The sequence below is a fragment of the Canis lupus genome, chromosome 20 (genome assembly GCF_003254725.2).
Source record: "Canis lupus dingo isolate Sandy chromosome 20, ASM325472v2, whole genome shotgun sequence".
Lineage (NCBI taxonomy): Eukaryota > Metazoa > Chordata > Mammalia > Carnivora > Canidae > Canis > Canis lupus.
The window spans coordinates 58,356,039-58,414,979 of NC_064262.1; the positions used below are offsets into that span (position 1 = coordinate 58,356,039).

Genomic DNA, 58,941 nt, shown 5'->3' on the forward strand with positions numbered 1-58,941 from the left:
GGCCCTTGCCGAGGCCGCCGAGGCCGCTGCTGATCACCTCCGCCCCACACCTGGCGCTGGGACGGCAGGCGGGTCCCCGGCCCTCCCAGACACCCCAGGTACATCCACGCACCTGTGTGCCCACCTGGCGGGCCCCGGCCCCTCGCCTGCCCGCCGTCCGCACGTCTGCCGCCCCGTCCCACGTCCACCCGCGCCCACCCGGCCGGGCCGCCGCCCCAACCGAGCGGCCTCCCTCCGTGGCGCCCCGCGGTGTCTGGGCAGGCGGCCGCCGCCCCGCCTCCGCCAACACAGGCCGGTGCTGACGAATCTCTGGGTTTTCCGGCTTTTCCGATGCACACGTGCGGTGATAAATTCAGCGGGATTTGCCCGTGGGTCACCGGCTCCAGGGCTCAGCCCTTCAGGCGGTTTCCCAGCACACGTCACCCTAACCCAGGAGAGCGGGCTGGAGGCGGGGCGACCCTGGGTCACCCGCAAACCGTGGCCCTGGGCAGGGCCACCAGCCACTTGTGCCCCTGAGCGCCTGAAACGTAATTTTTAACTGAAACTTCAACTTAAAAGCAGACACCTGACTCATTTGCTGGGAAACTGTCAAGCATGTCTGGGACAATTCAGGTTGGTGAATCTGCTTTTAAGATTTTTATTTATTTTCAACGATTTTATTTATTTACTTAGAGGTCGAGAGAGCACAGCCGGAGAGGGAGAAACAGGCTCCCCGCTGAGCAGTAGCCCGACGTGGGGCTCATCCTGGGACCCCGGGGTCATGCCCTGAGCCGAAGGCAGATGCCCAACCACTGAGCCACCCAGGCGTCCCTGCTGTTTTATTAAATCTTAAATACAGATGAGATATTCCCAGTGGAAATTAAGTGCAAAATACATGTATGTGTAAAATACAAACTAGATTTTGAGGATTTAGTATGAAGAATGTCACACATCCCAATATTTATTGAATATTGATCACATATCTAAACAGCTGTATTTTGGATACACTGTATCTCAAACATGTTTTAGTCTACATTTTTCAAAACTCATTTTATTTATGCCACTTTTTAAAGATTCTTTTTAAATTTTTTTTTCTTTTAAAAATTTTAAGTAATCTCTCCACCCAGCGTGGGGCTGGAACTCACAAACCCCGAGATCAAGAGTCCCAGGCTCCACCACTGACCCAGCCAGGGGTCCCCTATTTCTGCCACTTTTTCTCGACCTGGTTGCTGGAGAACGTAAGCGACCCGTGTGCCCTGTGAGCAGGGGCTGTGGCCTGTCCTGAGCACAGGACGGGAATGTCCTTTGGGAGGGGGAGCACCTCCTTCTCCACCCAACCCCAGTCCAAGCCATGGGAAGTGGGAACCTCTGGCTTCCAGATGCTTAGGACTGTGGTTTTCACCCCGGGGATCCTGCCCTTAGGGGACATGTGTGGCCGTGAGAGCTGGGGTACTCCTGGCATGGAGTGGGGAGGCCCCCCCACGGCCCAGGGGGCAGTGGAGCCCCAAGGCCAGCGGAGGCCAGCGGCTGGGCTGCGGGTCCGGGAGGCCGGGCTGCGGAGCGGGGAGCGGGGCTTGGGGCCCATCAGCGCGCAGGCCAGAGCCTGGGGGGAAGCTCTGGCCCAGGAGCTCCCTTCCGCACCTGCCGTCGGAGAGCGGTCACCGGCCCGGGCAGGACAGTCTAGTACCGGGTCGGCGCGTTGCCGGGAGCCCCAGGCCAGAGCGGTTATGGGGAGCTGGGGGTGGGGGCTGCAGGGGTTGCAGGGCGGTGCCTGTGTGTCTGCGATTGGTCTGGGTGGGCCAAGCTGGGCTGCGGGTCCCAGGGAGGGGCTGGTGGTCGAGTTGAGCGCCCACGGCTGAGGCTGGGAGTCCCAGGGGGGCTGCGGGTGCTGTGTACAGTTAGGGTCAGGGTCGGGGGCAGGGTCAGGGTTAGGGTTAGGGTCAGGGTTAGCATCATGGTTAGGGTTGGGGTTAGGGTCACGATTAGGATTGGGGTCAGGGTCAGGGCCAGGGTTAGGGTCAGGGTCGGGGTCAGGGTCACGGTTAGGGTCAGGGTCGGGTTCAGGGTTAGGGTCAGGGTCGGGGTCAGGGTTAGGATTAGGGTTGGGGTTAGCGTCATGGTTAGGGTCGGGGTCAGGGTCAGGGTCGGGGTTAGGGTTAGGGTTGGGGTTAGGGTCACGATTAGGATGGGGTCGGGGTCAGAGTCAAGGTTAGGGTCAGGGTCGGGGTCAGGGTTAGGGTTGGGGTTAGGGTCACGATTAGGATCGGGGTCGGGGTCAGGGTCACGGTTAGGGTCGGGGTCAGGGTGGGGGGCCGCGCTCGGGCAGGTGCCAGGGCCAGGGGCGGGCGTGGTGACCGAGCTCCCCGCCCCGCAGCGCGCTCCCACCCGCCCCCCGCCCCGCAGCGCGCTCCCACCCGCCCCCCGCCCGGGCCGCCCACGAGTCCCTGCGGTCCCCGCGCTCGCCCCGCGCCGCCGCACTACAACTCCCGGCATGCCGCGGGCCCGGGTGTTTCCCACAAGGCCGCGCGCTGCCCGGGGTCGGGGTGACCGCGGGGCGCAAGGTGGGCAGGCCCCGCCCCAGGGCGCGCAGACCCCGAGGCCGGCGGGTGACAAACGCTGCGGGAAGGTGGAGGAGGGACGGGAGCGCCGAGAGGTCGGTGAGGCGCGGGGAGGTGTGCGCAGGCGCGCAAGCAGGCGGGCGGGGCAGGGAGTGCAAAGGCCCTGTGGCCGCAGCTGCCCGGAGTGTTCTAGAAAGCCGAGGCCAGAGGGGCTGCCCGAGGGGTGGGTGAGCCAGAGCGGAGAGGAGGGGCCCGACTGGGCGGGAATTCGTGGGCCCCAGGGAAGCCAGTCCAGAGCCCTGTGCAGCCCTCGGCGGGGCCTCGGCGTTTGCATCTGCAAAATGGACTCGAGGGCTTGCGGCCGGTGCCCAGCAGAGCTGCCACTGCCCCGGGGGAGGCAGGAGGGGGCCTGGCGGGTGCACTGCGTCCCCGTCTGTGGGAGGACACGTCGTCTTTGTGAGAGTCTCTTGGGAACAAAGCAGCCACCGAGGCGCGTGCGTGGGCGGGAGGGGTGGCCGCAGGGGCGTGGGGGGCGACAGGTGTGGCAGATGGGAGGTCAGAGCGGCCGCTGAGGCTGGGGGGGCGCCCTGGACACCTGGCCTGCCCCCCGAGGCCAGGTCACTCCTGGACCTGGCCTTCAGGGGCGCCTGGGGGGCTCGGTCGGTGACAGCCCGGCTCCAGGCAGGTGGTGACGGGGGGGTCGAGCCCCACACGGGCCCCTGCTCCTCCCTCTGCTCCCTGTCCCCCCATGCCCTCTCTCTGTTATAAATAAAATCTGACACACACACTCCCCCCAGCCTTCTGGGGGCGCATCCTCATGCTTGGCCCCAGGTGGTTGAGGAAGCAGCCGCGGGACGGGGACGTGCAGCCGCAGCGGCCTTTGTGTCCCCGCGTCCGTCCCCTCGACCCACACGCCAGCCGGGTTTGTCGTGCACTTGCCCTGCGTGTGCTGCCAGGAACGGCGAGGGGTGCGGGGCAGGCGGACAGTGGCCAGCGGCCGCTCCTCCGGGTTAGGCCCCAGATCTGCTCTGCGGGGGACTCCCGTCGGGCCTGGTGGGCGTTCTTGACTCCTTTTCTTAGAAGTGGCCTCAGCCCTCCTCTGCGCAGAGCCTCAGGGCGTGCACCCCCTCAGGGTAAAAGGCCAAGCCCGGGCCCTGCCCTCATCCGCCCTCCTCCTCTAGGGCTTCCTTTTTGTTCAGTACTAGGCCCAGGGCCTCCCCAGGACATTTGCACAGGCTGTGCCTGCTGCCTGGAAGGTTGGGAACAGCATTGTTTGCAGCAGCCTCGAGCACAGCCCTGCTTTTGAGGTCAGGATGGTGGTCCCGGGGTAGAGGGCACGAGATGGGCCAGAAGCATCCTCTCCTGGACCTCAGTGCCCGGCGCGCTGGTCGCAGCCCTCGGCATCCCTGGCCTCACGCGGTGTCGGCAGCTCCCTTCCCACCCAGACACAGCCACCGAAAATGCCCACCGCTATTGCCCAGTGTCCCCGGGGGGCCAGGTTGTCCCAGGCTGGGGACCACAGGACCGCGGGGTTGGCTCTACGGCTCCACAAGTCTGTGCTGCTCCAGAGCCGGGCATGCAGCGAGCGCAGCCTTAGCACGGGGGGAAGGAACGCGGACTGTCCACCGCAGGCTAGGTACTGATGGCGCTGTTTCTGTGCTCAAATGATCATGTTTTGGTTTTGTTGCGTTAAATAAAATGTATTAAAATGGATTTATCTTGTTTCTGTTTTTTTTTTTTTTAAAGATTTTATTTATTTATTCAGAGACACAGGCAGAGGGAGAAGCAGGCTCCACAGAGGGAGCCTGACGCAGGATTCGATCCCGGGTCTCCAGCATCACGCCCTGGGCTGAAGGCGGCGCTAAACCGCTGAGCCACCGGGGCTGCCCTCATTTCTGGGTTTTTCGGACAAGGCTGCTAGAAAACTCAAAACTGCACGTGTGGTTTGCTTTGTGCTCGTCACGGGCTCTTGGTCACCCCTGCGCAGAGGCTGGTACGCAGGAGGTGCCCAGCAAGTGCACCCGCCCTCCTGGCCGGTGGCAGGCAGGTGGGAGGTTTGGACGTGTTCGCACGTGGCACAGAGGGAGCCGGGGGAAGTTTTGTCAGCAGGACGTGGCCGTGGGGTGACTTCTGATTTCACAAGGTCATTTGGTTTCTGGGCAGAAAGTGGGTTTCAGAGGAAGAGGGGAGATGAGTGAATTCGGGGGGGGTGATTAGGGAGTAAGAGCGGGGTCCTTGGGGGGGACGCTGCCTGCTGCTGCTGCCAGAGCTAGCGCCCACTCCGACCTGCAGGCCGCTGAGACCTTCTCTGTTGCTGCCTTTGCAAACCTGAGCCGCCAGAGGAGGGGGCCACGTGGCCCGGGTCCTACACCCACAGGGAGGGAGGCCCTGCGACAACCCCGGGGCCTCGGGACAGCCCTCAGCCCGAGCCCAGGACGCGGCCCCTGTGTGAGGTTTTAAAGCCACTGAGTCGGGGGATTTGTTAGGAGGCCTGAGGCCTGGCACCCCGGACCTGGCGGCCAGCTGCCCACCGGAGGGTCCGCCTGCCACAGGGCCCAGCACCCACCTCTCCCCGCCCGGGCCACCCCTCCTGCCGCATCCTCAGGCCCAGACGGAGGCTCCGTGTCAGATGCGCCCCAAACCCTGTTGGTTTTAGCTTTATTTTTTAAAATAAATATTTTATTTATTCGAGAGAAAGAGGCAGAGACCCAGGCAGAGGGAGAAGCAGGCTCCCTGCAGGGAGCCCGACGTGGGACTGGATCCCAGGACCCCGGGGTCATGCCCTGGGCTACATGCAGGCGCCAAACCACTGAGCCCCCAGGGATCCCTGGTTTTAGCTTTAAAATAGGTCTAGGGCCCACCTGCTTGTTCCCTCCTCTACCACCACCACCGGGTGGAGCCCACGGATCTCCCGCCCGGCTCGCCTTATCTCCCCCCATGCCCGCCCCCAGGCCCACCTCAGTCCCCCCACTGGGCTCTCGGCACTCCCCCCGCCCTGTTCTTCCCGCGGCCGCCAGAGGGCGCCGGCGAGCACCGAGTCGGGCCGTCCCGCGCCGCCCTCCGCCCTGCGGGGCTCCCCGCCTCCCCCCCGTCACCGCCCCAGCCCCCCCCTCCCCTCTCTTCTCCTCCCCCTCACTCATTCCTCTCCAGCCCACGGGGGCGTCCTCGTTGCCCCTCGGAGGATGCTGGGTACACTTGAGGCTCAGGACCTTTGCACATGCTGTGCCTTCTCCCCCGACCTCCCCCCCCACCTCCTCCAGGTCTCCGCCTCCACGCCACCTTCTCGGTGCCCTCTCTGCCCTCTACTTTTCTCCACGGGGCTCCTTGGCCTTCTAAGGTGACGTAAAAGGTGCTAAGGTGCTTGCCTCTCTCAGGAGCCTCGAGCGCCATCCCAGGCCAGGCTGCGTGTCCGGTTCACTGATCTCAGGTCAGATCGGATTAAGCGCGAGGCTCATCTCCGTGGACTGAGAATCACCTTTTCTCTTTTTTAAGATTTTATTTATTTATTCCTGAGAGACAGAGAGAGAGGCAGAGACCCAGGCAGAGGGAGAAGCAGGCTCCCTGCGGGGAGCCCGACGCGGGACTCGATCCCAGCACCCTGGGGTCATGACCTGAGCCCAAGACAGATGCTCAACCACCAAGCCCCCCAGGCGGCCCGGAATTAGCTTCTCATTTATGGGCCATTACTTGGCAGTGAGGAGCTCCAGCAGAGAGGAGCAGGTGTGATCAGGTGGACCGGCGGGTGCAGGGTCTGTGGCTCGGTTCCATCTGGTGATATTGCTGGACCTTAAGTTCCCCCAAAACCTCCCTTTCAGGCCCAGCCAGTCGTTGCAGTCTGTTCCCCACCCCGCATTAGCTCTTGGCACCTTCTGGTGTCACAGTGGGGAAACTGAGGCAGCCAGGGCAGAGTCCCAGCCGGGACCTTGGTCCTTTCTGTGCCTGGTCCTGGGTCCTTGACGTTGGTCTCCATGGTGGTGACCCTGGGTTCCCACACTTCTGGCCAGTTTCGGTCGAGGGGACATACTGACTGGCCAGGGCAGAAGGGGGTTGGGGTATGTGTCTCTCACCTCCATCGTCAATGCCCAGCCTGTCCTCAGTGCTGGGGTTTGTGCTGCTTCCAGAAAGAAGCAAATGGCTTGTCCAATCTGGGGGGCCCACGGGTGACTGAGAACGGAGCTGGTGGCGGGCTGACTTGTTGGCCAGGGCGCTGTAGGCGGAGGGGGCTCGGATTAGCTCAGGTGGGAACCGGCCTGAGTGGCTTCAAGGGTTAGGGGTGCTGGTGTGGCCAGAGTACAGGGAGCAAGGACTGAGGGATGGAAGGTGAGGGCAGGGGGTGGAGGGGACAGGACTGGGCCTTGTGTGCCCCTGAGGGCTCGGGCTGGACCCTTAGGGCCACAGGCGTCCACCCTGGCTCTCAGCACTCCCAGAAAGCTGAGCTCGGGTGAGAATCGGGGACAAGCCCTTGACCCTCAGATCTGAACAAAAGTCTGAGTCAGAACGTCCTGGATTCAACTCCTGGCTCTGCTGATAAACTACTCAGGGACCTGCACGTGTTACCTCCCCTCTCTGCACTCAGTTTCCCCACCTGTGACCGCAGATGAGGTTTAGCAACAGCATTGACCTCAATGGGATGCTGAGATGATTAACCAGCGCGATGCGCACGACGTGCCTGGGCCTGGGGGGTTCCCTGTCGGCAGCCTCACGTCGCCCATATTATCCCTCTAATGTGCGTGGGTCTGTAGTGATGCCTCCTTCCCATTCTTGACATTGGTCATTTATGTGCTTTCTCATTGTTTTCTGATCATTCCAGCTTGAGCTTTATCAAATTTGTTGATCTTTTTAAAGTACCAGCTTTGGGGGGGGAGGGGCTTTGTTGATTCTACGGTTTCCTCCCTCATGCATTTCTTCTTCTTCTTTTTTTTTTTTTTTAAGATTTTATTTATTTATTCATGAGAGACAGAGAGAGAGGCAGAGACACAGGCAGAGGGAGAAGCAGGCTCCATGCCGGGACCCCGACGTGGGACTCGATCCTGGGATCAGGATCATGCTCTGAGCCGAAGGCAGACGCTCAACCCCTGAGCCACCCAGGTGCCCCTTTTTCTAGCTTCTTAAGGTGGAACCTGAGGTCACTGACTTTAGGATCTTTTTTTCTTCTTTTCTAATATAAACATTTCAGAGTCCTGTTATAACCTTATAACATTTTGTTTAAAAAGTCAAAACATTATACATTGTATTAAGATTACATTGAGGAGCTAAGTGCAGGGCGTGCAAATTTTAACTCAATAAAGTTGTTAAAAAACTCCAGTAAAAGTGGCCTGCCGACACAGCCACACACATGAAGGGAGAAGAATTTGCTTTCTGCCCTGCCAAGTGTCCCTGAGCCCCTTCCTAGAGCCTGGCACGGCGGTTGCCTTTAGTGCCCGCAGGGAAATAAACTCTACTTTGGGAGGAAATCTCTGTTGGCTTCTGGGAGGCGGTGGGTTGTCCCGGAGGACTGCCATCTTCGCTTGTGCCCAGGGCCTTTGCACAGCTGTTGCCTGTTCACCAAGTGCTCTTCCTTCACCTTCTCAATCCTGTGACCTGTCCTCCTGCCCCGCACTGCCGTCACGGGCTCCCAGCCGGGCTCTGTGTTTCTAGCACGTTTAACACCTTCTCATATAGTCTGTGCGCATCGGTTAATTCATTGTTTATTTCCTTTGTCCCCTCCTGAAAATGTCCCCCTGTCTGTGTATTCCTGTTGTGTGTCTCTGCCAACCCGCACAGAACCTCGTACACAGTAGGTGCTCAATCAGTGCCTATTGGATGAAGGAGGGAGGCCGGAAGCAAAGAAAGCGGGCAGGTGGGCACGCTCACCGAGCGGCCTTGCACTGCAGCTCAGTTTTCCCGGCTGTAGAAATGGGCCACGCTGCCCGTGACCTCAGCCGTCCCTCCTGCCACAGGGCTGCAGGTGTCATGTTGTGACTTCAGCTCCCTGGAGCCTCCTGCGGCCCCGGCTGCCCAGGTTGGCAGCTCCCAGGGGACCCGCTCTGCTGACACCGGATTCTTTCCTGGGCCGACACTTGATCCTGGCCCCGCTTCCAGGCCGGCGGCCGCCGACCAGCCCGCGAGGGCCAGGGCCCCAAGGCTCGGTGCCGAGGGACAAGGGACGGTCTGTGTGTCCCCGGGGGGCGTGGGGAGGCCAAGCCTCTGCCAACAGCAGCACCGGCTGCGAGGACCCGCGGCCAGAGCCGCTGCCGCCGCCCGCCAGAGACAGCAGCAGGCCCGGTGCCCCTGGCCCCGCTCCTCACCATGGGGACCCTGGGCACCAACCCGGCCCCACGGCTGAGCGCGGCCCCCCAGAGTCCGGAGACCGGCCCGAGGCAGCCCTGCGGGGCGGCCCCCTTGGAGAGCGGTAGGCACCAGCGGGGAGCCGAGGGGCTGCGCGGTGGGCTCTGGTCCCGTCCCCCCCCAGGGCCCCTGCAATGTTCTGGGAGCCCCGTGGGGGGGGGGGCGGCTCTGGCAATCCCTGCCTGCCCCAGGCCTCACTTTTCCTCCCGGAAATGATGCCGCATTTCGGGGGGCTCCTGTGTGTGGCTGCAGCCAACCCAGAGCAAGCCCTTTGGGGCCCCTCGCGCTGCAGGGGGTACGGCCCCGGGAGAGAGGTGGGCAGAGCGGGGCCAGCGGGGCCTGGGCGCTCTGGATGTTCCAGGCTGGGAGTCCTCCGTGGGCCTGGCCCGGCCACCCTGTGTGTGCGGCAGGACGTGGACCCCACCGCCTGATGCTTCTGCCGGGGCCACCCGACACTGCAGCTGTGTCCGCGCATCCCTGTCTGCACCTCGGTTCCCCCCTGTGTCTGTGCCTTGGTTTCCCCCTGTGTCTGGGCCTTGGTACCCCTCCCCCCATGTCTGGGCCTCAGTTCCCCCCTGTGTCTGGGCCTCAGTTCCCCCCCTGTGTTTGAGCCTCGGTTCCCCCCGTGTCTGGGCCTCAGTTTCCCCACCTGTGTCTGGGCCTCGGTTTCTCCACCTGTATCTGGGCTTCAGTTTCTGCACCTGTGTCTGTGCCTCAGTTTCCCCAATGTGCCCCAACGCAGGAGGAGCCTGTTGGCCCAGCAGCCCCTCCTACCTTTGACTCAGGTGTGACTCACAATGCCCTTCCCTCCCTCTCCTACCCCACCCCTGCCCTGGAGGGTGGTAGGTGGCCCAGACTGGGGCTCAGGGGCTGGACCCCAGGGTCCCTCGAGGCGTCAGAGTGAAGGGCCCCAGGCCGTGACCTGAGGGCTTTGGTCACAGGCTCTGGGCCCGGCTTGTACGTCCTGCCATCCACCGTGGGCTTCCTCAACCATGACTGCACCAGGGCGGTCAGCCCGGCCTATTCCCTCTTCTGGAGGCCTGGCCCTGGTAAGGCTGCCATGGGTGGGGGTGGGGGCCTGGGGAGTGAGGGTGGGGGCCTGGGGGTGGGGGCATGGGGGGTGAGGGGGGCCTGGGAAGTGGGAGTGGGGGCCTGGGGGTGAGGGTGTGTCCTGGGAGGAGGGTAGGGGCCTGGGGGGTGAGGGTGGGGGCCTGGGGGATGGGGGTGGGGGGTGGGGGCCTGGAGGGGGTGGGAGTGGGGGCTTGAGGGGTGAGGATGAGGGCTTGGGGGGTGGGAGTGGGGGCCTGGAGGGGGTCGGGGGGGCCTGGAGGGAGTGGGGGGTAGGAGTGGGGGCCTGGGGGTGAGGATGGGGGCCTGGAGGGTGAGGATGGGGGCCTGGGAGTCTGGAGGGGTGGGATGGGGGCCTGGAGGTGGGGGCGCCCCCTGAGGCCCCTGGGCCCCCCCGGCCTGCACAGTGACCCCAGGGGCCACTGTCCTCTGTGTCCTGGGAACACAGATGCTCAGGGCCCGAGCTGTGCTCTGGGCCTGGCAGCTTCTGCTGCTTTACTCCACACGGGCTGCTCAGCTGCCCTGTGCCTCAGTTTCCCCCTCTGCAAACACTGACAGTTTACTCCTTCCCGAGCTGTCAGACGGGTGCCTGGTGACTTCAGGGAGCGGGGTGAGCACCTTCCAAGGGCTACCGCCTCCGTAGTGCGGGGTCTGTGCCCAGTGAAAGGGGATCCTCGGGGGTCCCGCCTCAATTTCTCTGTCCGCAAGATGGGGCCCCTCACAGACAGTCGTGGAGGGGTGGGGTGACCGTTTCTGCGGCGTGGCCAGGCAGCGGCAGCGGCCTCGCTTCGGTGTTGCCCAGCTTCCTCCTGGCGGCAGGGCAGCAGCGGGCTGTGAGCGACTGGGGGTGCCGCCCTGCAGGCCACCCAGGCCCCCCCCAGCGCTGTTGCTGTCGTGCTCCGGCAGTGCCGGACCCTTCACGTCAGTGCCCACACGGTCCGTCTCCCTGTTTTCTGGAGCTGCTCTGACGCCCCCCGCGGGCCCAGGTCGGGAGGGTCCCGCACGGAGGCTCTGATGCACGGGACGGGGGTCGGGACGGTGGGGGGCGGCCCAGGGAAGACTTCCTGGAGGTGGGGCATGCAGTCTGGGCTTCGTGGGATGAGACGGGGTTCAGCCGAGCCCCCGGGAGACACAGGACTCGGGGGGAGCGGGCAGCCGGGGCACGGGCCTTGCGGTGGGAGGCGTGAGCTGGGACGTGTCTCACAGCAACGCGCACGGCTAGTACGTGTCCCACGTGTGCACACAGAGGTTCACGCGTGTTTGTGGCCCACGCGTCACCCGGGCCCCCGGAGGCGTGCCCCCCTCGAGTCTTGCCAGCCGTGCGATTCTCACCAGCAGTGCGCCGGCTCGCGAGTCCGTGGCAGAAGAGAGGTGGAGCAGGGAGCAGCCGGAGGTCCTGCCCTCCAGGGTGGGGCTGGGGCTGTCTGGAGGGCGGGAGAGCCTTGGGGTTGACCTGGACACTGAGTGGGGTCAACGGGGCCATGGGAGGTGCCCTCAGGACCCGGGGCTCCTCCCGCCAGCCTCCCCACAGGACGCCAGCCCTGGGCCCATCTACTTCCTGGACCCAAAAGTCACCCGGTTTGGCCGAAGCTGCACCCCTGCCTACTCCATGCAGGGCCGGGGCAAGTCTCGGGGTGAGTATGTGACCAGCGCTGCCCCACAAGGACCCAGACCCTTTCACCTGCCTCTGTCCTCTCCGTCCCCTCCTACCACCCGGTTCTTGGAAGGTCAGTGTCTTTGGAATGACAAAATCCGAGGGCTCCGAGGAGGGGCTGGTGGCCCGAGGGAGCCTGAGTGTGCGCAGTGGGCCAGGGTGACGGTGACCTGTGCACATGTGGTGCCGTGAGGGCAGCTGGGGCTCATCTTGGCATCAGGGGATGACAGGGCAGAGTGGGGACTGTGGTGAACACGACAATCCCCTTCACAGGCTCCAAACAACTCATTTCCACCCGATGTGCCTGATTGAACGACCGGATTACGTCTCCCATCCATCCACCCTTCCGTATTTTGACCTATCACACATTTGCTCGTCCACTCAGTGATCCGCCCATCCGTCCATCCGTCCATCCATCCACCCATCCATCTACTCACCAACCTACCCAACCATCCACCTGTTCATCATCCACTCCACCTATCGATCCACTAATTCATCCATCAATCTATATCATCCATGCATCCACCCACCCAGTCATCCATCCATCATCCGTCCATTCTTCCATGATCCATCCATTCACCCACCTAGTCATCCATCCGTCCTTCCATCCAGCCACCCACCCCATCATCCATCCATCCATCCATCCATTCTTCCACAACTCACCTACTGACCCATCTATCTACATATCCATGGATCCATTTGTCTACTCACTCACTTCTTACCCAACTACTCACGACCCATCCTTCTACTCACGCATCCTTTCAAACACGCATTACACTGAGGAGATGAAGTAGATTTGACACACCCTTGCTTTTTGTAAGACCCCAGTCTGGTGGTGGGGTTAGGTCCAGGTGGAGACCTCACTGTGCCCATGTCTAGAGGAGAAGACCCAAGCCTGGGGGTCCTTGGAAGGGCCGTGAGAGCTCTGCCTAGGAGGAAGGGGTGGGAAAGGCATCAAGCCCACGTCAGGCTCACACACTGGGTGTGGAGACTGCTTAAGATTCTCTCTCTCCCTCTCCCCCACCCCCTCTGAGAGAGAGAGGGAGAGCGAACACAGACTACTGTGCAGGGAGGTCTGGGAGCAGGGGAGATACCTCAGGGCTGCGTGAGGCGTGGGGTGAGCTCCAGGATGCAGGAGGGCAGCGGGAGGCCACGCAAGGTCTTCTAGCCGGTGAGGACCCTGCCGACCCTCGCGTCCCACTCTCACAGGTCTGGAGGTGACACCAGGCCCTGGGGCCTACAGCCCAGAGAAGGTGGCCCCTGTGCGCCAGCGGACGCCCCCGGCCTTCACTCTGGGATCCCGCCTGCGCCCGCAGCTCCAGGACACCTCCGCGCCGGCCCCCAACACCTACACGCTGCCCTCCCTCTGGGGCTCCCAGATACTCACCAAGCCCAGCAGCCCCAGCTACACGGCGGCCGGCCGCACGCCCCCCGCCCGCCCCCCTCAGGACCCTGCTGAGATACCAGGCCCGGGCCAGTACGAAAGCCCAGACCCCAACACCTACCGTCAGCGGCGGCCCGCCTTCACCATACTGGGCCGGCCCCGTGCCCCCCGCCCCCCAGAGGAGACTCCTGGACCGGGCAGCCACAGACCTGAGCAGGTCACCGTGACCAAAGCCAGGGCCCCGGCCTTCACCATGGGCATCCGCCACTCCACACGGGCTGCCACCATGCCTGTGGACACCGCACCCTAACACCTTTGGGTCCCAGCTGCCCCTGGACCAAGCCTCAGTTTACCTATGTTGCCAAGTGGGGTGCGGGCAGGCCCCTCCGGGGCCTGGTTTTGGCCGGTGGGGGGCTTGGAGAAGTGGGGGACAGGCGTCTCTTTCCTTCCTTTTTTCTGAACTCTGAGGTCCTTCTAGGCCACCTGCTTCCTTTGGTCCCTGGAGGATGTGACCCCACGGCCCCGTGCAGGGTGCCCTGCCTTCCAGCGCCCCAGTTTCTTCCTCCTGGTCACACCAGGCCAAGTCGGGCCAGGCAGAGAAAGGGACAACTCCGGCCCTCCCAGTGGCTGGCCCGAGATGCGCTTCCTGTGTCCTAGAACTCGGGGTCCGCCCTGCTAGGGCCTGGGTCCCCAGCACGACTCGGATTTCTGCTCAACTTGGGCTCTTCCCTGCATCTCACGGGAGCACAGCTGCCTGCCTGGTCCCGGCCCCAAATCCCCAAATTGGGCTGGAAGCAGCCTCTTTCCCTCGCACTAGCTGCTTGCCGATGAATAAACCTCCTCTGTGGCGCAAGAGCCATCGGCGTCGCGCACGTGAGCTCATTTAACCCCGAGTCCACGGCAAAGGAAGGAGGCTCAACGCTGCTCTTGAGAGCCAGACCCCCCCGGTTCTGCAGCCGCTGGGGGGCCGCATGGGACCAGAGGAGGGATCCAGGCTTTGAAGCGGGGAAGCCTGGGAGGCTTCTTGGAAGCGGGACCTTGAAGCTGGGTATTGAGGGGTGGGTAAGAGCCTAGTGCGTTCTAACCCCCTTCAGTGGGCGCCCCCGCGCTTCAGCCGCCGAGAAGGATCATCTAAGCTTCACAGCAGCGCAGGACACTGTGGATGTTTACCGAGAGAAAATGGGGCTTTGAAGAGATTGGACGTTTGCCCGAGGGCGCACTGTGAGCCCTTGTGTCCCTCTGATGCCAGGATTTGAATCTTGGCCATTGGGCTCCGTTCCCGCCATTCTTTCCTGGGGACAGGAAGGAAACACACGGATGGTGTCATGTGACCGAGCCTCCTGTGTGATAAGCGCAGGCCTTCTAAACCCCTGACCCAGAAAGACCCTGACCCAGGAGCTTGGGAGGGACAGCCTGTGGCCACCAAGAGGTGACCCAAGGGGTGGCAGCTCAGGCACGACCCTGAGGGGTCCTGAGACGCGTGACCCTTGCTTTGTCTCTCTCCCCCAGCCTGGAAATGCCCAACTGGAGCATGCAGCCCTTTACCCAACTGGGTGGACACCCCGGGGACCCCTACACACACCCGCACCCCTCAGGAGAGCCCCACGCCCTCCCTACCTGCCCACATGTGTTCAGACCTGCCCAGATACACAGACAAGCTGACTCTCATAGGGTCCACGGGGACATGGGGACACGACACACAAATCCACAGGGGGCTGCAGCCCCCACACCACCCCGCCCCCTGCAGCCTCCAAGGACACGCCCGCCCCTGTATGCCAGCTCCTCCCGACCCTGCAGATGCTCCAGAGCCCCCCGCACCCCGCCCCGACTCGGGCAGGCTTGGGGCTGCATCACCGACCCCAGCCCCACCCCGGCGCCGGCCAATCCGCCGCCAGGCCCTCCCCCGCTCCGCCGCGACCGCCAGGCCGTGATCTCATTCTCTGATTTATCGATCCGGCTCCAGGCAGCCTCGCGCCTCCCTCCCCACCTGCCCGCGCCCGGCCCCCTCCCTTTGTTTCCCGGCAGTCGGCCGCACCCCAGGCGGGGAAGGGAGGGGGGACCTGTCGGGCCCAGCCCGGGGGGTGCTGGGCCCTTCATCCCGGGCATCAGGAATGCACCTGCGAGGTGTGGGTGTGGGTCGCAGCGGGAGGGCGAGGCCCGAGAGCTCCCCAGAGCTGGCGGGGGCGCCCCGGCCCTCCTGCAGCCCGGGATCCGAAGCCCCGGGAAGAGCAGCAGCAGCAGGGGAGGGGGGCGCGGCTGCAGCTTCGCCCCGAGTCCCAGCCAGCCCGCCCCCGCTGCTGGGTACCAGCCTCCCTCGCGCCGCCCCCCCCCCGGCCTCAGTTTCCCCATCCGCAACGGGCAGGGCGCAGTCCTCCCCTGGGGCACGCTGCGGAGGGAGGGGCCTGCTGCCCTCCTCAGCACCCCCTTTCCAGGCCTCGCTTTTCGGCTCAGTCGAAAACGGGCGAAGGCAGGTGATGTCTCCCCCCCATCCCCCATCCCCCCCCCGTCCTTCCAGGAATTCGGGCGACGCGCGGGGCTCGGGCTGCAACCTCGCTGCGCCCCGGGCGCGCCTCAGTTTCCCCAGCCGCCCCGGGGCCCGGGTCCCAGGGGCGCAGCCCCCCGCGGCTGCGCGCTGGGCCGGGCGGATGACATCACCGGGCCGGGGGCGGGGAGGGAGCGGGAGGGAGCGGGCCGGGGAGGGCCGCGGAGGGCCGGGGAGGGCCGCCTCCGCGCCAGGCGCAGCGCCCGGGCGGGCTGGGTCGGCGGCCGCGGCCATGACGCAGGGTCCGGGCGGGCGCACGCCCCCCGCGCCCCCCGCGCCCCCGGAGCCCGAGGCGCCCACCACCTTCTGCGCGCTGCTGCCGCGCATGCCGCAGTGGAAGTTCGCCGCCCCCGCGGGCTTCCTGGGCCGGGGCCCGGCGGCGGCGCGCACGGCCGGGGGCGCGGGGGGCGCGGGGGGCGCGGGGGGCGCCGACCCGCAGCCGGAGGAGGCCGCGCCCGGGGGCGTCCCCGCGCTGGCAGCCGCGGTCCTGGGCGCCTGCGAGCCCCGCTGCGCCGCGCCGTGTCCGCTGCCCGCGCTCAGCCGCTGCCGGGCCGCAGGGGCGCGGGGGCCGCGGGGCGCGCGGGGGGGCGCGGGGCCCCCGGACGCCGCCGCCGCCGCCGAGTGGATCCGCAAGGGCAGCTTCATCCACAAGCCGGCGCACGGCTGGCTGCACCCCGACGCCAGGGTCCTGGGGCCCGGGGTCTCCTACATCGTGCGGGTGAGTGCGGCGGCGGGCATCCCCGGGCTCCCTCCCGCACTCCCGGCCCGGGCGCCCCTCCCCATCCTCGCTGCTTCCCCGCCCCCCCCGGGATGCCCGGACCCCCACCTCCAGCCTGCGCAGCGCTGGCCGCCCCCAGCCCCGAGGCGCGGGGGTCACGGTTCCCACGGCGTCACGTGGGGAGGGCGGGGAGAGGCGGCAGGTGGATGGGGGGCGCGCATGCGCAGCGCGGACCCGCGGCTCGGCCTGGGCGCGCGGGGGGGGGGGGGGGGGGAGGGCGCATCCCGACGCCCGGACGGGGGGCCTCGGCCCAGGTGGGGCGCACAGGCCCGGGCTGCCCTGGAGAGGCCGGGGCGCGGAGGGGGGGCGAGGGGCCTGCCGTGCGCTTCCTCGGGAGCAGTCGGACCAATAGAACAGGTGTCACCTGTACGGGCGACTCTAAACCCTCTAAACCGTTACCTTCTCCACTCGAACACCCCCCCCTCCCGTGTGCGTGGGTTCAGGTGCCGGTGCGCGTCCCAGGGCGCCTGTCCTCCCGCACCTGCAGCTCACTGCTCCGTCGGAGGACCCGCCCGCGACACCTGTCATCCAGCCTCTGGACGCATGCACACCCCCTCGGGGGCCTCTGGGGCCAGGACCTTGGAAGTTACCATGTTTGCATTTGGTTATGTGTATGTTCCCTGCACTAGTGTCCCAGCCACGTCGTGTCCTTCCTCCCCCAGAGCTGGGTTCTGTGCTTTTCCCGCTGGATTCACGTCCAGGGGGGCCTGAGGATGGAGTCTTAGTTAGAAATAGGGTCTTGGGGGATCCCTGGATGGCTCAGCGGTTTAGCGCCTGCCTTTGGCCCAGAGCATGATCCTGGAGTCCCGGGATCAAGTCCCATGTCGGGCTCCCTGTGTCTCTGCCCCTCTCTCTCTCTCTCTGTATCTATCATAAGCAAATAAATAAATATTTAAAAAAAGAGAAAGAAATAGGATCTTGGAGAAGTAATCAAGTTAAAGTGAGGTCATCCTGGAGTCCGGTGGCCCTAATGCAATGGCTGCTGTCTTTTCTGTTTTGGTTTTTTGAAAAAAGTATTTTATTTATTTATAAAGGTTTTATTTATTTATTCATGTGAGTACACACATAGCGAGAGAGACACGGGCAGAGAGACAAGCAGGCTTCATGCAGGGAGCCCAAGGTGGGACTCAATCCCAGGTCTCCAGGGTCACGGCCTGGGCTGAAGGCGGCGCTAAACCGCTGAGCCCCCCGGGGCTGCCCAGAGTGGGGTCTTTTAAACTCTGGCTGGGTTCAGGATGGGCTTTGTAGCAAGAGAGTGTCATGGATGCTGCTGTGAACCTTGCAGGGCGAGCCCTAGCTGCCCGTTGGCCTGGGTGCAGGTGCGTTAGAATTGTCCAGAATTGAGATGCTTAGGTTGTGGGGTGCAGGCTGTTGGGTTATTCCAGTGATCGTGATGTTTTTTGGTCAATGCAGCCAATATCTAGTGCATGCCCACCCTGCCAGGCGCTGACAACCGGGTAGGAAATGAGAAGGTCTGGTCCCTGCTTTTATAGGGCTTAGATTCCGGAGGGAAGCATCAACGGTAAATAAATAAGAGAACAAATAAATGGTGGATATTGGCAGGCGCTAAATTAAAATGCAGAAATTAAAGTGATGGGTTGAGCGCTGGGTGTTATTCTATATGTTGGCAAATTGAACATCAATAAAAAATAAATTAAAAAAAAAGAAATTAAAGTGATGCCAGAGTCAGAGACTGGGGGGTTACTTCAGCCGGGGAAGTCGGGGAAGGCATCCTTCAGGAGATGACATTTAAGCTGAGAGCTGAAGCCATGAGGCCCCAGACATGAGACAACTGGGGAAAGAGAGGTCCAGGTGAGGGCATAGCATGTGCAAAGGCCCAGTGGCAGGGGATGAGCTTGGCATGTTACGGGACCCGTGTGTCTGGAACTTATGACCAGTCCTGCCCACACCTGGGTTTAGCCCCGGAAGGCCCATGGGGGGCTCCTGACCCCAGAACTAAGGGGGTACATCAGTGTCACACGTGGGTGATTTGTGGAAGTGGCGAGGGGAAGCTGGCACCGGCGGGCGCGCCCACGGAGTTCACAGCATCACAGTAGGTCAGCGTGGACGGTCCCCACGGCCCGGGGCCCACCCATCTCCCAGGATCCCTCCCCCACTCAGACTCGCAGCCTCCAGGTGAAGGGAGGCCATTGTCTCCCGTGAGAAGAGACCCCGGGGGCAGCCGTGTGGCCGCGTAACCCAGCAACCCGATGACCTCGGCGTGGATCCGGGCTCTCCCCATCCGCATTGGGGTGGAGAGCGTCCCCCCCAAATCCGCGTCCACTTGGAACCTCAGAACGTGATGTGTCCGGAAATGGGGTCTTTGCAGATGTAATGAATTAAGGGGAGACGAGGTCAGGCTGGAGGACAAGGCCCGAATCCAGTGTGTCCTTCGAAGCTGCGTGAGGACACGGAGCGGAGGGCGGGAGGACAGAGCGAGCTGGCTGCATGTGGGGGGCCGCGGGGACCTCCCCGGAGCCTCGGGGGGAGCCCGCCTGCACCGACACCCGCCCCTCAGACCCCGTCCCCGGCCGCGACAGCGTGCTTCGGTGGCTCTCGGCTGCCCTGTTGGGGCTGTTCCTGCCGCCCCAGGCCACCAGCACCCCAGCGCCCCCGCCCTGCAGGAAAGAGCCCTCCTCCGGGGGCCTCGCATGACTACGGGAACCCTTCCATGGCCGCCCAGCAGCCTCGCCCCACGTCTCGCTGGCCGGGCGCGTGTCCCGTGACTTTGCCGAAGCCGTGTGATGAACCCGCATGGTCCCTGCCCAGAGGACTTCCTGAGGCTGTGGAACTTTCTAGATCCCCGCCGTCCTGTGTGGTCGGCACGTGCGGCCACGGGGCCCTTGAAGTGTGGCCAGTGTGGCCAGTGAGCCAAACCGTGATCTTACTTGATTTTAAATCCAATCCCAGCGGTCGTGTGCGGCCCTGCCTGCCCGCGGGGACGGGACGGCTCCGCCGCTCCCTGGCCTCGGCCTTCAGTGGAGGGGAGGGCACGAACGGAGGGAACCCACATGTGGTCTCTGGGTGGGGGTGGGGGGCTGAGACCTGGTGAGGGGGTCGTCGGCTCCCCTTACCACTAGTTAGGGATCTGCGGGGTGTCCCTGTTAAGTCTCGGCCAGACCTTGAGGGATAAGGAACATCTAAGGTGTCGGGGGTCTCCGGTGCCGGCAGGGTGCGCTCGGCACCTGTTGCCCCGCGGCCCACCTGCCCCCCGCGTGGGGGTTAGTCTGTCCTGGAGCTTCTCTGGGGGGGAAGACATGGGGGCTGTGCCCCCGTCCCGGTGCCCAAAAGACGCCCAGTGACTGGTCGCACGGATGGATGCTTCCCGGACGACGGGCTGTGTACTCGGGTCACGCGGAGGACTCTGTTAGGCCTCAAACCACAGACAGATGGTAGTGACAGGATAGAAGTCGATACCATTACATTTGCCCATTTGAATTGTGCGATTCAAAGGTTTTTAGTACATTTGCAGGGTTATGAAAACCCTCGCCATGATCTAATCCCAAATGTTCCATCTCCCCCAAAAGGAAACCCCGGCCCCATCACCCCCATTCCCCCCTGGCCCCCAGCCCCCTCTCTGTGCGTGGATGAGCCCGTCCTGCACATGTCACATGCATGGACTCACACCCCTTGGGGCCTCCTGTGTCTGGTCCCCTCCCTGAGCATCGTGTCTGTCCCTGGGGCAGCGTGGGGGACACTTGTAAATCGGCTCCTCTTTTGGGTGGGCTCGGGTTGCCTCAGGGACTGCGTGTGCAAAGGGGAGGATGGGACACAGCATTTGGGGACCCCTCCCCTGACCTATGCCAGTGTCCTGGGGCGGCCGTAGCACGCTGGGCCCTGCGCGGCGAGTGTTCTTCGGGCTCGGGCTCTGGAGGCCGCGGGGCTGAGGCTGAGGGGCTGCAGGCCGGCTCCAGGGGCTCCCGGGAGGGTGGGGTGCAGGCTCTCGGCCCAGCAGGTGCGGGCAGCCTCGCCTTGCGGATCCATCGGCGCATCTTACTGGGACGCCCGTGCTGGATCCAGGCCCGTCCGCCGGCTCCGGGGGTGCGCGGGGGCAAAGCCGGGGGGCGGGGGCTCACCCACCACAGCTGTGCGCCCGAGGTCCCGCTCACTGGCAGACCCAAGGCTGAAGTGGGCCTCTGAGCACCGCCCCTGCCTTCTATTTCAACATAAAATTCCAATTTCTTGTCCACATTTACAAATTAGAAGGTGTCACACAAAAGCCTTGGATGTCTGGCCTCTTTCGTAAAAGTCAGGTGTCCAGCAGCCCTGGGCCCTCTGGCCGTGGAACGAGCAGCTTGCACCGTCCACGCTAGCTCGGGTGGTGCGGTGGTGAGGCTCTGGCCCCGGAGGGCCCAGTGCGAATCCCGTCGGTGGCCTCCGCGCCCTGACTCTCATCGAGCCTCCTTGGGCCTGCGTTTCCTACGAGGTGATGCCTGTCACTCGAGCGTGGGGACGTGGGTGCAGCGCAGGGAGAGAGGTGACGGATGCAGCACGCTGCGGGACACGTGGGTGTGGATCAGCCATGTGTGTGGGAGCCTCCGGCCGTCTGCTTGCCTCCCGTGCTGCAAGGCATCTGGGTTTGCAGTCCCTGTTCCCAGCCTTTGGGGCGTCCTGGTGTGGCCCCTCCTGCGCCCACTCCCATCTCTCCAGGGCGGTCACGGTGTGCACCCCACCCTCCACCCAGGCAGGGCGGGGGGCACCCTGGAGGACGTCAGCCTCGCAGTTAGCGACACTGCATGTTAGTGAGCCTGGGGGTGGTGTGGGAATCAGAAGCCCTCACCCTGGGCCTAGAACGCCGGCCCGCACCCCACACACGCTTGCTCTGCTGGAGGCAGGATACCTGTTGGGCAGCCGGCACCCCACCAAAGCTGTCCTCTCAGTGAGAAAATCCACTCCTGGAGCAAGGACCATCCATGTCTACACATGCCTGGCATAGAGGCCATTCCTGTCCATCCGTCCATCCATGTACCTGCTCACCTATCCACCTGTCCACCCATCCATCCATCATCCATTTGGCCACCCATCCGTCCATCCATCACCTGTCCATCCGTCCATCCATCGTCCATCCATCCATGGTCCATCCATCTGCCTGTCTCTCATCCATTCATCATTCATCCGCCCATCCTTCATCCATCCATCCATCCATCCATCCATCCACCCATCAATGGTCTATCCTGCTCTCCATCTGTCCATCTCTCTTATCTATCCATCAATCATCTATGCATCCACCATCCATCCATCCATGGTCCATCCATCTGTCCATTTCTCCATCCATCATATACCTACCCATTCTTCATCCATCCATCACCCATCCATCCAACCACCCATCCATCTATTGTCTATACATCCATCTACCCATCCATTATCCATCCATTACCCATCCATCCATCCATCCATCCATCCAACCACCCATCCATCACCCATCTACCCACACATCCATCATCCATCCATCTAACCATCCATCCATCCATCCATCCATCCATCCATCCATCCATCCATCCGTCTAACCATCTGTCCAAGGGAAGGCAAGACAGATCTGTTCAGTCCCCTACTTAAAAGTCTCCCATGGCTCCCCAGCTTACCCAGCATACCCAGCCCTAGGGCCCTATAGCCTCCTTGGTCCCACCTTGTTATCTTTCTTTGCTCCTTGATTCTCTGCTCTAGCTCTACGGGAGCGAGTCTGTGACGTCTCCATGTTTGTTCTTACTTCTAGGCCTTGTGCCAGCCATTCCCTTGGCCTGGGTCTTTCCTTGGCTTGGAGGAGTCGTACTCCTCCTTTGGTCACTATCTCAGTTAGCAGTCACCATGTAACAAGTCATCCTGCAAGCTAGCACAGGACAATAGCACTTATTATTTCTTGTGGTTCTCTGGGTCAGCGGGGGCTGAACGGGCTCTTCATTCACACGGCATTTGGCCTGTGTCACCTGGGATGACGGGGATGGGCCACGTGTCTGAGACCAGTGAGGGGACGAGCTCCAGGGCACAAGCGCCTTGTATATATATATATTTTTTAATTTTTATTTATTTATGATAGTCACAGAGAGAGAGAGAGAGGCTGAGACATAGGCAGAGGGAGAAGCAGGCTCCATGCACCGTGAGCCCGATGTGGGATTCGATCCCGGGTCTCCAGGATTGCGCCCTGGGCCAAAGGCAGGCGCCAAACCACTGTGCCACCCAGGGATCCCGAGCGCCTTGTAGACCCCGTCTGTGGCAACTCTGCTGACAACCCATTGGCCCAGACAAGTCCTGTGGCCAACCCAACGGCTCGGAAGGGGGGAGGAATGACTTGCGACCATGTTTACAGTCTGTCAATGACATACGGTTTCTCTCCCGGAAGCAGCCACTGTACTCATGCAAACACACACACGCTGCGTATACATGCGCATGTGCACAAGCTCCTCCTTGTGTCTGCACGAATGGTGACTCACCATGACCTCTACCCTATACCTTGTTCTTGCTACTTAATGACATACCTTGGAGACAATTTCGTATAAACGCATAAAAAAATTCTGGTCTTTTTTACAAATGCATACTCTTCCATTCCAAGAACTGTGATTTGCTTATATTTAGCAAGAATACAGGGCACCCCGTTAAATTAAAAGTTCCAATAAACTCCAGTGATTTTTGGTGTAAGTGTGTCACATGCACTACTTGGGACATACTTATACTAAGGAAACAGTCATTGTTTAGCGGCAATTCCGATTGAACTGCAGTCACCTGTGGAGTCTCACAATCCTGGATGTGTTGAGTTTTAGGGTGTCCCTAATTTCTTGCTGATTTGTTCAGTGCTGCAGGCCCCAGCGGGAAGGGAGGGTTGTGTGTGAAAGGGCGTACCTGAGGGGGACAGAGGGATGTGGGACTCCCAGAGCAGGGCCAGCTGGAGGAGTGGGCGGGCGCTGATCCCCTGGGGCAGCAAACACCTGCCCACGTGTCCCCGTCCAGTCCTGCAGGCTCCGAGCCCTGTGGAGAGGGTGAGACACGGTGGCTTTGCACACACGGGCAGCCCCTGGGCTGGTGTATCTGTGGCAAAAAGTCCTACAAATGGAGTTTCAAGGTCAAAGTGTGTGTGCATTTGTGATTTTTCAAACATTGAGGTGACATTTACAACCAAGTTAACCATGAACCACTTTATTTCATTTCATTGTAAGTAAAGTCGGGGCCCAACATGGGGCTTGAGCTCAGGACCCCAAGACCAAGAGTGGCATGCTCCACTGGCTAAGCCAGTCGGGTGCCCCAACCATCAACCACTTTAAAGTGTACATATGACTTAATGGTATTTACTACCTTCACAAAGTTGTGCAGCCATCGCCACTGTCTAGTTCCAGAACATTCCGTCACCCCAGAAGAAACCTGTCCCCATTAGCCATCATCCCGCGTGTTCCCGCAGCACATAGATGCCAGCTGGAAGGAGGCCGTGGGCCTAGCCTGGTCCCTGCCCTCCCCTCGCAGTGGTTGAGGGTCCACCGTCCCCCAGTGTCCTCTCGGAGGCCCCGATGTCCCTTTCTGTGGGGATGGTGGCCTTGGCAGTGGTTGACCCGCTTTGCCTGGAAGGGGTCAGGTAGTCGATATACAGGGCCTCTTGGACCAGGCGCTGTCCTCCCTGCCCCTGCAGGCCCCGTGCTGGGCCTTGGGGCTGCGGTGGTGAGCAGGAGCGTTGCTACCCGGGTGGAACAGAAAGGGAGAACAAACAGCAGATGAAACCAATAGCGCCCTGGGCCTGGAGGGGTCCCCCAGTCCCATGCGGCAGCCTGTGTAGCGCCGGGGGTGGGGGCAGCTCAGAGGAGGCGACGCTGAGCCTCGAGATGGGGAAGGAATCGGTCCATGAGCGGGTGGGGAAAGGGAGCAGCAGGAAGACAGCAGGTGCAAAGGCTCTGAGGCAGCAGGGCCGGCCATTGCCGGGGGGCAGGCAGGAGAAGAGAGTGAAGCGGGCAGTGGAGGAAGGCCTGGGCTCGCCTGCCGCCTGGCGCGGGCTCTCCCGGCGGGTGCTCGGGGCCTGCCTGCTAACCGCCGTTCTCTCCTCCCGCAGTACATGGGCTGCATCGAAGTCCTCCGCTCCATGCGCTCTCTGGATTTTAACACTCGCACCCAGGTGACCAGGTGAGCCTTTGACGCCGGCTGCTGTGGGGCCAGGGGCTTGGGGCAGCTGGGGGAGGGCCGATATGACGCTCTGGAGGGGCGGAGGCCCCAGGCTCAGACAGCTTGTGAGGGGACCCCGGGGTGGCGGGCGCCGTGACAGTCCCTCCTGCCTCACAGCCTGGGGGACGGTGCTCCCTGGGGAGGACGTGGTGCCCGAGCCTGTGTCCTGCTCTCCGGGAGCTCCTGCTCCCCAGACCCGGGACTGTGTACCTGGTCCTCGCCGTGTGTGGGTCCGCGGGGACGGCTCAGCAGGTCGTGGGACCCCCTGTGTGGGCTGCCCCCCAGGGGGGCCCAGGTCAGGGCGGGACGGCAGGTCTGTGGATGTGCTGATGCTCTGAGCTGCTGCGATCGAGGCGTGAAGAGTCGTGGGTACGACCAGGGCAGGGGGGTCGTCCGTCGGTTTGCTGTAGACGTGAAGACACCCTTTGACACGAGCACAGCATTCACCCGCTCACGATGCACGATTCTGGGTGTTTTGGTTTCATCGCAGAATTGTGCAGCCGCTCCCTCCCTGATTCCAGAACATTCCATCTCCCCAAAAGGCAACCCTGTCCCCCCCAATCCCCTTCCCAGCCCCCTCCCCGTGCATGGATGAGCCCATCCTGCACATGTCATAAGCGTGGACTCCCACCCCGTGGGGCCTCCTGTGTCTGGTCCCCTCCCTGAGCGTCGGGGGGCTCGGTGTGTCCCTGGGGCGTGTGGGGGCCTCGCTCCTGCTCAAGGCAAGGGACGTGCCCGTGGGGGGGGACGCGCTGTGTCTGTTCACCGGTCGACGGACACTTGAGTGGCTTCTGCCCTTGGGTGATCCCGTGACCTGTGTCGCTGTGAACAGGCCTGTGCAGGCTTCGTGCACGTGCGTTGTCGCGGGCGCGCACGTGGGTGCAGGTGTGTGCGACTCCGTCTTGCCGCCCGAGGGGCCCCGGGACCCCGTGCACAGGGCCGCCTGCCTGGGTGAGGCTCCTGCTGCTGCTTCCAGCGGTTTCGAGGGGCCGGGCGGGCTCAGCCTCAGGGCCCGGAGGTGTCGCACCCTCGGGTACCAGCAGTTCCACGGTCTCGTCCTGTGGTCTGGGGGTCACCGGCTCGAGCCTCGGATGGGGCTCTCTGGACTGTGGCCGCGAGCAGCGTGGGGTGCAGGCTCCAGGGCTGGGCGGGTCTCCCCGAATCTGGCCCCTGAAGCTCCAAGTTGGGCTGTGGCCCTGGAGGCGCTGGTCCCTGCAGGGGCGGGGGCGGGGGCGGGGGCAGGTGCCGCCAGGGGCCGTGGGTGGGGGGGCTCCGTCCCTCCCTCTTCTCTCTCCAGGACCCTCCTTCCCTCGTCTGTGGCTTCTGACCCCCACACCCTCTGAGCGCCTGCCTGCTCCCCGCCACCCAGTTCACTAAAGCCCCCTCCTCGCTCCCCCTCACAGGGAAGCCATCAACCGGCTCCACGAGGCGGTGCCTGGCGTCCGGGGCTCCTGGAAGAAGAAGGTGGGTGAGGGGCTCGCAGGCCTTGAGGGGCGCTGGTGGGCGTGGCTGGGGCGTGGGGTGGCTTGGGGGGAGGGGCACCCCGGACCCCCCCAGCCAGCCCCCTGCAGCCGCCCTTCCCCAGGCCCAGCACTGCCCTCCCCCGTCCCCAGGCCCCCAACAAAGCGCTGGCCTCCATCCTGGGCAAGAGCAACCTGCGCTTCGCCGGCATGAGCATCGCCGTGAGCATCTCCACAGACGGCCTCAACCTCTCCGTGCCCGCCACGCGCCAGGTAGGTGCCGCGGGGGTCGTCAGCCCCATGTGGGCGGGGCCGGGGTCGGTGGGCGCAGCGCTGGGCGTGGTGTCACGTGCTCACCTGGACACCTGCCGAGACCCACCCTGAGCCGGAGCCGGGCCGCCTCATGATGCCCAGAGTTGGGTGAATGGGTGGGGGTGCGGCTGGACCCCACAGTGCCCAGGACGCCCCTGTAGAGAGCGGCCCGCACCAGGGTCGCCGTGCCCGGGATGAGAGCCCTGCCCTGGAATCTCCTGGTGGACAAACCAGCAAAATATCATTGCACAAAGAAGGGATAATTATAAATTCCAAAAAGCCCCGAGAGGCCAGGCGAGGGTTGTTATAGGTGTGCAGTTGTTATAGGTGTGCACAGGGCACTGTGGCCGAGCAGGGGTGGGGTGGAGGGCTTCCTGGAGGCGGTGGGGCTACCTCTGAGGGAGGAGGTGAGCAGAGGACATTCTAGGCAGAGGTCACCCTGTCGGGAGACAGAGCTGGAGGGGTCAGGGAGGCTCATGGGGAAAAGCTGGGATGTGTCCAGACAGCGCCGTGACCCTGGGAAGTGCTGTGACATGTGGCTGTGAGGGTGCAAAGGAGGGAGCCCGTGCGGGGGCCTCAGCTGCTGTGTGGTTCGTGCAGCAACGGGTCCACTCAGGGGCTGGCGAATGGTGCAGGCACACAAATGACCTTGGAAACGAGTGTGCAAATGTGCACACCAAGCAAGCCTGCAATGAGTGAATATGTGTGTGAGCGCACAAATGCAAATGAGCAAGTGAATAAATGAGCATGCAAATGAGCAAGTGAATAAATGAGCATGCAAGTGAGCAAATGAATATAAATGAGCATGCAAACGAGCACACGGGGCGGTGTGCAGACTGGGGCCTCTGGCAGGTCTCACCCCTGCATGGCTGCACTGGGTGTGCCAGGTGAGTGTGCCACACCTCAGTGTCCGTGTGAGTGGACATGAGGGCCGAAGCGTGATGTGCCAGGGTGTGAAGACGGGCTCGAGTGTCTGAGGGTCGGTGGGACTGATTGTGTCTCTGGGCATTCAATGTGGGAGGCCCTGTGTGTGGGAGGGTGAGTCTGAGTGTGAGACCCTGTGCGTGTGTGTCCGGGCCTTGGGAGTGTGCATGTGTGAGTCTGGCTGCTGCCTCCGCACTCGGCCCGGGAGGGGGCTCCCCACCCCGGCGCCCTCCTGGTCCCCGGTGCCCACTGCCCACCCCGTCCTCCCTGGGCCCTCCCTGCGGCCCCGGCCTAGTGAACAGTCGAGCCCGGCCCCGTGACTGCGCGTGTCTCTCTCTGGCCAGATCATTGCCAACCACCACATGCAGTCCATCTCCTTCGCGTCAGGCGGCGACACGGTAAGGCTGGGGCCGGGGGGGTGGACTTCTGGTTCCCTGTGTCCCCTGCAGCCTTGAGACCCTCTGCTCCCGCGGAGCTAGGCGAGGAGGCCCGCAGCCCGGGCAGGCTGGCGGAGGGGGTCTGACTGACCCCTGTCACCCGTCCTCTCTCCCCAGGACATGACGGACTATGTGGCCTACGTAGCCAAGGATCCCATCAACCAGAGAGGTGAGGGTGGGCGGGGCGGGCCGGGCAGGGTGTGCCAGCCGGCACGGCCACACCAATGCCGCGTGACCGCCGTCCGCAGCCTGCCACATCCTGGAGTGCTGCGAGGGCCTCGCCCAGAGCATCATCAGCACCGTGGGCCAGGCCTTCGAGCTGCGCTTCAAGCAGTACCTGCACAGCCCGCCCAGGGTGGCGGTGCCCCCGGAGAGGTACCAGCCCCCCCGCCCCCCGCTCCCCGCGCTCACCTCCGCCCTGGCTCTCAGCCACCGTCCTGTTCCCACACCTGTTAACCCAGATGAAAACCCGAACCCTAACCCCCCCCCGCCCTCCCCCCGCCCGGCTGAGGCGAGGATCCAGGGCCCGTCGCGGCGGCTGTCATCTCCAGTCTGCACGGGGGTGGCCAGCGTGTCTGTGAAGGGCCCACAGTCAATGTTTTCGGCGTCGTGGGCCAGACCACCTGTCTCGGCCGCGTGGCAAGAGCAGCCGTGGGGGCTGCTAGCGCTCGGTGGGCCCCAGGCCAGCCAGCCTTTATTTATAGACGCTAAATCTCAAATTTCATGTCACTTTTCCGCGTCACCAGACATCGTTCTCTGGACGTTCTCTGAATCGTTTCAAAGTTCTGTGGCTGAAAAGCGTAGAAAGCACCTGCAGCTGCAGGGCGGGGGCCGGGTCGTACCTCAGCGGGCAGAAGGAGACCCCGTATGGAGTGTTAGGAATTCACACGTGCGTGACAAGGCACAGGAAGGGTTTGCAGAGAGAGCCGGGGCCCCGAGTCCCCTCCGCTCTGCCCGGCAGCCGCCTGCCCGTCCCGTGCCACCTGCACACCCGCCTCCTGGCCGGGGCCCCCAGCCCGGCTCGTCCCGCTCCCCTGTGCAAGGCTCAGGCCACAGGCCCTTGGCCCCCCCAACCCTCCCTCCCGGCCCTGAGCGCGGAGCCTCCTGTGCTTGTGTGTGTGTGCAGGCTCACCAGGCCCGAGGAGTCGGCCTGGGGCGACGAGGACGAAGCGGACCACAATTACTACAACAGCATCCCGGGGAAGGAGCCACCCCCGGGCGGGCTGGTGGACTCCAGGCTCGCCCTGGCTCAGCCCGGTGCCCTCGGGGCCCTCGGCCAGGTCAGCCCCGTGGGCCCCCTGGGGGCGGGGTCTGCCAGGGTGGTCCTTGGGCCCCCAGCTTCTTCTGCTCCCTTCCCCGTGATCCTAATGGAGGGTCCCTGCCTACCCCACTTCCTTCCCCAAATCGCACAGATGCGTCTGGCTCCACGGCCGATCCGCGGTCACGACTCCCCGCTCCAGACGCTCGGGTGATTGTGTCAGAGGTTTAATCGGGGCCGTGAGCTGAGCTCCCAGGGGTGGTCTCAAGAGTCCACAACAGGGAGACTGACCCTGTGGCCGGGAAAGCAGTGTCTGGGCTGGGCTCCGGCGGGTGAATAGGAGTTGCCTGGGCGAGCAGTGCAGGGAAGGGCACCCCAGCGGAGGGAACAGCGTGTGGCAGGAGCCGAGCGGGCAGCTGAGGCTGCAGCGGAGGCGAGTGGACAGATGGACAGACGAGGGCAGTTGCAGAGCCAGGGGCTGGGCAGCGTTGAGAGGCCTTGGAGCTGCCCTTCGCGTCTGACTTTTGTCTCCAGCCCTGCGGGGGGCGGGGCGCCGGGCTGGGCAGGGGGCTTGCACCTGCAGGAGGACCCCCGCTCTCTGTTTCAGGGGGCAGCTCCTGCTCGACGGGACGCCCGCAGCCTGCCATGGGACCTGGGCCCGTCAGGTGCTGGTAGGTGCCCCGGGGGCTCAGCTGTGGGCCCCTCCTCTTCCACCCGTGACCCGGTGCTTGCTCCCCAGGCTCCAGACTCGTTGCTTTGCGTTTTGGGGGGAGCGATACTGCATTCCCGTGGTTCAAAATGCCAGCGCGTAGGAAGGCGTTCAGCGACAAGTCCCGTCTGCCCGTCCATGTCCGGTCGGGCCACCACTGTCGTCGTTGCTAGCGTGCGTTACTTTTCCAGATTTTTCCATGTGTAGTCAAGCCAATTCAGTGCGTACATCGTCCGGCTCGCTCCTGCAGATGGTGCATCGTGTGCACACTCCCACCGTGCGTTCGCCACACGGCCGACCCCGCACCGGGGCCCGGAGAAAGCGTGCAGTTGCCCTCCCGTCAGGTGTTTTTTAACAAAATGATTCCGTTTTCAGCCCGTGAGCATTTTATCCTGTGACTCATCATTCAAAACGACACGAGGCTAGAATCCGCCTTGGGCCCGGCTCCCCTCTGGGACCTCACCTCCCCCGCGCCCCCCCCCCCCCCCCCGCCACTCTTGATGGGCTCAGAGCCTCCGTGCTGAGCGAGCCGAGGCCGCCCTCCCAGGTGGCCGTGCCAGGCGCCTCGCCCACCCGCCTGCTGCGGCCGCCTGTTCCCTCCAGCCTCTCCAACACCTGCGCTGCGTTTGCTGCTATTTTCGATCTTCCCGAATCATCTGGGCATTTCGCTGCCACGCGTCAGAACCCTCCCTGACTCCCAGCGCCGTGGTTAAAGAGCCCTTCTGTCACTGGGCAGCCACCGGGGCCCTGGTGCCGGGCCCACGGCCCCGTGTCACTCCTGAGTCCCGGGGCTCCCCAGCATCTCCCGGCCCGAGCCTCTGTGAACTGCTCTTCCCCGCTCTAGCCAACGATGCCGGCGACACGCTCCCACCCCAGCTCCCACGGCCTGGGATTCTCCGTCTGGACGCCTGCCTCCCGGGGTTCGTCCCTGTTACACGGCCCCGGCCCCGAAAGGCTGGGGGACTGGCCATCCTCCGGGTGGGCCCAGGCTGACACTCCTGTTGAGCCAGAACCCCTGCCGGATACCGTCCTGCAGGCTTAATGCCCCTGCTTGTAAAGGGGCAGCTCCGATTCTCCCCGTGTCACAGAGCACGGGACTGGGCACGAGAGGTCCGCTCACGTGCCCGTGTCCATGGATGGCAGGTGGAGCCGGCCTGTGAGCTCCCAAGTCCACGGGGAAGGACGAGGTGGGCATAGCAGGGACATTGCAAACTGTGTATTGGAATCATCGCTTCTGTGCCGGGACTACAAGTGGTGACGTTCAGAGATCCACAGACGGTTCTGGAAAAACACACACGAGTTAACTTTGAACCTTGCAAAGAGGCTCAGCCTTGCTCAAAATAAGGGAAACGGGAGCTAATGTCCTCGTGGGGCCACGTCTCACCTCTCAGCCCCGCAGACACCCGGCACCTGCTCGGACGCCGCGGGGAGCGCCGGGGAACCGGGCACAGGTGGCCCGGTCGGGACCCCGCAGAAGCTGGGGTGCTGAGTGGACCCGAGGGACAAATCCCTCCAGGGATGACTTTTCCTGCGGGGGAGGCTTTTGAAGCACAGAAATGCTTCACACGCTCACAATTAACGTTCAAGAGAACAGGAAGGAACTCCTAAAATAGAACAGAAACGAGTGACCATGCGTCACGTGGGTGACGTGGATGACAGTTACGGGCGGAGCAGTGTCATTGTTATTTTTCAGACGTGGGCGTTTCACACTCACGTAGGGATTCCTGCCGCCGGGCTGCCTGGGGGCAGCAGCCCCGCTGATGTGGCGCCCAGCTGCCCCGCAGCCCCTGGGGACACGGCGGGGTGGTCAGCCAGAGGGTGCTGCACGGCGTCTCTCCCGGGGGCGCCGGGCGTGGGTGGCCCCCGCTGACCCCGCCGCTCTCCTGTGTTCGCAGGCCCACCGGGGGACGGCTACGTGCAGGCCGACGCCAGGGGCCCCAGAGACTACGAGGACCACCTGTACGTCAACACGCAGGGCCTGGATGCCCCGGAGCCCCCTCAGGCAGAGGACAGCCCCAAGAAGGATCTGTTTGACATGCGTACGTGGGGGGGCCCAGCCTGCTGCCCCTTGGGCCTTGGCAAGCTGGTGAGGGTGGCGTGGGGACGAGTGCTTCCTCTGGGACTCCCGGTCTGATGGTGGAGGCTCCGGGGCCCCCCTTCCTGGGACTCTGCAGTCTCTTAGGGGGTAAGCGAGTTTCCTCTCTAGTTTAAGGGGAGGGCGCTCTTCTCTATGAGACTCCCCCCTCTCCTGGGGGACTGGGCTCCTTCCCCCTGCCGGCCCCCCGCCCCCCGTCTGATGAGGGGCTTTAGCTGGCTCCTCCCTGGTTGGAGGACCTGGGCCCTAACCCTCCCACTGGGCTTGTCTCATGGAGGAGGCTTGCGTCCAGGGCACCCTCCTGATCCAACCACGCCGTCCTGTTCTGCCAGCGCATCGGGGTCTTGGCCCGTGAGGGGTCGTTTCCCTACCTCAGACACCCCCTAGTGGGAGATACCCCGGATCCAGCCAAGCCAGCTGGGAATTTCGGGCTTCACCGAGTCTGCAGAGCACCCCCAGCCCAACAGCCCAGTGTCTTAGCGCCAGCCGACCTGAGCTGTCCCTGCGGCAGCTGCCGCTGGCTCCTCATAGCCACCCTCATGCTGGCCGTCCCCTGGGGGTGACCAGATGGCCCAGCAACCCCGGCCAGGCTTCCCTTGAGAATTCTGGGCCGCCCCGGGCCGGTGGGTGGCAGGCTGAGGAGGACACGTGGCTTGGCCAGGCCCGGTCCCGGGTCCTGGCGGCCGGATGTCCAGCTGCACCTGGACCGCAGGATTCCCAAGGGGCAGGGGGTGGCAGGGCTGTAGGGGCCCCGGGGACAGCTGCTCGGGGCCGGTTGCTGGGGCGTCGGGGAGCCTGACCTGTGCGGCCCTGCGTCCCACTTACGGCAAGGAGACCGACAGAGGGCGAGCGGCACGTCCGGGTGACACGTCCAGGTGATGCTGGCGCCTGGTGGGAGCCTCAGGAAGCCCCTGGGGACCCGCAGGGGCCCCCGGGTCTGTAGGAGGCAGGCGTGCACGGCTGGTGCGGGGGCTGCATGTGGCAGGGGCTGCACGACACGGGTGCCACAGACACTGGGCAGGAGGCCGCAGGGACGAGACAAGAAAAAGAAGTGTGTGTGCACGTTGTCGTCGCCTGTATGTGCCGCTCAACTACCAGGACCCGACAGCTGTGAAGAAGAGCGGTGCACGGTTGGCGCCACACAGCAGGCAGGCAGAGCACAGGCACACAGCACGCAGTGCACACTCACCACACACACCCACAAGTGGACACTCAGCACACACACCACCACACACCCACTCAGCAACGCTCCCACACAGTGCACACTCAGCACACACACCCACTCAGCACCCCCAGGTGCACACTCAGCACACACCCAGTGAGGGCCTGCGGGCTCAGTGCGAGGTCCCCAGCGCAGACCCCTCCCCCTCCAGCCCTGCCCCCAGGGGGCAGCTGCCCGCCCCTGACTCCAGCTTGTCCTCGTCCTCGCCCGCAGGACCCTTCGAGGATGCTCTGAAGCTGCACGAGTGCTCTGCGGGGGCGGGCACGGCGGTGGCGCCCCTTCCCGTGGAGGATCAGTGGCCCAGCCCCCCCACCCGCCGGGCGCCCATCGCCCCCACGGAGGAGCAGCTGCGGCAGGAACCCTGGTACCATGGCCAGATGAGCCGGAGGGCGGCAGAGAAGCTGCTCCGAGCCGACGGGGACTTCCTGGTGCGCGACAGCGTCACTAACCCCGGGCAGTACGTCCTCACGGGCATGCACGCGGGGCAGCCCAAGCACCTGCTGCTGGTGGACCCAGAGGGCGTGGTAAGGGGCGGGGCACCGGGCGGGGGCGTGGCCAGAGCGGAGGGGCGGGGCCAGAGCGGGCGGGGCGTGGTCAGGGCGGACGGGGCGTGGCCAGAGCGGGCGGGGGCGTGGCCAGAGCGGAGGGGCGGGGCCAGAGCGGGCGGGGCGTGGCCAGAGCGGGCGGGGCGTGGTCAGGGCGGACGGGGCGTGGCCAGAGCGGGCGGGGCGGGGCCAGAGCGGGCGTCCACCTCCGCCTATAGGTTCAGGAAAGTCTGTCCCGGATTACAAAGCCGGCTGTTGACGGATTCTGTCCCGTTTACTAGGTAACTTAGAATTACACAGTATTTCCCACTTTGTCAAGAATTTTGGAATCTATAAAGGAGTTCCCAAGTCAATACAGCATTTTGCGGGTTACAAAACCTTTTCCAATTTCAGGGCCTTTCAGGGTTTACAAAGGACTATATCTGATGCCCTTTCCCCACCGTCTATAATCAGTGTGCATCCTACAAATAATGGTGCCTTGGATAAATATGACGTTTTCTTTTCTAGTGTATTCTAAGGCTCAGAAAGCATGTTTCAATTTACGGGGAGTTCTAGGCTCTACAAGTTGCTAGATGCACACTTTCCCCTTGTTTTGACGTCTTTGAAGCCTGTGGCTTTTTTTTTTTCTGTGTGGGTTTGTTTGTTTGTTTTTTGTTTTTTTAGCCTGTGTGTTTTTAACCCCGTCCTTGAACTGCATGATTCTTTCACTGTGGGTCCCCCCCCTCCTCGTGGTAGATGAAATCGTGCCGCACCTGACCGCTGCTTTGAGTCAATTTGACCTTTGGTATTGTACAGCTCCTAAAGCATTTCGGGGTTTACAAAGCATTTTTCAATTTGCAAGGAGTTCTAGGGTTTATGCCGCGTTTCCCAGCGTCCAAGAAGGGCCTTGGGGTTCACAGCTATTTCCCAGGGGAAGGAGCTTGGGGGTGTTAGAGTCTTGCCAGAGTTTACCAAGTGCTATACTGCCTCCAGCTGAGTCCCCAGAACCGCCCCCGGGGAGCTTGGTATGTTCTCCGTCTCCGTGTAGGTCACTGTCCGGTGGTGAGGTGGGGGGCCTGGCCTGGGGTGGGGGGCTGTTCTTTCCGTTCCCCTTGTGTCTGGCTCAGAGCTGTAATCTCTGGCCTGGCCTGTGAGGTCAGTACCCCCTGGACCCCCATTCCCTCTCTGCTAAGGGATCTACAGGACAGGACTGGCAATTCCTAAAGCTCCAGAAGCTTCAGAACTTCAAGTTCTTTGTCCCAGTTCCAAAGAAGTATAGGGTTTTGCCACGGGGCCCAGGAACGTGCGTTTGAAGCCTGCTCTCCAGAGTCTTGTGTCCACTGAGCTCGCCTTGTCCAGGGACTAGCCGGCAGCGGGGCCAGCGGGCTACCGGCTCTGGTGCATCCAGTTGTAGCATGTGGTGGTGCTAAGATTTTCTCGTTTCGAGATGCAGCAGATTGTTTTCTGTTAGGCGTCCCCGAGATTTCCTAGGGCTGCCCTGCCGAGTGACGGCCAACTAAGTGGTGTAAACGTCAGGAGAGTGTTGTTCCCCAGCTCCGGAGGCCGCAGGGTGGAGAGGCCGGTGCTGTAGGGCTGGCTCCTGCTGGGGCTCCCACAGAGGGCCCCATCCAGGCTCTCCTGGCCCCCGAGGTGCAGGCAGCCCTTGGTGTCCCTGGGCTGTTGACGTGCCCCTCTGGTCACTGCTGTGCCTGCTCTTACAAGGGCACCAGTCGCTGGCTTTGGGGCCTCCAGGAGGAGCTCACCACAGGACTCTTCACTTAGTCACCTCTACAAAGACGCTTTTTCCAAATAAGGTCGCATCCACAGGTGTCAGGGTTTGGGGCAGACATGTCTTTTTGGGGCCTCCATTCAACTTGGGCAGGAAGTGTGGCCCCCGCATCCTGTGCTTTCAGAGCCTGTGTCCCTATCTAACTCTGGAATTCTGAGTCTGACTCTGGTTGAACCGGAAGCTTCTGGGCTGGCGGTTCTCAGACTCGAGCCTGCATCAGACCCTCGGGGCGGGCCCTCGGGAGGCAGATTCCCCGTCAGCAGGCTCGCCTACAAGCTCCCAGCGGTGCTGATGCCGAGGCCTCTGGCCCTGCAGGTGCGGACCAAGGATGTGCTCTTTGAGAGCATCAGCCACCTCATCGACTACCACCTGCAGAACGGGCAGCCCATCGTGGCCGCCGAAAGCGAGCTGCATCTGCGCGGGGTGGTCAAACGTGAGCCCTGAGCCAGGTGTGTGGTCGGCCCGCGCGCTCCCAGCGTTCACCCGTTCACCCGGTTCCTTTCGCATTTAAAAAATTAAGCAGGAATTCACAAACTACTCAATCCACCCATTTAAAATGTGCCACTCAGTGGTTTTTAGCGTGTTTAGAGATGCACAATCATCCTCTACCTAATTCCAGAACATTCCATTGCCCCAAAAGGAAATCCTGTCCCCGTTAACCATCAGCCCTCAGCCCCCCAACCCCCTTCCCCTCCCCCGGCCTTCCCAACCCCTCCCCGTGTGTGGACGAGCCCGTCCTGGACGTGTCACACTCGTGGACTCGCACCCCCGGGGGCCTCCTGTGTCTGGTTCCCTCTCTGAGCGTCGTGGGCTTGGGGTCGGTCCCCGGGGCAGGGCATAAGGGCACCTCGCTCCTGCTCAGGCCTGGTGATGTGCCTGCACGTGGGTGGACACGTGTTTACCTGTTCACTCCCATGGGCATCTGGCTGTTTCCACTTTTTGGCTGTTACGATAATGCCACTCAGAACATGCACGTCCAGGTTTCTGTGTGGACGTGAGTTTTCCTTGCTCCTGGGTCTGTACCTGCCGGTGGAGTTGCTGAGGTGGTGACTCCGTGTTGAACTGCTGATAAGAAATCTCGGGAGGAGGTGGAGCTGCGCTGGAGGAGGGGCTAGTGTGGATGTTCGCGAAGACGTTGGGGGACATGAGAGGGGCACCTCGGCTTTTTGCTTTTGTTGCTGGGGAGCCGTGGGAGAGTTTTGAGCTGAGGAGGAGTAGGCAGGTCTGGGTGATTCCAGCACCTTGTTGGTGAGAGACTGCGGCCTCTGGGGGAGGTGGGAGGTGGTTTAGGCGGAGAAGATGAGGCGGAGCAGGGGTGCATGAACTGTCTTGGGGAGCGGGAGTCGTGGGACCTGGGGTTTGGGAAGCCAGGAGCTGGGGGCTCAGCTGTGGAGGGAGGGGCTGCAAGGGGGGCCTGTGGAGATTCCCCAAGGCTCAGCAGAGGAGTTTGTGGCCAGGTTGGCTGCTCTCCTGGCCCGTGGCAGCCCTGGAATGGTCTGCAGTGCCGCCGGGCTGTGTGATTGCACGCGTCGGGGTAAGACATGCTTTCCTTCTGTCCTCAAAGGGGTTTGTGACCTGGGAAGCAATGCCGATGGCGGTGCTAGTACGGTAGCACGGTGCTCAGCACCCCCGAAGCTTCCTGAGCCCCAGGTGGTTCTGAGCATCTTCATTTTGCAGGAGGAGGAACAGCACAGAGGGGAAGACACTGCCCCAGGTCGCACTGCAAGAACGTGTGGAGCTGAGACCTCAGCCCGGCCCCTCGGCCCGAGGACCCTCGCTGGGCCCCGTAACCTGGGGAGCCCCCTGAGCCCAGGTCCCCGCTCCTGCTGTGGCTGCTGCACAGCCCACCGCTGACGTCTCCGTCCCTTTCTTCCCCAGGTGATGGTTCTTGGCTCTCGTCCTGCTGCGCAGATGCCCCCGTCGTGGCCTTAGGGCTCCTCAGCCTCTCTCCAAACTCTGGTCAGGCTAGAACCGCCGCTGTCTCTCCTTCCTCCGGTTGGGCCTCTGGATCTCCCTTCTTCAGCTGGCCCTGGGCTGGGTCAGCGAGGCCAAGAGATGGGGGCCCAAGACCCCTTCGTCCCGCTGACCCCTGCCTGCCTCCACCCTCTCTCTGCCTGGGGTGAGGCCGTCCATACCAAAGACAGAACCTTCTCTCACCTTTAAAGAAAATATACTACGGAAACGCAGCCGTCTCTCTCCGAGCCTTGGCCAGGGTCCCTGCGTGGCTCAGGAGGTTCCGTCTCTTTGCCCGGGGGGGACCTCAGCTCACCTCCCTGCAGAGATGGATTCCTGTGCTTGACCAGTTCGGTTTTCCCACCTGAAATATCAGTGCACAGTTGTCTTTTATGGGGAACAACTGAGGTGCTTTGGGCCCTTGGGCCAGGACACCCATGGGTGGTGAAGTGGGGGGTCTCAGGGCTCAGGCAGTGCCAGGCCCTGGTGGGGGTGGTCCTGAGGGCCCTGCCCTCCCGGCTGTCACCCTGGACTGGACGTCTGGGATCTGTTTGTAATCCCACGTGGGAAGGACCTGAGGAAGCCAGCCCACCTGATGCTGGGGGGCCCTGGGGTTGGGAGGTCAAGGCACAGGTGTCACCCCCCCTTCCCCGGGGCTGTAGGGTGTGGGGAATGGAGCGCAGGGAGGGGGGCCTGTGTGTCCCTGGGGGGGGGCTCCCCCAGAACCCGGACATCATCCGGACGCCTCCACCACCCCCAGGAATGCACCCCCTCCTCTTAGACACCCCCCCCGTGCCTGGAAACACCGTGGTGTATCTCCGACACGCTGCAAGCCTCTCGTGCAAGACGCTCCGTTTCCTCCTCCTCACTGCTCCCGACTTACCTGAATGTGGCCCGACTTCTCATGTGTCCCCTCCTGTCACCCTCAGAGCCTGTGCTCCAGACCTTCCCTCATGTGATTTCTGGGCTCTCCCTCCAGAGACCCCATCTCTGACCCTCCCAGAGGCCTTCCCAGGGGCCCCCTCCGCGTCCCCCCCACGTCCCGCCTGCCGTCTGGCTCTCTCTGCAGCCAGCAGGCCCCGTCCCCAGCCCTGGGGGAGCCCAGAGAGTCTGGGGAGCCACAGCCACTCTGGTCTGTAACTGGGGGGGGCAGCTTTCAAAAAAGGCAGAGCCAGAGGGGACTCTGCCACCGTGTGGGACGCAGAGACAGAGGCGCCCGTCCGTCCCTCTGTCTCTCCACGCATCCGCCGTCCATCTGTTATCCATTCCCTTCACTGGTCCACCCGCCGCTCCCCCATCCTGATATCCGCTCTGTGCCTGCATTGGGCTCCCCTCACCTGCCAGGACCTCGGCCAGATGGATACCAAGGATGCAGTGGTGACCGGGACAGATCTGTCCTCATGCAGTTGATAGTCAAGGGACATGAATCAAATCACCGCTCGGCATGTGATGACAACTCTGAAAGGGGGAGAGTCCTGCAACTTAGGGACACCAGGAAATCCAGGAGGGTCTCTCTGAGGGAATGACCCAGGGGCTGTGATCTGGAGGATGAGAGACCCAGGTGAGGAGGACAGAGTTCTAGGCAGAAGGAACAGCATGTGCAAAGGCCCTGTGGTATGTGTGGCTCACAGCACATTCCGGGAACAGAAGGACGGCTTGTGTGACTGGAGGTGAGAGCAGAGGGGTGGTGGAGGGGAGGACAGCGCAGGGCTGAAGCCTGGTGCCCGGGAGAGCACCTGGGACCCTTCAAGCACAGAAGTGATCGGATTCCTGAGTGGGAAATCAGCCGTTGGGGAGAGGAGAGGCAGGCGGGGCAGCCGGGAGGATTGACTGGGTTCTGGACTAGGGGAGTCTCAGCAAGTATCAGATTCCAGAGATCCGCGGGCTGGAGAGGGGCCCCGATGCGCTTGTTCCTTTGCTCCTGGCTTCCCCCTGCGTCCTGCAAGGCTGGTCCCGCAAGCCTCTCCCAGCTAGCGCCCCTGCCTGAGCGGGACCCAAGGGCTGCGTCGCTGCGGGCGTCGCCTTTTCCCCACCTAAGATGTGGACGCAGGGGCTCCCCCCATCACCCCCAGGAGCCTGGCTGCGGCGGGGTCCCTCGCACCCCTCTCCCGCCCCATCTCCCTCCAGCTGTGCTGTCCGCACATGCTCCTCATGCCAGCCTCATCCTCGGGGAGCCTCGGCGGGAAGCAGCCTTGAGCTGCTTGCTTCCCCACCTCCCCGAACGGGGTGCCCTGCGCCCCGTCTGGAACCCCGGGGGACGGCCAAGGTCTTTCCTGGGAGCTGGCGGACAGGCCTTCCGGGCCCTCTCCCAGGGGAGGGACAGGGCTGTTGCCCAGAGCTGCGTGGGGACGAGGTGGCCCCTCCGCCTGGAGGCGTTCCTCTGAGCTCCTTCCTCAAAGCCCTGTCTGCTGGGGGCTGCGGGGACGGCCGGGGACAGCTGGGCTCCTCCTTCCCAGGACGTCAGGTCCCTGGGGGTGGGGGGCGGGGGGAGCAGAGGACCAGTGCGGGCAGCACGAGGGCCACGACTCGGGGTGGGAGGGCCGGTCGGTAGCACCCGAGCCCCCTCCCCGACTTGGGCCTAAGGACCGCAGCCTCCCCATTTCAGATCCCAGGAAGGCTGCAGCTTGGGGTGGGGGTGGGGGCCTGCCTTGCTGGTTGGCCTCAGGGCTCTGTGGCCTGGAGGGGCTCCCGTTCGTGTGCCCCAAGCCTGACTGACCAGCTGGAAGGGCCAGCCTGTGGGACCCGCCCCTCCCAAGACCTATCCCCAGGCTCCTGTCTCTCTGAGCCTCAGTGTGGGGTGGGGGCACAGAGGTGAGGCCTTGGCTGAGCCCGCTGTGGTAGGGATCAGGTTCCGGGGTCCCCTCTGAGGCCTGGCCAGTCCCCTTCCCCCTAGTAGCAGTGACCAGCGCCTCCATCGCAGTAGCCTCGGCCCTGTCCTGTCATCACCTGCCACCCTCGCTCTGAGGCTGTGGTGCAGGGGGCCAGTTTTTGTGCCCGAGGACTGCCCAGGAGACACCTGTCCAGATGGTCCAGATGCCGGCCAGCAGTCTGGATGCGAACCCCAGTGGAGCACCTCCAGATTAGTGTCCCCAGGAGCTTAGCACAGGAATCAGCACAGAATAAAGTCAAGCCTCCTCCCTCCACCCACGGGGTGGAGACCCTGCTGGAGCTGGGTAAGGGGAGCGGGGAGTGAAGCCCTCAGTGCCCGGGCTGGCTTGTCATCAGAAAGCCTGGCATTGTCCCCCCCTTCCTGAGACCGGCTCGGGCACTTCTCCTTTGTGAGCACCGCTGTCCCTATCCTTGCACAGACAAAGGTGGCTGGTGGCCCTGAGGCCCTCGGTCCTGCCCCCCAAGGGACGAGCACTGACCTAGGAGTCCTCTTCACTGTGGGGCTAGGTCATCCACTTATCTGGCAGGTGTTTATGAAAGACCCCAGTGTCTTGGAGACACACCCCACCCTTTCCCAGGAGCTCCAGGCCCAACAAGAGCAATGTGTGTGCTCGGGGGCGTCCTCCATGGTAGCTCACATTGGGGTGCGTGGGCTGTGTCAGGCTGATGCTGGGCCTGCCTGGCTGCCAAGCAGGGTGGGCTTCCTGGAGGTAGAGGGGAAGTGAAGCATTCACTGGCATCAACCTCCCTGTCACTCTTGTGGCCATGCCCGGGCCCCCCAGCACCGAGAGGACTCAATATCTGCTAAGAGAGCAAAGCTGCGACAGGCCTTTCGGGGGTGTCATGGACCTCTCTGCGCCTTGCCTCTCCCATCTGGACATTGGCACTCGAAGCCGCACCCACTCCAAAGTCAAGGGAGGTGTGGAGGGCGGCAGTTCCGGGCTGCACCCCGTTCTGCTGACCAGCCCGCACCCCAGCGGGGGCCACGATGAGGCCTGGGGCCCTCTTGGAACACAGGAGGCTCCTGGACAGTCATGATCTAATCAAGCCCAGGCTCGGGGTTCCTCCATGCAGTAGCTGGACCGAGAGAGGCCTCAGGACTGAGGGGGACTGAGGGGGACGCGAGGCTGGGAGGGCGGGCAGCGGCTGAGCAAGCAGAGGAGCCGGGGACGCCCAGGGGACCTGCGGCCCGGCGCTGCGAGGCCTGGGGCTGCCGCCACCTGCTGACCTGAGCCCCGAGGAGCAGGTGCCCCGTCTCCCGTGTCCCCTCCATCGTGTTTTCCCGGTGCGCGTTTGGAGCCAGCAAACCCACACTGGCGGCTGCCCGCGTCCCTGTCCCCGGGGTACGGGCGCACTGGGCATCCCGAGATGCCACCGGCTGCTCCATGGGCTGTGCCCGCCTGGGCGGGGTGGACGCCGGTGCAGCGGGGAGGAGGGGGCCTGCCGGGCTGCTGGGGTCTGGGGGGCCGCGCTCAGAGCCCCGCCCCTCGCTGCCAGCCCCGCGCAGGTAGACTGAGGCACGGGCGGGGGCGCCGGGGGTCCGCGCATCCGGGGGCACGAGCGCGGGGGGCGGGCCGGGGGCGCGGCGGGGGCGGGGCGCGCGGGGGCGGGGCGGGGGCGGGGCGCGCGGCCGTACTAGGAGGAATACGGCGGCGCGGCCGGGCGGGGCTTCCCCGCGGTGAATGAGTCCCTGCGCCGCCGCCGCCCGGGCAGCAGCTGCGGCCGCGTCCCCCGCGCCCCGACCCTCCCCGACCCCCGCGAGCCCGCGGGGCGACCTCCGGCCTCGGCCCAGCCGCGCAGGTGAGCGCCCCGCCCCGCCCGGCGCCGGGCGAAGCCACAGGTGGGGGGACCCGTGGGGAGCACGTCGGGGGCCCCGGCCCGGGGCGGGGGTCGCGGTCCGGGGCCCCCCAGGTCCGAGCGCCGCCCCCACCTGCCCAGGCGCCTCGGGTCTGTCTCGGGAGGGGACGGGAGGGGAGGGGGGTGACGCGCCCTGCGCGACCCCCGCCCGGGCCCAGCCCGGTGCACCCCAGCAGGCGCCCAAGCGCCCCCGCCCCGGTCGCAGGGCCCCGGTTCCTCTCTCCCCAGACCCTGCAGACCCCACCTGGCCTCCTGCCCGCATGAGGAAGACCAACATGTGGTTCTTGGAGCGGCTCCGGGGGTCTGGGGAGCACGGGACCCCCGGGAGCGAGGCCGGGGACAAGGCCGCCAAGGGGCCCCTGTACAGCAACGTGCTGACCCCCGACAAGATCCCCGACTTCTTCATACCCCCCAAGCTGCCCGCCGGCCCCACGGATGCCGAGGGGCAGGCCGAGCCGGGCCCCGCAGCAGCAGCCGCAGAGCAGAACCCGGCCTCGGGCCCGCCCCGCCGAGCCCCCCGGAGCCCCCGGCTGCCGGCCAAGTTGGCAGCTGAGAGCAAGAACCTGCTGAAGGCGGCCACGCGACATGTGATCCAGATTGAGAGCGCGGAGGACTGGCCGGTGGAGGAGGCTGCCACCAACGCCGACCCCCAGGCCCAGGGCGCCATGTCCCTGCCGTCGGTGCCCAAGGCTCAGACATCCTATGGCTTCGCCACGTTGGCCGAGAGCCCGCACACGCGGCGCAAGGAGTCCCTGTTCCACAGCGAGCACGGGGCCCTGGCTCAGGTGGGCTCCCCGGGGGCCGGTCGCCGTCGGGGGGGCGCCACCAAGGCCAACGGGGGTGACGGGGTGCCCAGGGAGGCGGCGGGGGCCCTCATGAGCCCCAGCCGCTACTTCAGCGGCGGGGAGAGTGACACCGGGTCCTCGGCCGAGTCCTCCCCGTTCGGGTCCCCTCTGCTCTCACGCTCCGTGTCGCTGCTGAAGGGGTTCGCCCAGGACAGCCAGGCCAAGGTGAGCCAGCTCAAGCAGTCGGCGGGCCGCCACGGCTCCCTGGCCGCCGAGGACGGCGCGCCAGACACCAGCCCCGGGGCGCGGCGCCGCCTGACCCGCAGGGCCGCCCCCGAGCCGGGCCCCGAGACTGGCCAGGTGCCCCGCGCCGAGCATGCGGTCCGTGTGGGCCCCCGGGGCAGCGTGCGGCTGCTGGCGGAGTACGAGGCAGCGCAGGCCCGCCTGCGGGTGCGCCTGCTGGCCGCCGAGGGCCTCTATGACTGCCTGTGCGACGCCCGCAGCATCAACTGCTGCGTGGGGCTGTGCCTGGTCCCGGGCAAGCTGCAGAAGCAGCGCAGCACCATCATCAAGAACAGCCGCCACCCCGTCTTCAACGAAGACTTCTTTTTCGACGGCCTGGGGCCAGCCAGCGTCCGAAAGCTGGCCCTCAGGATCAAGGTGGTGAACAAGGGCAGCAGCCTCAAGCGGGACACGCTGCTCGGGGAGAAGGAGCTGCCCCTCACCTCCCTGCTCCCCTCCTTGTAAGGGCCTCTCCTGGGGGTGCAGAGGGCACGCCCCAGCTCCCCTCCCACCCGGATCCCGATGGGCAGGAGGCCAGTGGCGGGGGGCCGGGGGGTTTCCACTCAGGCTGGGCGGCAGTCTGCGCTGGCCGGTACCCGGTTGCCAACGGTGACCGGGACGGTAGTTTTCACGGCTTGATTTTTTTCGGAGGAGGAAGAGAGGGGGCTGCCGGGGAGGAGAAGGGGACACTTTGCGGGGCTGAGTGTCCCCCACCCCATGCCCTAAGCTGCGTGCCGCCCTGCCCCTTTCTGAGCTCTGGAAAGGGGCTCTGGCCAGGGACGGGGTGGTGGCTGGGACCCCGTGCAGGGGGCAACAGAGAGCGATGGCGGACCGGGAGGTTGCCCGTCCTGAGGCCGAGCCAAGTATCTTTGGTGGTGGCCGGAGAGTCGCCCTGCCGGGGAGCAGCACCGGCCTGGGATGTGCCAACAGCGGCCACAGGGCTGCGGACACACTGCCCCGGGTTCATCTGGCTCTGGCCGCGCTCGGCCTTCCCAGGCTCCGAAGGCAGAGCCGGTCAGCAAGGCGGGAGCCCGTGGGGGCCGAGAGCCAGCACCCGACGGGCGGAGGAGGGAGGCCGGGTTGCCACGGAGCTGGCGGTGGAGGAGAGCCTGGAGATGACGCCGGGAGCCGGGGCTCGTCTCCTGTCTGCTGGTTTCTTCCAGCACCTTCCCTGCCGGCCAGCCTGCCTGACCTGAGGCCCTGCCGGGGCATCTGGAGCCTCCCTCCCCGGCGGGGCCGTGCAGCACGGACCTCGAGGGCGGCCCCCAGCCCCCGGCCCTCCCTGTCCCTCCGAGGCTGGGCGCCGCCACCCCTGCACACCCCTGGTCGCAGACCCCGGGAAGTGACAGCCCGGGATCGTGCTGGGCTCCTGCTGCGCATGGTAAATAGCTTCGGGTTAGTGTGGGGGGGATGCAGGGAGGATGCGGCAGGCCGGGAGGACCCTGGCTGTGCCCTTCATGCTGCATGGGTTTAACTGTTGTGTCGCAATGTGGGTCCTTGAATGACGTCTGTGGACATTTCCCAGCTTCACCAAACGAGGGGTACAGCTCGAAGCAGGGGCCAGGCCAGGCCGGCTGTGCCTCTGTGCCCATCCCCGGCTGCCTGGTGGGCTTGCTCCTGGGGAACCCTGGGGCCCCCTCCCCGTTCAAGCTTTGTCCTCCTGACTGGGTTTCCAAATCGCACTGGGGGAGGGATGATTTCCCCCATCGCCGGGGAAAGCACGTGTTCCCCTTTGCACTTTGAGAATCTGGGGCCCTTGGAGCGGAGGTCCCTTGCTGTGCCCCCCGCCCCCCCTCTGTCCTAGGCCTGAGGGGCCCCCACAGGCCCGGGGCAGGTAGACGGAGGGCGAATGCTTGGCGCTCGCACCCCTGCTCGCCCTCCGCGTAGGGGCCCGTCTTACATGCCCTGCACCGTTTGACATCTTTGTGTTCCGAGTTCGCAGCCTCTCCCCAGTGTGTTTGTTTATAAATGCTGTTTTTAGTGCAATAAAGGTGTTTTGGGAGTGCGGGGGTGGAGATCTGTTTGCTTTGGTGTTTAATAACAAGAGGGATTTTGCCTTGAGTTGGGGGGGGAGGCTTGTGAAGCCCGGGGATCCTCTGTCTCCTGCTGGGGGCGGAGGCGGGAAGGCCCGATTGCCACAGGGTGACGCCCCAGGGACGCGCAGGCCCTGTGGGGCGACGGGTGACAGCGGCATTTACTCAGCAGGGGTGTGTGAGGTCCTGTCCTCACCCTCCGAGCACACACAGCCCACCCCATGACAGCCCGCCCCACGGGACGAGGGCACAGGTGCTTCGGGAACCACCGCCAGCAGCCTGGCTAATGAGAGCGGGAACCTGCACCCACCCCCTCACTGTGGGAGCCCAGGGCCTGCCCCTGCCGGTTCTGCTGATTGGGGAAAAGGGGGACCCGTGGGGTCGTCACCAACAGGGACCCCCTTAGACGCCGTCAGCTGCCAGAGCAGCACCCGCCCCGCCCCCCGGCCAGAAGGATTCAGAGGGCAAGTGCTTCAGCCAGAGGCCACCTCCAGCCTTGTCCTGGGGCCTGGAGACCCCTGGGCAGGGGCAGCAAGGACAGCGAGGGCTGCAGGCCCCGGACATCTGCTGTTCCTTCACCTCCCAGCCCCCGACTTCACTTTCAGGCTTCAGCTGAGACGGTGACTCCTCCCAGAAGCCCTCCCAGTTCCCTCGGCTGGGGAAGGGGGCTTTCCTCAGTGGGTCCTACGTCTGATCGCTGCTCGCGTGCTGATGGGGGTCACGTGCGTCTCCGACACCAGGGTTGGGGCAGGTTCATCCTGGTCCGTGTGTCAGCTCTGACACCGTGCCGGGCCCCCTCCCGGGCTCCTGCGGGGTTGCTGTGGAACCAGGCAGCCTGCGGTAAAGGGGGGGCCCACGCCTCACCCCGGCCTTGCCCTCACCTAAGGAGCCGCTGAGACTCGTGTTAGCTTGGGTTCCTCGCCTCCCCGTGTTCTCGTCCCTGGAGGCGCCGGCGAGGCGAGCGAAGGACCCTATCCTTCGCAGGCGTGGTGCAGGCGTGGTGAGAGGTGGCATCTATCCCAGGGCCGGGGGCTTGGCCGGGGGACACCAGAGAGCAGGGCAGGCAGCGGGGCCGCCTCTGGTCCAGGGAACGGGGCTTGGGCTGCCGTGGGCTCACTCACCCGGCAGACGGGGAAGCTGAGGTCCAGGGAGTCCAGGTAGGTCAGCGGCACCTTCAGGGACTTGCTCAGAAAGGGGATCATGTATCCTCCTCCACCCCAGTTCTGGGATTGACGGAGATGAGGCAAAGCTGGAAAGACGAGCCTTTCCAGGCGGGGCCGCCCCAGGCGGGCGCTCAGGCTGGGGACAAGAACAGAGCCGTTTGATGTAGTCGAGGGGTCACCACTGGGGAGGGGGGACGCCTGAGCCACAGCCCGGAGGACCTGCGGGGGCAGCGAGGCGAGTTGAGGAGAGGGCAGGTGCCTCCCTGCACCCCTGACTCTGCAGAGCCTGGGCAGGTACACCCACTCCCACGTAGACCTGGAGGACGGGGCGGCCTTGCCAGGCTGGGTGGGCTGTGGGGGGAGCGGAGGCGCCTGAGTGTTGGTTCTCCGGCCGGGGAGCGCCTGTTGGGCCCCTACTGGATGCTGGACACGGACCTCCGTGGGGAGCCTCACCAGATCCCAGCCAGGAAGCCCCGTGTCACAGACAGAGAACGCAGGAGCCAGGTGGGAGCTCAGGACATGGGCCTGCTGTGCGCAGCTCCTACCACAGTTATCTGGTCTCCTGTGCACACCTGCTTCACCAGAGAGAGGGCCCTGAACCCGCGCACAGTAGGACGGAGCACAGACCAGGCTTGGGCTGGGTCACCCCACTGCTGGCTCAGAGCTGGTCTCCCCGAGGACCTGCACACCAGGGCTGGCTTCCTCCGGGATCCTCGGGGGCCGAGAGTGCCCTGTGCTCCAGGTCAGGGCCCCGTGCCCCTCTCATGCCCCAGGGCAGGGTGGGCCTCTCCCCACGGACCCCCGGGCCAGGGCCCGGTCTCCTGCTCTCACCCCAAGCCCAGCTCCTTTCTGTCCTCTTGTCCCCATGGGATCCAGGCTGTTAGGACCATCACAAAGCCCCCAGGAGCTGTCATGCAGGGTTAGGGTCCCGAGCAGCCCCCCCGCCTGCTCAGCCTGCCAGATGAGCCACACTGACGAGGCCTGGAGGCCTGGTCGGGTCCCAGGATGTGTTGCCAGGGCAACCGGCTACCTTCTTGCGTCTTCCCTGCTAGCCACTTACTGCCGGGCAGCCTGTGTGTGTGTCTGTGTGTGCCCGTGTATGTGCCCTGCACGTGTGCACCTACACAACCACGTGCCTCTGCGCGCCTGTCGACCGTGTGCGTGTGTGCCTGTCTGCACACCTGTGCGTGTCAGTGCAGTCCTGTTTGTACACACAAGACACAGTGCAGGTGTAGCCGTGTGAACAATGGACACACGCTAGTGTAGCCTCGTATGTGTGTTAGCTGTCTGCGCGGCCTGTGTGTGTGTCTCTGTGCACGCAGGGGACAAGGTACGCACATGCATGAGAGTGCGCTTGCCCCGTGCCTCGGGACACCCAGAAGGATGTGCACAAACGGGACCGGCGGCCTGAGCAGGCCCCTCCCTCCCGTCTGCTGGCGCCTGGCTGGAAGCACCCTAGCCGTGGGCTCCACCCACCTTCTCCAACCCGGGGAACCCACACCCCGGTGAGGGCAGACCCCCCCACGGTCCGTGATGGCGACCTGATTGGCGCTCAGCCCAGGGTGCAGGCGGGGAGGCACCGGTCCTCTCTCTGGCAGCCTGGCTGCCTCCCTGAGCGTCGCTGCTCTCAGGAGAGCCACCGAAGTCCAGGCCGCCACCAGCAGTAGGTACCTGATTTGGTGCAAATCATAGAACACCGCCCCTTTCTCTCAATGGAGCCAGCACAGGCAACAACAGAGCCAAGAGATGAGGGGTCAGAGGCCTGGGGACCTCGTGGGCACCTGGAGCTGGCTGTGCCTGAAGTCCACGGCTGTATACCATTTCTCTTCAGAGGGCCAATAAGGTCCCTTCTTTGCTTAAAGCAGTTTGACGTTTATTTATTTATGTTTTGTTTTGTGTTTCCATTTGGAGTCAGAGAACATGGGTGCAGCAAGTCTTCGGGCTGGGAAAGGAGAGACCGCGCTGACCCAGGGGAGTCTCAGTGTGACACGGGAAAGCAGAGGGAGCCCCGCGGGGGGCCTGGGGTTCCTACAGCCCTCGGGGCTGGGAAAGGTGGTGAGGGAGGGAGCTCCCCCGGGCTTTAGTCAAGGAGGGCCTTGCGGAGGGCAGGATCCGGACGGGGAGGGGCACTGGGGCAGCAGGGATGTTCCAGGGCCGGGAAAGGCACGTGGGTACCGGGCCCACTATGGGTCTCCACCCCGCCCTGGCCTGCCCCTGCCTGGCCGGCTGCCCCTGCCCTCAAACCTCCGTGGCTCCCCAGGCCCCCACCTGCCCGCCCTGCCGGTGGCACGCACCCCCCCCACCCCGGCCCTGCCTCAGTGGTGCCTGCCGCCCACCTCCCTGGCTTCCGCTTCTCTGGGCCTGGGGCCTCTGCGGTGGCACCAAGCCCCCGTTTCCCACTGGCAGAGGGCAGCGCTGTGGCCTCGGAGTCACGTGGCCTGTCTGGGCCTCAGAGCGGGGCTGCGAGGGCCGGCTTCCTCCGTGGGAGGGCTCACGGCACAGGCACGGTCCATGGAAGCAGCCACAACATTGCCATGATAATTGATATAATCACATTAGGGCGGTAATTATAGGCTACCGTCAGAGCCACTGAGGCCGGGCTCTCCCTTCGCCTCGGGCGCCAGGGCCTCCCCCCGCGGCACCTGCTCCTCCCTCCAGTGTGGGATTCAATTAAGCTTCTGTTTTCTCCTCTGCTCCTCTGCTGCTGGAGCAAAGGGCTGCCTGCTGCTCCACGCAGGAACCTGGGAGAAAAGGGGACAGCGGGGATGGAGCCGGGAGGAGCGGGGAGGAGTGGGGAAGGAGGAGGGAGGAGCAGGGAGGAGCGGGGAGGATGGGGGAGGATGGGGGAGGAGTGTGGAGGATGGGGAAGGAGCAAGGAGGAGCGGGGAGGAGCTGAGAAGGAGAAGGGAGGAGCAGGGAGGACAGGGGAGGAGCGGGGAGGATGGGGGAGGAGCGGGGAGGAGCCAAGAAGGAGAAGGGAGGAGCAGGGAGGACTGAGGAGGAACAGGGAAGGAGGGGGCAGGATGGGGGAGGATGGGGGAGGAGCAGGGAGGAGAGGAGGTGGAGTGGGGAGGGAGAGGGGATGGAGCGATCGAGCTGGGATGGAGCAGGGAGGAGCAGGGAGGACGGGGGTGGGGGTGGGGGGCGACCCGCATCTGCACGCCCTCCTCCCCCAGCCGCTGTCCCTGCGCTAGGTGCCTGGCCTCGGGGAGCAGAGGGCGGAGCTGGGGTGCTCCACTGGCGCCCTGAGTCCGGCTCCACTGCTCAGGCACTGGCTGCCTGGCTGCCCGGGGCTCAGTTTCCCTCCTGTTCAGTGGAGACGCGGGTCCTTTCCAGGGTTACGTCCAATGTGCACATACCCCAGGGCCCTGCTTGTAAGCCCGAGATGGGTGCGAGGGATGGCCCACTGGATCCTTACAGAAAGGCTGCTGACCCTCCTCACACAGGGGGAAACTGAGGCACAGGGAGGCAAAGCCAGCTGGCAGGCGGCAGAAGGCAGTTGCCACTGGGCCAGGGGCACACCCAGCCTGCGAGCTCCCCGTGCGCGGCCGTGCCAGGCTTCCCACGCGCACGCTCTCCTGCCTTCCGAGCTGACCTGGGCCGCAGGGTCTGGGGTGGAATCCGTGCCCCGCCCCGTGAGCCCGTGTCCAGGGCGCCCCACATTCCGCCCCGTGCTGGCTGGGGTGGGCCCTCCGAGCGTCCCCCGTGGGCTCTGGCTTGCTGCCGCTGGAGGAGGGCATTGCAGGTGCCTGGCGGCTCTGGGAGGCGGTCCCTAACGCGGGCACCAGGGACACTAGCCCGGGGGTGCACGTGGGGCCTCGGGGCGCTGAATCGTGCCGCGGAGGTCGCAGGCCGGCCCGGGGCAGGCTGGATGCGGCGTGGGGGGTGCTCCCAGGCAGCCGCGTGCCCCTCCCTCGGCCCCACTCACCCATGAGTCCCTTCCAGGGAATTACTGAACCCAATGGGGGTCTGGGGACACCCGGACTTGCCGCTGGTGTCAGAGTGGAGACTGTGCTGTCTCATCCTCCTGGCTCTGCAGCCTCTGGGCACTGTCCTGCCCAGCTCCATGGCCTCCCTGGGGCCCACATTGCCCGGTGACACCTGAATTCCTCCCACTGCAGCCCCTGACCAGCCCCTGCCACCCCCTATGCTTCGGGTCCCTGCGTAGGGCCAGCCTTTGATCCTCAACTGCCTCAGCTCCCCCAGACAAGCCACAGAGCCCCGTCTTTCTTCCTTGGAATCAGGGAGGCCATCACTCCTGAAACTCCCCGAGACGCCCCCCCCAGCCTAGTTTCCCCATGTAAAATAAGGTGCTAAGCTTGCTGTCACGTCTGGGGGGTGCGGCGATGGCAAAGCCAACTTTCAAGGTTGACAGCACATCCAAGGAGGCAGCGGCCACTCGTGTCCACGTTACCTGAGCGCACGCGGACGCCAACGGGGGCAAAGCTGCTTCAGACGACACTCAAGTCCCACAAAGCCCGGGGCGGAGCAACGCTGGCGAGGGCCTCCCAGGGCCCTAGTGTGTCCGTGCGCAGAGCTCGCGTGCCCCCGGCCCATGGGTCAGGTGAGCGGCCGACCCCCCGGCTGCAGCACCGGTGGGAGGAGAGGATAAGGCGCCTTTCCCAGGCGGCAGGTGGCCCTGCAGTGACCTGGCTGCTGCGGGCTCTGGAAGGAGGTTCTCACCTGGAGTGGCTCCCCTCCCGGGGGACGCCGCGTGACCCCGGGGACATCCGGGGTCGCCGTGACCGTGGGTCCTTCTGGCACCGGGTGAGCGGGCGTCGGGGATGCTGCCGGATGCCGACAGCGCCCAGGCTGAGCCTTGGCATCAGCACCACGACGATGCTGCCCAGAGCGTCACCTTGCCCCTTGCCCCGCTCCAGTGACTTCTAACTCGAGGACGGGCTGAGGGAGGACACGTGCCGGCACGGTGGCTGCTGCATGCTAAGTCCTCGGCGTGTGCCAGCTGTCCTCCGCCACCTGGCAGATCCTGACCAAGCGTCCGCTCCCTGCCAAGCCCTTCGCTGGGGCTGGGGCCCCACGGCCGCCCCGCGCCTGGGTCCTGCTGTCACAGGCCACAGCCTCCAGGATGCCTCTGCCGTGTGACTCCAGCCCCGCGTGCTCTTCAGAACCTGTACCGCGAGGAGCTCATTCTGTGCGTCCCCCTCACGCCCGGCTGGAGTGGAAGGGACGCTGTGTGCTGCCCGAGGCCAGGCCACAGTAAGGACCCGGCGCCGGCCTGGCGGTCTCTTGGGATCTCCCACTTGGCACCCCGAGCCAGCGGGGAAGGGGCCCTGCGGAGAGACCGCGTAGGGTCGGGCTGTTGGTCCCCGCGATGTTTCTGGACCTGGAGCAAGCGCGTGCCTGGACCGCGGTCTTCTAGCTGGTGGCCCCGGTGTCACCTGCGGACGCATCTTCCTGCTGTGCTCCCCACTGGGATCCTGAGGGACAGGATTCACAATATAGGAAACGCCTGCTTCCCATCACTGAGTTTCGGGGTACCTGCTCCCTCTGAGCGGCCAGAGCCCTGCCCAGGGGGCTTCCTGGAGGTGGAGGCAGGGAAGAGCAGTGCTGACCGAGAGCCAGCAAGCGCCCTGCGCCCCAGGACCACCCAGGAGGCCCGTGGGCTGAGAGGTGTGTGGACTTCATGGGCTTTGACAGATGTTTGAGGCGGCCCCCCTGGGGTCTGGGGAAGGGGGACTGTGGGCAGCGCGGGGGGAGCGGACAGGGGCGGGCGCAGGATCCACTTGAGGTCAAGGTGAAGCCTCTGGCCTGTGCTGGGATTGGATGTGGGGATGCGGGCGGGGTGGCACCAGGGTCTCTGGCCCCACTCAGTCATGGCCACCGGCACACCCAGAGCCATCCCTGCAAGAATGAAGCTGCGGGTCACGGCATGGGGCAGGCCATGCACGCAGGCCACGCCACAGCGTGGAGTGAAGAGGCCACACGCCGGGGCTTCTATTCACAAGTTCAAGAACAGGTGACATGAGTGTAGGGTGACGGAGCTCAGGGCGGACGGTGGCCACTTGGGGCGGTCCCCGGGACGGGGTGAGGACGGCCTCTGGGGACCTGTCACCGTTGATATTTTGGCCTGGGTGGTGGTTACAGTGGTGAGTTTATTTATAAAAGCTCGAGGAGGGATCCCTGGGTGGCGCAGCGGTTTGGCGCCTGCCTTTGGCTCAGGGCGTGATCCTGGAGACCCAAGATCGAATCCCACATCAGGCTCCCGGTGCATGGAGCCTGCTTCTCCCTCTGCCTATGTCTCTGCCTCTCTCTCTCTCTCTGTGACTATCATAAAAAAAAAAAATAAATAAATAAATAAAAACTTTAAAAAAAAAATAAAAATAAAAGCTCGAGGAGCTCACAAGGGTCAAGCATCCAGAATATATTTTAAAAATTCCAAAAAAAAAAAAATTCTAATTCAGTTAAAAAAAAAAAAAAAGACAAATGGCCCCATTAAAAAATGGGCAAAAAACCGGAACAGACGCTTCTCTAGAGATGATACAGAAGCCAGCGAGGCCAGGGAGGGTGCGCAACCCCATCAGGCGCCCGGAGGTTGCAGACCTAAGCCACAAGGAGAGACTCCTTCCCGCGGTGGTGCTCAAGGAAACCGAGTGACACGGGATGATGTGGACGCGGAGGAACCCGAACCGTCCAGACCCGGCGATGGCAGGCTGCGCACCTGCCGCGAAGCACCTGCCGCCGAAGCACCTTCCGCGAAACACCTGCCGCCGAAGCACCTGCCGCCGAAGCACCCTGGCCTTTCGTCCACTTCCCGGGGCGGCGCCCCCACCCCTCCCACGGCTCCCAAGGGACTGAGACAGCCTCCAACACGACGGTGCCCAACAGGGGGAACTGGCCGAATGTCCCCCGCGGGTCAGCAGAGCGAGCACCCCCCTCCCCGGGACGACCCCAAGCCCCCGACGCTCACGGAGGGAACCGGACATGGGAGGCCCCATGGGGGCGAGTCCAGGCGTGGACACGTGCGGGACAGGGAGGGGGCCGGGGGCCGGGGGTGGGGGTGACGGCGGTGGGCACGGGGTCTCTTTTTGGGCGATGGGATGTTCTGGAATCACACAGAGGAGCGGGCTGCACGACATTGTGAATGTGCCAAATGCTCCTGAATTATTCACGTCAAAATGGTTACTTTTATCCGACTTCTCGGTTAGTTTTTTTTTTTTTTTAATTTTTTTATTTATTTATGATAGTCACAGAGAGAGAGAAAGAGAGAGAGAGGCAGAGACACAGGCAGAGGGAGAAGCAGGCTCCATGCAGGGAGCCCGATGTGGGACTCGATCCCGGGTCTCCAGGATCACGCCCTGGGCTGCAGGCGGCGCTAAACCGCTGCGCCACAGGGGCTGCCCAATAACTTTTAATTTTTTAAAAAAGATTTTATTTATATAATCACGAGAGACACAGAGAGTCATAACTTTTGATTTTGATATAATCTCACATTTACAGAAAATTTCAAGATTAATACCACAAACTCCTGTAGACTCTGCCCAGGTTCTCCAGTTGCTTGTATTTTGCCCATTTGCTTCCTCGTCTTCTGGGTCTACTCTTGTCATCTGTATGCACACATTCGTTGTTTTTTCTTAATTTTTAAAAATATTTTATTTATTTGAGAGACAGAGAGAGAGAGGGAGCACGAGCGGAGAGCAGGAGAGAGGGGAAGCGGATGCCCCGCTGAGCAGGGAGCCCGACAAGGGGCTCGATTCCAGGATCACGACCTGAGCTGAAGGCGGGCGCTCAACCCACAAGCCCCCGGCACCCCCCAACGAGCCCCCGGCACCCCCGCACTCATATTTAAATGCACTCTTCTGAACACTTAAGACTGGAGGTGCGAGCCCCGTCGGCCACAGCGCAGCGCGACATCAGGATCCCCCTTTATTACCTGCCACAGGGATCGTGACTCAGAACGCTTGCGTCCGTGCAGGGCTCCGGTCCTGCACGTTGTGCACACTCACGTGTCACCGGCTGCTCCAGTGATGTCCCCCTGGGGGGGGCCAAGGTAACGAGCCGGTTGCCATGGTAACAGGCTGGCAGCGGGTCAGCCGGGTCAGCAGCAGCTGCTCAGGGGAGCCTGGGCCTTGCCTCCGGGAGCGGCCTGAGGGCGGAGGGCGAAGGGCCGGGGGTGGGGGAAGGGGGGCAGCCCTCACCACACCGGGGGCGATGGCCTTGCCCCGGGTCAGGTTAATGGGGCCTTGGGGCCCCACAGAGTGAAGCTCCTCCTGGTCTTCTCAGACCCCTGGTGTGGACAGGGTGTCGGGACGTGAACACGTCTTTCTGGAGAGACCCCGAGCAACCCCCTACAAGTGGAGTCCAGCGTCCTGAGGGCCCAGGGCTGAGATACCAGCCAGGACGCCGCTGGCGAGGTGGTGGGTGTCCCGTGTCCGGTCCCCGCGTTGGGGCTCTCCAGCTGCCCGGGCCTTGGGAACTCGCCACTCTTGTTCCAGGCGCATGATGGCCCTGGGGTTGGCTGCCTGCCGGCCTCCCTCCCCGTGGACCCTGGACACCATTTGGGTGTCCGCTCCCCACGGTGGGACTCAGAGAAGTCCCTTCTGTCCGGGACTGGCATGAATCTTCACCGATGCGTCCCTCTTGGCTGTGGACCGGTTTGCGGGTGGACGTACAGCCCCCTCTGGCCAAGGAGACAGGAGGGAGCTCGCGCGGGTGTGCGGCAGCTTCTAGAAGCGGCTGCGTTCCTCCGCTTAGGACCCTGTCAGCACTGGGCGGACGCCTCACACCCTCACACCTCAAAGCTCTGGTTTTGTCCCTTCTGCCCCCTTCACCTCAAGACCTTTCGGATCCAGATAAGCCGGGATTAGCTCCTCGCCTCCAGGGCAGCTCATTAGCAGCCCTAATTCCTGCAACCCCGACCCCCCACCCCGCCCTGTCATGCAGCCTGACTAGGTAGTCCGGGGCCTGGGGACTTGGAGGTGCATGTCTTTGGGGCTGTTATTCTGCTCGTGGCCCTAGTGCCCTAGTGCTCGCGGCCAATGGTGAGCCATGAGCCGTCTGGAGTAGCTGCGGCCAAGCTGGTGCCGTCGGGGAGGAAGGCGAGGCAGCAAGTAGCGAAGCCAGCGGGGGCCCGAGCAGCGGAGCGGAGAGCCATGCTGACGGGCCGGGAGCCACCGAGTGTGGGTGACAGGAAAAGACACTGTCCTCGCGGCATCAGAGGAATCTGCCCCAGGACAAGCACCCTCTTCGGGTCAAAGCTTCTCCAACTCGAGCGAAGGGTGTTTCTGAGCCGGCGTGAGCCTCACCCTCTTGCCCCACTGAGCGCAGTCGCCTCACCCGCGTCCGTGCTCACCTGGGGGTGCTCCCCACAGGGGCCACGGGGCCATGGTGCCTGCCCGGTGCCCCGCACACTCCCCGGAGGACGACCCAGCCGGCAAGGAGCCCAAATGGAGAAACCCTGTTGCATCTCAGTAAAACTCAGAGCGGGGGCCAGCTCCTCCCGGCTGCTTGGACAAGTCCCGGGCAGGCCCCCCTCGGACCCTGCAGACCCGCTGGGTCTTTACGTTGCGTCCACCGCTGGGTGGAGGGTGGGTGCGGGGCCCCGGGTCCGCCTGGCTGAGGGTGGGTGAGGAAGCTTTGCGGCCGCATTTGCTTCTGCCCCTTGTGTCCTCGCAGTGACGCAGTGACGTGCAAAGGGGAGGAGGCCTGGTGCTCCGAGGCCGAGGCCGTGTGCACCCCGGGGGAGGGGGGAGGGCACCGTGTCCCCAGCTCCTGCTGCAAAACCGGTGTGAGGAGAAGAGGCACAGGCCGGGGGGAGGGTGTGTGCTTGGCACACGCTCCGGCACCCACTGTCCCCGGGCTCCCGCAGGCCCGGCGCCTCTCCGTGGGTCCAGGCCCCTCGTGGGCGGAGGGGAGCTCCGAAGTCACTGACACGGGGCGGGGGTGGGGGACACCCCCACCGGGGGAGAGAGTTCCCACCTCATGAAGTTCTGGGAACGACCGCATGGCGGGCGACAAGTGTCATCATTACAAGGACGCACAGCCCTGCACACTCGAGGGGATTGGGGTTTGCATCCGCGGAGGCTTCGTGGAGGTGGGCACTGCCTGGCGCCCGCTCTCGCCCCGCCTGCCCCACCAGCCGCCCCCCCAGCGGAGGGAAGAGCCTGCTCCTCCGGGACCCCTGCCCTCGCACTCCCGCCACCGCGAGCCCCTGTGGGACCCAGAGGCTGGGGGCTGTGTCCTGTCCTTTCCTCCGGCTGCAGGGGCATCACCCTGTGGCTCCTGGACGGCCTGCGTGGTCCCGGCTTCCTGCAGGCCACCTCTGCCCTGGGTCCCGACGGTGGTGGTGGTCGCAGTGGCTCCCTGAGGTGTCACCCCAGCCGCAGCTTGGCTTCTCGGATCCATGGGAACGGGCCCTCCCCCGGAGCCCTGGGAGGGAACCAGCCCGTCCCCAACAGGACTGCCGCCCAGGGAGGCCCAGTCAGCTCTGACCCCAGAACCATCAGGAAGTCCATGTGTGTGGTTTGGAGCCACTACCTCTGTGGCCGTCATTGCAGGCGCTGGGGGGGAGGGGGCTCGTGGAGTGCGACCAGGCAGCGTGCTTTGGGGACGGGCCCACGGCGACACATCACTGCCCGCGGGCAGCCTGCGCTCCACCCGGCGGATGGTGGGAGCCGCGCCCGGGGAGCCCAAGTCTGCGGACACGCGAGCTCCGGCCTGAGCGCCTCCGGCAGTGCCCCTTCCGCTGCCTCAGTGGGCGCCAGCAGAAGAGGGGGCGTCACGTCCGTCAATGGGAAACCGCGTACCTCTCCGTGTAGAGGAAGAATCTGGAAACGCCACGGATGGAAGTTTGACGAGTGTGACTAACGCATCTCCCAGGCGATGGCCTCGGGTTTCAGGGGGGAAGGGGGGAAAGGCGTTTGCTTTGGAGAAACCTGCCAGGCCCCTGTGGCGGGAGGGCATCGGGGAGCAGGGACAGCGTTGGGGGCGGCCTTCCCGATGGAGGGAGCGTCAGGGCAACGCAGATGAGGCCTCGGAAAATCACTGGCCAAAAACTCAAAAGTGTGTAGTTCCCGAAAGAGCAAAGGATGGTCCGAGCGGAGGGCGCCTGGGCCTCCTAAACGCCGCACCTCGCGTGGGGCAGCCCCAGGGTGGTGTGGCCGCGGTGGCGCTGGGACACCTGTGACCCAGGAATGGAACTCGAGCACAGAGCCGCGTTTTATCAGCGCTCTTTTTACCTTGATTTTGGTTTTTAGAGACGCGGAGCGAGTGCTGAGGGCGCCGGGCATGTGGGCTGCGGCTGCCTTCAGATGCCCAGGAGGATGGCTTCGCGCAGGTGTGAGGGGTGAGGGGTGAGGGCCCCTGGCACTCGGGCCGGAGCGCGGGGTCTCAGGCCATCAGAGAACAAAGCCAGAAACGAGGTGTGGGAGCGAGTGGGAGCAAGGACTGAACACACATCAGGGCGCCCTGGTGGGGGCTCAGGGGGTGACCCCGGGTCCCGGGATCGAGTCTCTCCTCGGGCTCCCGGCATGGAGCCTGCTTCTCCCTCTGCCTGGGTCCCTGCCTCTCTCTGTCTCAGGAACAAATAAATCAATACTGTTAAAAAAATTAAAAATAGGGATCCCTGGGTGGCGCAGTGGTTTGGCGCCTGCCTTTGGCCCAGGGCGCGATCCTGGAGACCCGGGATCGAATCCCACGTCGGGCTCCCGGTGCATGGAGCCTGCTTCTCCCTCTGCCTGTGTCTCTGCCTCTCTCTCTCTCTCTCTCTCTGTGACTATCATAAATAAATAAAAATTAAAAAAAAAAAAAGAAAAAAAAAAAAAGAAAAAAAAAATTAAAAATAAAAAACAACGGAAGCTATAATTATTGTGCAGCTTGTACAGCTCGGCCCGACACACCTGCTCTCTCGGTGGAAAGGGATGAACACACCTGGGGAGGTGAGACTTGTGTCCCCAGGTATCAGGAGCCCGCACCTGCCCTGGCGGGACCGATGGGGGTGGAGGTCCTGCCCCGCGGGTCACCTGGGTCGGGGCAGGTTGCATCGCATCGCCGCCTTGAGCGAGCTCCCGCCGGTCCTCCGGACGCCCGCGGGCCCTGGACAGGGGCGACCCCTGGTGGCCACGGCGCGTCCCTGCAGCGCGTCCGTGGCACCTGCCGAGCAGGTGTACTGAGCGCGGGACCCGCCTCCCTGCTGCGCATGGGGCTCTTTAGAAGCAAGCTGGGGGGGGGGGGGGGGAGGGACGTTCCGCCATCCCTCCTCCACCCTCCTCCCCTTCCTCCTCCTCCCCTTCCTCCCCCTCCTCCCCCCTCCCCCCTCCTCCCTCCTCTTCCTAGTTCTCCTCCTCTCCCTTCCCCTTCCCCCTCCTCCCCTTCCCCTCCCCCTCCTCTCCTTCCCCCTCCCCCTCCTCCCCCCTCCTCCTCCCCCTTCCTCCTCCTCCTCCCCCTCCTCTTCTCCCCCCCTCCTCTTCTCCCCCCTCCTCCTCCTCCCCCTCCTCCTCCTAGTCCTCTTCCCCTTCCTCCTCCTTCTGGTCCTCCTCCTCCCCCTCCCCCTCCTCCCTCCTCCTCCCCCTCCTCCCTCCTCCTCCCCCCTTCCTCCTCCTCCTCCCCTCCTCTCCTCCCCGTCCTCTCCTCCCCATCCTCCCTTTTCCTCCTCCCCCTTCCTCACTCCTCCTCATCCTCTCCCTCTCCCTCCTCCCCTTCCTCCTCCTTCTGGTCCTCCTCCTCCCCCTCCCCCTCCTCCCTCCTCCTCCCCCTCCTCCCTCCTCCTCCCCCCTTCCTCCTCCTCCTCCCCCCTCCTCCCCCTTTCTCCTCCTCCCCCTCTTCCTCCCCCCTCCTCCTCCTCCCCTCCTCTCCTCCCCGTCCTCTC

At 64.2% G+C, this 58,941-nt stretch overlaps 3 protein-coding genes across 19 annotated transcripts; all 3 read left to right on the top strand.

The window, feature by feature from the left end:
* Window positions 1-9,686: 9,686 nt before the first annotated feature.
* ODF3L2 (outer dense fiber of sperm tails 3 like 2) lies at window positions 9,687-13,827 on the top strand. 13 transcript variants are annotated; one of them, XM_049097705.1, is made up of 5 exons: window positions 9,687-9,913; window positions 10,735-10,918; window positions 11,453-11,566; window positions 12,796-13,063; window positions 13,449-13,588. In XM_049097705.1, the coding sequence occupies exons 1-5, from the start codon at window positions 9,857-9,859 to the stop codon at window positions 13,480-13,482; spliced, it is 657 nt and encodes a 218-aa protein (XP_048953662.1). In that variant the 5' UTR covers window positions 9,687-9,856; the 3' UTR covers window positions 13,483-13,588. The 13 variants fall into 13 exon arrangements, 11 of the variants coding, with proteins under 11 accessions (XP_048953662.1, XP_048953658.1, XP_048953663.1 ...); XM_049097701.1 differs by having other exon boundaries at window positions 9,692-9,913; window positions 12,796-13,187; window positions 13,449-13,827; XM_049097706.1 differs by having other exon boundaries at window positions 9,692-9,913; window positions 10,752-10,918; window positions 12,796-13,187; window positions 13,449-13,827.
* Window positions 13,828-15,744: 1,917 nt separating this feature from the next.
* On the top strand, window positions 15,745-37,342 carry SHC2 (SHC adaptor protein 2). Of its 5 annotated transcripts, XR_007404122.1 has the most exons (15): window positions 15,745-16,230; window positions 24,317-24,387; window positions 25,830-25,890; window positions 26,040-26,159; window positions 27,467-27,520; window positions 27,677-27,728; window positions 27,808-27,934; window positions 28,686-28,839; window positions 29,425-29,488; window positions 29,718-29,870; window positions 31,422-31,565; window positions 33,057-33,367; window positions 35,472-35,605; window positions 36,834-36,942; window positions 37,035-37,342. XR_007404122.1 is itself a non-coding variant. In XM_049097697.1 (14 exons), exons 1-13 carry the CDS (start codon window positions 15,745-15,747, stop codon window positions 35,598-35,600), a joined length of 1,926 nt encoding a protein of 641 aa, XP_048953654.1. In that variant the 3' UTR covers window positions 35,601-35,605; window positions 36,834-37,342. The 5 variants fall into 5 exon arrangements, 4 of the variants coding, with proteins under 4 accessions (XP_048953654.1, XP_048953655.1, XP_048953656.1 ...); XM_049097697.1 differs by having other exon boundaries at window positions 36,834-37,342; XM_049097698.1 differs by lacking the exon at window positions 36,834-36,942.
* A 4,278-nt stretch (window positions 37,343-41,620) lies between these two features.
* C2CD4C (C2 calcium dependent domain containing 4C) lies at window positions 41,621-44,937 on the top strand. The gene is made up of 2 exons (XM_025456618.3): window positions 41,621-41,798; window positions 42,084-44,937. The coding sequence occupies exons 1-2, from the start codon at window positions 41,681-41,683 to the stop codon at window positions 43,385-43,387; spliced, it is 1,422 nt and encodes a 473-aa protein (XP_025312403.2). The 5' UTR covers window positions 41,621-41,680; the 3' UTR covers window positions 43,388-44,937.
* The last annotated feature ends 14,004 nt before the right edge of the window (window positions 44,938-58,941 follow it).

Coding starts and splice junctions, on each gene's coding strand:
- C2CD4C (XM_025456618.3), top strand. CDS start 41,681: ATGAGTCCCTGCGCCGCCGCCGCCCGGGCAGCAGCTGCGGCCGCGTCC. Junction 41,799..42,083: donor GCCTCGGCCCAGCCGCGCAG/GTGAGCGCCCCG, acceptor CTCTCTCCCCAG/ACCCTGCAGACCCCACCTGG.
- SHC2 (XM_049097697.1), top strand. CDS start 15,745: ATGACGCAGGGTCCGGGCGGGCGCACGCCCCCCGCGCCCCCCGCGCCC. Junction 25,891..26,039: donor GGGGCTCCTGGAAGAAGAAG/GTGGGTGAGGGG, acceptor CCCCGTCCCCAG/GCCCCCAACAAAGCGCTGGC. Junction 27,935..28,685: donor GTGGCGGTGCCCCCGGAGAG/GTACCAGCCCCC, acceptor GTGTGTGTGCAG/GCTCACCAGGCCCGAGGAGT.
- ODF3L2 (XM_049097701.1), top strand. CDS start 9,857: ATGACTGCACCAGGGCGGTCAGCCCGGCCTATTCCCTCTTCTGGAGGC. Junction 10,919..11,452: donor GACGCCCCCCGCGGGCCCAG/GTCGGGAGGGTC, acceptor TCCTCCCGCCAG/CCTCCCCACAGGACGCCAGC. Junction 13,188..13,448: donor GCAGCCACAGACCTGAGCAG/GTCACCGTGACC, acceptor AGGTCCTTCTAG/GCCACCTGCTTCCTTTGGTC.